The following is a 65348-nucleotide window of genomic DNA, read 5'->3' on the forward strand; positions in this document are numbered from 1 at the left end:
TAATCAAACCGCCGATAAAAATCTGTAGATATATATATATATATATATATATATATATATATATATATATATATATATATATATATATATATATATATATATATATATATATATATATATATACATACATACATACATACATACATACATACATACATACTTGATGCCGTCATTTCACCAATAAAATTTTAAGTTCACTAGGTGCAATTCAAGATTATTTCCTTTAAATCAACACTGCGCTATATATTATCAATATGTTAACTCAATTTCAGAATGACCAAAAATTTCAATGAAAAATGCTAAAATATTCAAGAACCAACAAAATAGATGCTCACTCCACTGTCAACAGAGCCCAACTGTTAAATAAATGTTAAAATGACGAATAATTTTAATATAAAAATTGCAAAAATATTAAAGAGCACAACTTTATTGGTATTTACCCCACTGGAAACGAATGTAAACATAGAACAGATTACTGAATTGGCAGACTAGCCCATCAGCTGATCAGCTGATGCTCACAACAAAATAATAATAATAATAATAATAATTAACGGTTTATTGAAAAAATTCTGCAGCCCGAAGACTGAAAATATACATTGGACATAAATGACTTATTACATACATTGGTGGTTTAACAAAAGCCTTCATTATAGAAAGGTAAAGGAACATACAGTGAACATACAGATTAATGTAGGTGTTGAACAGCAAACTCGTAGTGTAGTAACTCCCTCCCAGATGGTGTTAGGAGGAACTCACGTGGTGTAGTAGTTCCCTCAGATGGTGTTATGAGGGACCTGGCGTGGTGTAGTAATTCCCTCGCAGATGGGGTTATGAGGGGCCTCACGTGGTGTAGTAATTCCCTCACAGATGGTGTTATGAGGGACCTCACGTGGTGTAGTAATTACCTCACAGATGGTGTTATGAGGGACCTCACGTGGTGTAGTAACTCCCTCACAGATGGTGTTATGAGGGGCCTCACGTGGTGTAGTAACTCCCTCACAGATGGTGTTATGAGGGGCATCACGTGGTGTAGTAATTCCCTGACAGATGGTGTTATGAGGGGCCTGACGTGGTGTAGTAATTCCCTCACAGATGGTGTTATGAGGGACCTCACATGGTGGAGTAATTCCCTCACAGATGGTGTGATGAGGGACTTGACGTGGTGTAGTAATTCCCTCACATATGGTGTTATGAGGGACATGTGGTGTAGTAATTCCCTCACAGATGGTGTTATATGAGTGAGGTTTGGTCTTAGGCCTTCCTATCATAGACGGATTAACACATCGCTGGTTGTTGTTGGGTCTCACGGGCCGTTATCACTGGGTACCTGGGACCTCACTGTGTGAAGGTTAACTTGGGTACGACTGTTACTGTTGAGTTGTTCTCACTGACTTAAGCACTGTTCTCCACTGTTCACCTCTGTTTAACACTGGTTCCGTTCCTTTCCTAAATGAAATTGTAACTTCTGGCGAGAACTTGTTGATATTCCGGTGGGGAGGAGGGTTCAGGGGAGGGGGTTGGTATGGGCCAACTTAACAGTTGACCTGGCTGCTCCGAGAGGAGCGCCAGGTACGTCTTGACCCTTCGGTGGTGTTCTTAAGGATTTCGTTAATCAAATTTTTGTTCATTAACCGAATTGAAGATTCTTATGGAAGGTAATTCGTTAACCGAACCGTTCGTTAACCACAACAAATTTTAGTTCTAATTTAAGAATTTTAGTACAAAGATCAAAAATTTTTATCTCGTGCAAAATATATGATGTTTACATTCAAAATTTCCGCTGTCTTGCAAGGATTCTAGCAATACAAATTATATTCTCCTAACTTTATTCTGTGACATTATACAGTATAAGATAAAAACTTTAAGCCTAAAACACCAAACCCGGGCTGAGAAGATGGGGGGGAGGAAGGGAGGGGATTGAAGTGAAGTATTTTTTTGTTTATTTATGTCATTTAGCTTGAGTTTATGTTTTTTGCTTATACAGTGTCATAGAAGTGACCAGGAAGAATATAATTTACATTGCTGGAATTCTTATAAGATAAGAATTTGTTTGGGTGTTTTGTTTGGGTGAAACCAAACAAAACAGACAATAGAAACACATTAATTTCAATAAATAATCAAACTTGTATACTGTATATTCACTTATTTTGTAAACCATAAAAGACATTTTACAAATTTCCTTGCAAGGAGGTGGCACAACTCTTCCTAACAATCATGTTCCATCTTACAGACATATCACTGTAAAGGAAGATAAAATCAGTACAATGACATAATCAGTAGCAAATAAAAAAGAAATATACTCGTGGCTTTTCTTATGGGAATGTTTTCTAATTCAGTTCTACAATGAGGGGCATAGTGCTGTATTTGGCTATGACCTTTATCTCTAGTGACGTTAAGGAGGATTTGCCAACATAAATTGCTTGGTGTTTGAGAAAAAAAAAAGTTTATTTTTTATTTGTGGCATAGAAAGCCTAAGCATCTTATTATATTATCTTCTAGCTGCCTATATTAGCTGGTTTATTACAAATCATGGTTGACTTATCAAGGATCATATGGCCATAAATGAAGGATTTAATCCTGAGATCCCTTTTTGTGGCTGAAGGCTGAGGTGATTGACCCACATACCCTCTCACTTCTTATGGGTTAGAAGTGAGACCCATTAGAAGTATGAGTTACTCCACATATTTAGTTCTTGATGTGGGATCACACTGAGAGTGAAACTCTTAACTTAATTTACCCGTCACCCATTAGAGACAACCACTGTACTGTATAAAAGGATACCTTTTTTCGCCCAAGATGTAACTGGGTGGGTAGCTCGTTTTACAGCAGTTAAATTACTGTACTGTACAGTGGTCCCTCGGTTAACGAGCACAATCCGTTCCAGCAGGTTGCTCGTTAACCGAAAAACTCGTTAACTGAAACCATTGTTTCAATGGGTTTTTAGGTAATTGGTTCCAGCTCACCGAAAATTGCCTAAATTCAACAAGAAAGGTAGAAAAGTACACTTACTTTGAGGTGTGTATGTAGAAGGCTCCTGGATTATGATGGGAATTAGAATGGGGGTGGAGGAGAAGGGAGAAGAGAAGGCATTGGGGTGGAAGAGAAGTGACCCCATGGTGCTATTTCACCCATAAAATTTTAGTTCTCTTGGTGTAATTCAAGATTATTTTCTTTAAATCAACACTGCACTGCATTATATATTGTCAATATGTAAAATAAATTTCAAAATGACCAATAATTTGCTTGGAAACACATAAAAAAAGCATTTAGTTGAAGAGAGTCTCAAGCAATATGTTACCTCCACTGAAAAGAGAGAGAGAGACTAACGCCTGTTTGTGTGTTAACATGCTGGATGGCGTGCCAGAAACTAGTTTCTTTACCTGCAATTATGTTCAATAATTGTTAAAATCACTAAAAAATTTTAATATTAAACTTTTAAAATTATTGAATAGCATAAACTTTTTGATATTTACTAAAATAGTATGGAATTTAAGCCCTAAGACTGATTACTGTATTGGCGGACTAATACTACAGCTGGTGGACCGCCAAATGCAAGCGAAAACATGTTGAGGTCGGCTTGTAAAAAACTCGTTAATCGAGGGATTGCTCGTTAACCGAAGTTAAGAATCTTATAGAAGGTAAATCGTTAACCGAAATCTCGTTAACCGAGGGATCACTGTACTTAAAAGAATAATGGTTATGCCACTGAATAAGACACCAAGATGCTGTGAGTATTGCCAGGAGGGATTCATGGGTTGCTCAGCCTTAGCCATTTGCAATAAAGCAGGATTTGGGGATACAGTAATTGCAGTAATAATGCATCATGTTTGTAAATTAGTAAATATAAAAATCCTTTAATACTAGTTTATAATCCTATCCACTTATTATTTCAGGTATGAAAGTAAAGGAAAACAATGGGCAAAAAATAGACCAGACCACCCTGTAGGTCTTGCACCAACTGATGTGGCAGCTATGAAGGCACGCCAGCAGGCAGCTGATATGGGTATTCCAGGTTTGGCACCATCTGCCAAGCAAGGTGAGCAAGTGTTAAAAATATTTGTGATCTCTACAGTACAGGGAAATTAGAACGGAACTAGGGTTGCTTCCCCAAATCTATTCATCCATCATTATGTAAACTATAGAAGTGAATTAGATGCATTTAATTTTCATTAACTTTTAGCACATGTATCAAAAATTAATTAACACTGCTTCACCATCAGGTTTGGTTAAGAAGGCTTTTGGCTTAAATTTTCCCCAGGGTCCGATTAAGATTGTGGGGAACGTGAGACAAACATTTTGTTGGATGCTCTCTCTTGTCAAAGATTGAAAATAAATTTTACGAAAAGGGTGTGCATGTAAAAGCCGTTATCCATTTTTCAATCAGTATAGGTGTTGACCTTTATATGATGGGGTTAGGGTTATCGAAAAGCCTTTGTAAGATGATCGATCGTATGTCGATATTAATAACTTATGGGGAAAAATAGGTTCCGTTCTTGAGGTCCTAAAGAGGCAGAGTTAGCATTCAAGGTGGTTATTTTTGTTGTTGTTGCTATTTACTGTTACTGTTTATTATACAGTATATGCACACACAGTCTTTCATTCAGAATGCGCAAAAAAAATATATAAGGTCAAAAACATAAAGGGAATAAACATTTCTTATGTGTGCAGGAGTTAGCTGTGACCTATGTTATGGTTACAAAAACCCGCTTTTTCATCAAATAATTTCAGGTAGATACAGGTATCTAATTTTTCAATCGTTTACTTAGTGATATTTCATTTTAGTGATTTAAAATTTTTAACACACTTTGTTGTTTAACGATTTGCAATTTTCGGTGTAACGATCTTCAACTCACTGGGAAAAATTCGGAAGGGAATTCGGAAAAACTGGGGATTGTGTGCTCCAAGTGCACATCATCACAATATTGTATGTGGCTTAAAAATAAAGATAATATTGTACTATTGTGTACTGTATGCAGTACAGTACAGTACAGTACAGTGGTCCCTTGGCTAACGAACTCCTCGGTTAACGAAATTTCGGTTAACGAATTACCTTCCATAAGAATATTCAATTCGGTTAACGAAAAAAGTTCGATTGAAGAATTCCTTAAGAATTCCTCTCAACATGTTTTTGCTTGCTCACCAGCTGGAATATTAGTCCGCCAATACAGTAATTGGTTCTATGGCTTAAATTCGCTCCCATTTGAGTAAATATTAAGAATGTTTTACTATTTGATAATTTTCCAAGTTTTATATTAAAATTTTTAGTCATTTTAACAATTATTTAACATAATTGAAGTACAGGAAACTAGTTTTTAGTGCGCCAAACAGCCACACAACTCACCAAACAGGCGTCAGTTTCTATCTCTGGTCAGTAGAGGTAACATCTTGCTTGAGACTCTCTTAAACATAAACTATTTTTACATTTTTACAGTACAATTATTGGTCATTCTGAAATTTATTTTACATATTGACAATATATAGTGCAGTGTTGATTTAAAGAAAATAATCTTGAATTACACCTAGTGAACTTAAAATTTTATGGGTGAAATGACGGCATGAAGCATGGGGTGATTTCTCTCCTCCACCCCCACTTCTAATTCCCATCATCATCATCATCAACCAGGAGCCTTCTACATACACACCTCAAAGTAAGTGTACTTTACTGCATTTATTCTTACTTTGTAATTTTCGGTGAGCTGGAACCAATTACCCAAAATCCCATCTAAACAATGGTTTAGGTTAACGAAATTTTCGGTTAACGAACGACCTTCTGGAATGATTTGTGTTCGTTAACCGAGGGACCACTGTACAGTGGGGTATGCTATAACGAACGTAATTGGTTCCAGAACCGCGTTCGTTATAGCATTCGTTCATTATAGGATTAATCCGTTCCAGGCCCCCAAATACAACCACTTAACACTGAAAAAATTCTGTGGAAAATGTAAAAAATACGGTACTTTAGCTTACCTTAGTGTTATTCAGCATGCAGGTACCCCTAAACACTGGCACAGCACTATCACTTCCACTGGGAGTCTTGGCTTTAAGGTCCTCAAACAATTGTTTAGCCTTCTCACAAATTATAGCTTCACTAATGTTACCACCTGCCATTTCTTTCTCCTTTATCCACACTAAGAGTAAATTTTCCATCTCTTCAATCACATTACACCTTGCTTTGCTAAGTCTAAAGATTCCCTTAGCCACTTGCACTGTTTTTAACTCCCCTTTATTCTTCAAAATCGTACATATAGTCGATTTAGCCATCCCATATTCATCACTAAGTTTCGCAATGCTTCTTCCATTCTCACGTTTCTTTATAATTTCTTTCTTAGTTTCAAGGGTTATTAGCTTTCTCACTCGCTTTGGACGATTCATTGTTACAATTGTATACTTGTACAACAAAATAGTTATACAAATAACGCGAATTTCCACATTAAAAGACGAAATTTTAACAATAACACTGGTGCACTGGCTACACAATGAGACAAAGATGGCGCCTGACGCTCTTGTTGTGGGTCGCGGTACAACAATATTCATGCGCCAGGCGAAATAGTCCCGTATTCATCCGCGTTCGTTGTAGGAGTTGCGTTCGTTATAGCATTCTCAATTTTATAGGTAAAATCGTTCGTTATAGGAATATTCGTAGTAGGATCCGTTCGTTATAGCATACCCCACTGTACAGTGCAGTGCAGTGCAGTATAGTACAGTACAGTACAGTACAGTACAGTACAGTACAGTACAGTACAGTACTATAAAATTATGCTGAAAAATGTGAAGAGCATGGGTGTGTATGTGTGGAAAGTTAAGGTCTATATTGAGGCAGTGACTTTAGCCAGCTGCACACTCTTTCCCCTCTATTGATGTTACGGCATACAGGCTGCAACCACACATGTTTCATGAATCTTCTTGGTGACTGCCAGGATGAACTGTGTCGAGTGTATACTGTACCAGTATGTAAATGCGGAATAAATAAAAATAATAATACCGGTAATAAATAAAATAAGAAAAAAAATTCTACGTTGACTTTTGGCAGTCATTTCACGGAACACAAGACAGAGAACAATTGAAGAGATCCCCCATGCAGCTCCTCGCGCCCTTTCTGCTCTTTCGGTCACGTAAGAACTGTTTGGTCCTTTTATGTTTCTGACCATATGATACTTATTTTACTAATTTTGTTTGCACATTCTATATGAACAATTGTGATTGTTTGTTAACCCGTACGGCATCAGCTAAGATAATTAATATAATTATGTTCGGCTGGCGTCGGCAATTTTTTTACTTTGGATTTTGGCTGAAATGGACTTATACTATCATATAATGAAGGAAAAACATCATTTATCAACTCACCGGACCATGGAAGGTGTAGTTACGCCCATGGGTGAACGTTTCACGGCGTTGAAAGTTTACTCGTAGAACCTGTGCAGTTTTACGGGTGTTGACGTTTTTCATCGAATGAAAGTGGAATTATGCTAATTACCGTAAATTTTCACTGTCTATAGCTATTTTTTCTTTACTTATCGTCTATCTTGATCTCGGAACATAAATGTATTTATCCTTTTTCGTATTATTTACACTCATTTTCATAATTTTCACCAGTACGTATTTTTTTTGTATGATTTTATAATTATTTATTTTTTATTTGGTTTCACTTTTGCATTACAAGTATAGATTTACAGTACTTATTCAATTATCTCAAAAGTATATCGGCGTAACTGTTACGCCGTTGATGCTGTACGGGTTACAGAGTAAGAAAAAAAATAAGTATATCTACCTGAAATAAGGAGATGAACAATAACATAGTCACAACTTAGCCCCACCTGCTCTGAGTGCTACTGGGTGGCAAGTCGGCGACTCAGCTACACAATTATGTGCCATCTCCTCATTATACCTTGTTTAGGATATTACAGTCATGCGCCGGTTAATGTCCAACCGAACAACGTCCGATCGCATATACGTCCGTGCCCCCCTCCCCCCCCCAAAAAAACACAACACTTCCATGACGCCTGCTGGACCGCCACTCCACGACCCCCTGATGGAGACAAGATGATCCTCCCCATACTGATCAGATATTATGTGTTAAAGGAATATCCTTCCTTCCTTAGGCTTTAGTAAGCATTTGCCTCCAGGTGTAATGTTAACCTACATCTATTGAGGATAAAATCTTTCACCTACAAATTGACAATAACACATTTGCTGTAATCAGACATATCTAGTTGCCTCAACAATTGCAACCCCAGTTGCAATTGGGGTTGCAATTTCAAATTCTATGTCATTACTAAGGAATAACGAAGTCTCTGGTGCACTCTAAGATTGAGAGAAACGGAGGACTCAGGCGTCCTGAAGCGAGAGAAAATGGACTCCTATGATGGGGGACACAAGCCCTCACACATGCTACTCATACTGACAGACTTGACACTTACTTACTTGACAAGTTTTACCAACCATTAGTTGTGTACGTTATCTAGTGAATTAGTCAATATTGTACAGTACAGTACTCCCTCTTTATCGACGGGGGTTACGTTCTGTAGACGGCCGTCGATAAAGAAACCGTCGATACCGTGATGGTTACGTAATTTTTCTAACTATTATTAGCATATGTTGATTGTATGTAGAAGTCCGCGTGCTTTATTGGGCTAATGAAATATATATGGATCCTCGTGTTTCGAAGCCGGATTTGGTAAAACGTTACTCTGACCACCTAAGTGATACGGGTGGTCCCCATTAGAGGTTCACGGCGCCATAAGCTCGTTGAACAGGCTTTGTGTAAAATATAACAAAGTCTAGGACTGCTTTTAGTATCCTGGTGGTCCAGCGGTTAGCGTTCCCCGGTCACAGTCATAGGCTTGTGTGCCGTGGGTTCGTATATATATATATATATATATATATATATATATATATATATATATATATATATATATATATATATATATATATATATATATATATATATATATATATATATATATATATATATATATATATATATATATATATATATATATATATATATATATATATATATATATATATATATATATATATATATATATATATATATATATATATATATATATATATATCATGGGTCGACCTCTATACGGAGTAGTTTTCGTTAGGTTGAAAAATATTTACCAGTAACTACCAGTAAACAATGGAGGCTTGATGCTGCGCACCACCGGCACAGCGAGTGTCGGTACAGTTGCAGGGCAGATCTCTTGCGTCATCATGCTTAAGCCCAAAGTAATAAATGCATGGTATGGTATGCAGGAGTATGTAGAGCACATAAAGTATTCATTTTAAAAGTTTATTTATAGATACATAAATTTTGTTGTTAAATTTGAAACATCAATATATGATGTGAGTCCAGGTCATCTACACACAGTTGCCAGTTTCAAAATTTTCCTTTAAAATTTTAGATTTTGAGTATTTCTTTTCCCAAATCGTTTTACAATACTGTAGGTAAAACAGTATACTATTGTGCAAATTACAGAAAAAAATTAACAAATGGAACACCAAAATGTAAAAAAAAAATGCTGTCTGACTTGCAACACTGTTGGTAGGGTCAGGTGGTTCCTACTTGATTACCTGCCAAGACCGGTAATCAAATTTATAATATCTAACTCATAATTACTGTAGTTTATCTGATGTAGGCAATATAGTAAAAAATACCAGTTAAAATTGAAATGGAAGAAATAGCAGAAAGATGTTGGGCTATTTTTGACAGGAGAGTACCAGCTGTTTGGTCTTTTGGCGGGGAGAGTCGCAAATATCCGTACTAGTATTTGTTTAGTGTCTTCTGTATTTTAAAAATATGAATACTTGTAAATTAAAAAGTACCGTAACATTGTATTATATAAACTTGTCATATTTCTGGAAAATAAAGCAAAGAAAATAAGAATACACGGTAAACACAATTTCAACATTTTGCTAAAATTAAAAGCTGCTTAAGAGGGCGATGCAAACACAAAGCCTTAGCGACCAGGGCTCTGCCGTATCAGTTAGGCGGTCCTGTTTTCGAATGCGTTTTCAGTTAAAAAACTTTTACATCACAGAGTAATTTAGATATATTGCCAACATAACAGTTTTAACTGAAAACCATTGGCGTCGTCATCTTTTGAGCGAAAGCGAGTCATTGTTTTTGTCGATTTATCCCACTTTTACACTGAATCGTGCGTCAGCAAAATTACATTTCCATGTTATAAGAAATAAATAGTAGTTTTGCTGAAGCATTGATGTATTTCAGTAAATTAGGATAGACTACATGCAGAAAACAGACTTTACCTAACCTTCCGATGTTCAAGAGATGTTGCACAAATGATACAATAGTTTTCAGAAGGTTAAAATACTGTTATATTAGTGATATTCTATTCTGTGGTTGATATAATACTTCACCGGAAATGTAATATTTTTGCTGAAATGACATAAATATTCTGATTGGAAAGTGGGATAAAATTGTGAAAACAATGACTTTATTTTGTTCGTTAAAAAGATGTTACCGTAATCACTTTTCAGATAGTTTAGTTTAAAAACTGTTGTATTGTATTACAATAATATCCTAATTGACTTGAATAAATATTACTGATATATTTCTGAATATTTTCAATTCGTCACAAAATCATTTTTCTTTGTCGCCGTCTGCAGCACCAAGCAGCCAGTCTCTCGTGAATTGGGGCTAGAGGCGTGTTTCAGTCGTTTTCAGTTAAAAAAACTGTTGCACATCACACGTATATTTTACCTAAACTGCGCCTGAATAAATATATTCTCGAAATAAATAGTAGTTTTGCTGAAGCGTGATGTGTTTCAATGTAAATAGGATAATACATGTAGAAAACAATTTTACTAAACTTCCATTCTCGAGATGTTATTCGTTTTTAATAGTTTTCGGTTAAAATTCTGTTATATTACAATGATATTCTATTTATACTGTGCTTGATATAATACATTCACGGAAATGTAATATTTTGCTGAAATAGCGTGCATTATTACAGTGGAAAGTGGGATAAATCATTGATGAAAACAAAGACTTTGACTTTCTTTGGTTAAAGATGTGCAAGTAATCACTTTTCGAATGGTTTGGTAAAAACTGTTGTATTACAATAATATTCCCTCCTAGTGACGGAATAAATACTTGAATGGAAATATACAATATTTTTGTTGAAACTACCCGTTTCAGTGTAAAGTGTAAGTGATAATAAATGGTAAACAAGTTTATAGAATAGTGTTTCTCTGAAGGTTTGTTAATTCCTTTACCCTCAAAAACTTAAATTAACGATTCTTGGTCATAAAATCAGGAATTAGACAGCCTATATACGAGAAGGGGGTTATGAAGCCTTGAGTATATACGGTATATATATATATATATATATATATATATATATATATATATATATATATATATATATATATATATATATATATATATATATATATATATATATATATATATATTATATATATATATATATATATATATATATATATATATATATATATATATATATATATATATATATATATATATATATATATATATATATATATATATATATATATACATATATACAGTATTACCCCGCTTACGCTTTCATAGCTGGATTGCCTTGCCAAGCTGAACTTCACTAACGGGATTTTTCACAGCAACGGTGAGTGTCGGCTCGAGAGCTATTTTTAGATTGACCACCCACCCGCCACTCTGCCTGACTGCCTGTTTAGCTCATAAAATTCATACAAATTACCCAGCCAGAATATAGTTTACATTGCTGGAATTCTTAATTTGGTGATCATTTGAATATAAACAACTTGCATTAAACATACAATTTTTAGATAAAATGTTTAATCTGGGTAATATGATCTTTGTCCAAAATATATGACATTTATATTCAAAATATTCTCTGTCTTACAAGGAATCCAGCATGTAATTATATTATCCTAACTTTAGTTTGAGGTATTATTTATTAAAATTTAGTGGTTATCCCACACATTCCTGGGGCGGTTGGTGGGGGGTGGGGGGAGAGGACCAACCGACCCGACCATCTGTTACCCGGTGAAGAATTATTTTTTAACTGAAGATATTTGTTTTACTCATAAATTCATACAAATTATCCGGTCAGAATATAATTTTACATTGCTGGAATTTTATAATTTGGTGATCATTTTGAATATAAACAACATATTTTTTGCATTAAACATATTTTTAGATAAAATGTTTAATCTGAGTAAGTATGTTATCTTTTGTCCAAAATATATGACATTTATATTCAAATATTCCTGGTCTTACAAGGAATCCAGCAAATGTCAATTATTATCCTAACTTTAATCTGAGGTATTATTTATTACTAAATGTTAAAAACTCTTGAATGGAGGATTGGTGGGGGTGGGGGAGGTTGGGACTGACCTGGCGGTTGGAAAGAGGGGAGGCAAGGTGCGGTACTGATTGACAGATAGTGTTGAAGAATATATTTTTATTAACTGTAGATATTTGTTTTAGCTCATAAAATTCCATAAAATTATCCGGCCAGAATATAATTTACATTGCTGGATTCTTATAATTTGGTGATCATTTTGAACTATCATTAGACATACAATTTTAGATAAAATGTTTATTCTGAGTAAGTATATGTTATCTTTGTGAAAAATATATGACATTTATATTCAAAATATTCCTGGTCTTACATGGAATCCAGCAATGTCAATTATATTTTCCTAACTTTAGTTTGAGGTTATCCCATTATTCCTTGGACGGTTGGTGGGGGTGGGGGAGGAGGAGGACCGACCGACCATCTGTTAACTGGCTGTGCTGTAGTGGGAGAGGAGGGAGAGTCCATTATTTTGAATGGACATTAACTTGTGACTGTATTTCTCTTAAGTATTAATTGTGTTAATTACCATCATAAAATTAAGATGTTATTTTTACTACAACATAGTTATTTGTCGTCAAAAAAGGTGGAGTTGGGGGTTGGGCTGGGTTCTATTGGAATTAATCCCATATGTTTATTATTCACTTAACGCGGTTTTCACTTAACGTTGCCCTCTGTTTCAATTGACCGCGTTGGGGTACCACTGTATATATATATATATATATATATATATATATATATATATATATATATATATATATATATATATATATATATATATATATATATATATATATATATATATATATATATATATATATATATATATATATATATATATATATATTATTATATATATATATATATATATATATATATATATATATATACAGTATATATATATATATATATTTGACAGTTTCAGCCAAAGGTCTCTGTGTGTTTATTTAACAGTTCTACTAAGCTTCTCTCATTTTAAAATGCCAGTGATATGACCTAGGAGAATATAATTAACATTGCTGGGATTCTTGTAAGAATCTGATTTATTTGAATACCCTGTATAAACATGTTGTAATTCGCACTAGACATAACATTTTTAGTACCGTAATCAAATTAGTACATGTGCACTCCAGCTTTGCACTAAGGTCATTTATTTCTTTTACGTTTCTTTTAGTATGGTGTGTGCATGTAAACGGATGAAAATAAATAAAGAAATTTATGTAAATCTACCCAAATACTGTTGAAAATTTTTTATAAATGTACTACAGTATTGTACACTAATGATACTACTTTTTATATTTTGAGCAAATATATGGCTTATATTTAAATTAATCTCTGTCTTGGAAGGATTTCAGCAATGCAAATTATATTATCCTAACTTTACCAGTTTTATATAAAATAAACATAAAGAAATCACCAATCTTTTGTCTGGGAACACAAGGAGGAGGTAGCCAGCCGATCGTGGGAAGGGGGAGGAGAGGTGAAGAGTGTCCTTTTTATTTGAGAGAAGATTTGACAGTTGGCTGAAGGCCTGCATGTTTATTTATCATTACTTAAGAGTGACTAAGCTCTTCTCATAATTTACCACCCAAATGACCTGGGTGAATAACACATAGCTGGGATTCTTGTAAGATAGTAAGTTATTTGAATACCTGTATAAACAAGCTATACAGTGACCCCTCGTTTTAACGAGCATACTCGTTATAATTGGTTAACGAACTGCCTTCCATAAGGATCTTCAATTCGGTTATCTAACAAAAATTCGGTTATGAATTTCTTACGAACAGACCTCAACATGTTCGCTTGCACTGGCCGGGCAACCAGCTTTAGTATCAGTCCACCAATACATTAATCGGTTCTAGGGCTTAAATTCTTTAGTAAATATCAAAGTTTATACTATTCAATAATTTTAAAAGTTTAATATTAAATTTTTAGTCATTTTAACAATTATTGAACATAATTGAAGGTAAAGTGACTAGTTTAATCTGCAGCATCCAGCCTCTTAACACAGCAAACAGGCGTTAGTCTCTCTGTTTTCACTGGAGGTAATATCGCTGAGACTCTCTCTTCAACTAAACGCTTTTTTCTGTGTTTCCAAGCAAATTATTGGTCATTTTGAAATATATTTTACATATTGACAATATATAATGCAGTACAGTGTTGATTTAAAGAAAATAATCTTGAAATACACCAAGAGAACTAAAATTTTATGGGTGAAATGGTGCCGTAAATTCTTCTCTTCCACCCAATGCTCTCTTCTTCCTTCTCCTCCACCCCATTGTAATTCCCATCATCATCATCATCATCCAGGAGCCTTCTACATACACACCTCAAAAGTAAGTGAAATTTTCTACCATTTTGTTGAATTTAGGAAATTTTCGTTGAGCTGGAACATTTAAAAACCCATTGAAACAATGGTTTCGGTTAACGAACGTTTAGGTTAACGAATACACCTTCTGGAACGGATTGAGTTACTAACCGAGGGCCACTGTATTGCAATTCAATTTCAATTGTTTATTCTTGATAGAGGAAGCGGGGATCTAGTTGCGTCACTTGGTACCCTGTACCATAACACCAGAAGCAACGGCCAGTGTCAAAGTATATACAGTACTGTACAGTTATCCTTGGTTATCGCGCCTAATTGGGACCTGCATAACAGTGCAGAATGACTAGCTGTTTGTTTGTTTATTTGAGATAAGATTTGACAGTTGGTGCTGAAGGCCTGCGTGTTTATTTATCATTACTTAAGAGTATTTAAGCTCTTTAATTTTCCTTAAATGACCTGGGTGAATATAACTTATAATTGGAGGATTCTTGTAAGATAGTAATTTATTTGAATGTTTTTTGTTTTGTTTCAATTTAAATTTTAATTGTTTATTCCTTGATAGAGGAAGCGGGATCTAGTGCTGTCACTTGTTACCCCTGTACCATAACACCAAGCAACTGGCCAGTGTCACAAGTATATACCAGTACAGTACAGTCATCCCTTGGTTATCGCGCCTAATTGGGACCCTCCCGATAGCAGTACAGAACCTATGGGATTTATTCTAATTGGTTCTTTACCCAAGACAACCCAAGTTTCCCATTTTCGACCATTTAGACCTATTAAATATATATATAATGTTATGGTAAATATCATAAACACACACATAGTGCTGGTTTATTACAAAGTGATAAGTATTCTCTTATTACTGTAGTCCCCAAAACATGTAGCTATGCTTTTTTTGTTTGGTCCCCGTCATAAGTCCGTTTCTCACATCAGGATGCCTGAGTCCTCGCTTTCTCTCTTAATCTTAGAGTGCACCGAAACTTTACTATTTTTAGTAATGCCAAAGAATTTGAAATTACCTTCTAGGGGTTGCAGTTAAGCCACTAGATATGTCTGATTACAGCAAATGTGTTGTCAATTTGTGGGTGAAAGATTTTATCTCAATAGATGTAGGTTAACATTTCACCTGTGGCAAATGCTTAAAAAGCCTAAGTATGGAAGCATATTCCTTTGACACATAATATCTGACCAATGCAGGGAGGATCATCATCTGTCTCCGCTAGGGGGTCGTGGAGTGGTGGTCCAGCAGTATTTTTTTGGGGCGGACGCAGACGTATATGCGATCGGGCGTTGTTCGGTCGGACGTTCTTTAGCTCATGACTGTATATATATACAGTGAGCCCTCGTTTAACCAACACCTCGGTTAACGTAATTCGTTAACGAACTGCCTTCCATAAGGATCTTCAATTCGGTTAACGAAAAAATCGATTGAAAAAAAAATTCGATTAACGGTTCTTCTGAACCGACCTCAACATGTTTTCTTGCACTGACCGGACAACAGCTTTAGTATCAGTCGTACATTAATCGGTTCTAGTGCTTAAATTCCTTACTATTTTAGTAAATATCAAGAAGTTTATACTATTCAATAATTTTAAGTTTAATATTCAATTTTTAGTCATTTTATAATTATTGAACATAATTGAAATAGTGACTAGTTTAATGCGGCATCCAGCCTCTTAACACAGCAAACAGGAGTTAGTCTCGGCTCTGTTTCACTGGAGGTAACATCTTGCTTGGAACTCTTCAACTAAACGCTTTTTTTCTGTGTTTCCAAGCAAATTATGGTCATTTTGAAATATATTTTTATATTGACAATAAATAATGCAGTGCAGTGTTGATTTAAAGAAAATAATCTTGAATTACACCAAGAGAGCTAAAATTTTATGGGTGATGCCATGGGGTGACTTCTCTTCCACCCCAATGTCTTCTTCCTTTCTCCACTCAACCCCATTCTAAATCCCATCATCATCATCATCATCATCATCCAGGAGCCTTCTACATACACACCTCAAAGTGAAGTGAACTTTTCTACCATTTTGTTGAATTTAGGAAATTTCGTGAGCTGGAACCAATACCAAAACCCATTGAAACAATGGTTTCGTTAACTTAACTCAGTTAACTTAACGACCTTCTGGAACGTGATTGAGTTCGTTAACAGAGGTATATATATATATATATATATATATATATATATATATATATATATATATATATATATATATATATATATATATATATATATATATATATATATATATATATATATATATATATATATATATATATATATATATATATATATATATATATATATATATATATATATATATATATATATATATATATATATATATATATATATATATATATATATATATATATATATATATATATATATATATATATATATATATATATATATATATATATATATATATCATGTAAATCACAATGAAAACGTGGATAAGATAAATCTTGATAAATCACACGGAAAATGGAAACAACGGAGTACCTTAGCTTTCGCCTTTATTCAAGACATCTTCAGAGGCAACTGGATTATGGACAGAGAGGCTTAAATATACAGGGTGACCTAAAACATGAGGTCAGGTCATAATGATGACATCCACTAATCCCCACACCAACACACACACAGAGGAGCTTAAGAGAAGGTGGTGACGTGACTAGCTAGGTCGTAAGGAAAAAGGACCCACAAAAATAACTATCATACATCTAGATCAAAGGTTTTCAACATTTTAACCTTGGGCCACTGACAAATAAATTTATGTAACATATTATCAGTTTTGAACTGACCATCACTAAGGTTTATTGATCTTAATTCCTTAATCAAACTAGCTTCAACCAGAAGTCTTTCTGTGACACAAGATGATTTGAATGCTTCTAAGCTTTTTTCCCAAGCAATGGGGTGATTATTATTCCTAACACGCATTTTCTATAATTCGAAACGTTTCCAGTTAATGTAGTCTCCATGTATAATTAGAAAATTATGGGGACCCCATGTGCATTCAGCTGACTACATTAAAGGTAAGTGCTCAGTCACACTGTATCCATTCCTCATTATTTATTACTTTCACTGTACTGTATCCATTCCTCATTATTTATTACTTTTACTGTACTGTATTTCATTGTAGATTTTTTATTTAAAAAAAATTATCTTGTCGGATTTACTTAATTATCCGGACTTTCACTACTTCGATTTGGGACCCTAACCCCGTCGTAAGTCGGGGTCTAGCTGTATATATTACAATGGTTTTTTTTTTTCAGGTGGCATCTCCAAATCACAGAAAAGAAGCAGCAGCAAAAAAGAAGGCCACTGCAGTTGATTGTGAAATATCAAAAGATTTAGAAAACACACACATCTCAAAAACTGTTTCAGGTATTGTCAATTTAAATTTTATTTTACACTATTTCCCAATGTAATTGCCTTTGCACATCAAGGATTTGAGGAAGTATGTGTGGATATTTTAACTAATTTTATCTATCTGTTGCTTTCTATACCTACTTTTCACCACTCTCCCTCTTTCTTTTTAAGTCATACCCTGTTAACCTTTCCACACCAAAGTGGATGAGGACTCTTTAATTAGGAGCAAAGATGACACTGTAGATATATCTGTCATTTATTTTTCTCATAACAAGCCATGAAGGGTAACCAGACAGATGCTGACCCTCAGATTATTAGCATTCAGTAGCAGGAGGGTTAGGTACCATTCTTGTGGCAGTAGGGTGTGTCATACGGAGGCGAATTTTTTTTTTTTTTAGTTTGAAAAATCGGCCCATGGTATTAATGATGTAGTTCTATGTGCAGAATCATGTGATGATATCTTTCAGATTTGAAAAGCTATTTTTTGTAAGGTAATTTTAACTTGAAATCTTATGAAAATTCAGTATTCCAACTCCTTTTACCAACACCACTAAATAGTGGTCAAAGTAAATTAAAGCCTGTAATGAAGTTGTTCTGGTTAGATGAAATGGATCCGTGAATAGTGAAACGTAATGATCTTGACACATTTATTAAATTTAGTATTCCTTTAGAAAACAAAATCATCAAATACAAAAACCGGTTTACTTTACTACTTAATTCGGCATGTTGCACACCATAGAGAAGGCATGGCCTGCTTCTGTTTCTACTCATCACCCTCCCTGCTGACCACCGGAGCTCATAGCCTCCTCTCCCAGCTGTACATTTGCTGTTGGGCCACCATGTACACAACGCCTATACTCAAAAGGAAAATAAAGTGGTGGATGCATGGGATTGTCCAGGTGCCTTGACTTGAACATTGGTGAGGCTGTGGCAAGAGGGGTCAAATGCCAGCCTGATGTTATCCAGACTCATCAGATCAGTGAGGTCTTGGCACTAGATTGACTTGTGAGTCTTCCCCACCCTGAAGGAATCACCACCAAATTGACTTACATGCCCCAGATCCCTTCCTTATAAGTCTCTTATATCTAAGATCTTTTGACTGCCACTTTCTCTCTCCTCATCCTGCCGCAGAGCATTGCTCCAGAACTGCTCCGGATGCTATTACTGTATCTCCTCACAGTCTGCTCCACAACTAAACAAATCTTCCTTGGCTGATCAGGAGCTCAAGCTGGAAGAGAATATGCCCTGACCCTTCGAAAGAACGATGACTTGACCTTGGTGTTGAAACCAATTTGCAAGTAGCAGAGACACTCACGGCGAATTGGCAATAAGTCCTGTGGTTGTGGTTGGTTCTTTCAGGCTTATGATGAGCACCCAAATTCTGCAGGAACCTGAGAGCCGCTGTAGAGCCACCTCCAGAATGTGAGACTGACCCATTCTTGCAGGTAAGCAAGTCCATCAGGCATGACCCCAGTTTTGATGGCACTAAAATCATGTAACCATAGTACTTGGTCAGTACCAGGTCGCTACCTACAGTATGCAAGCTCACCCAGAGTGGAGGCCAACTGTGATTTTTTTCAAAGTCGGATGGCTTTCTAACTCCAGTGGTGAGTCCTGCATTCTGCTGTAAGAGGAATGGACTGTTGCTTCAGTGAGTCTGCCATCCAGCTCCTGATCAGGGGATGTCTCGAGGCAACCGGTGGAGGTCACAACAATCCAGCTTTCCTCCAATCTTCCTATTTATCCACATCATGACCCCTTGCCACCTTCTGTGTCTGTAGTTATGCTGTCCCCTCCAATGGCCAGTGGGTCTGGTCTATCGCTTCCTCTCTCTGAGCCAGTTCACAGCAAGTATCTGCCACTATTCCCATGTTGCTGGTTTCCCTGATGTCATCTTCTGAGTAGTCGCCACAAATACTTCTCCTGGTTCACTGCAGCAGGAGTAGTGTTCCTCCTGGCTCATCAGGAGTAGTGTTCCTCCTGGTTCACTGCAGCAGGAGAAGTTCCTCCTTCACCATGAAGTAGTGAAGCAACCGGTCAGAATCTCCAACTTATAAACACTTTGAGGTCATCCTCTCCCATCAAAGAACAAAACAATGACCTCATTTTCTATCCTCATCAAACTCCCTAGGTTACTGACAAGTTTCTCCGAGCTTCATTTTGTTATGATCTACCAGGTGAATATCATCAGGTGTTATCAAACCACCGTCAATCCAGGCAGCTGTTGCTATCTGCAGTTTCTCTGAGACCAGTGTGTGGTGTAGCATGCTGGCCAGAGCCATGCTCGGGATATCTTTTCTATTTCGAATCTTATGCCTGGAAGGTTTGGGATCGTATTTTCGGTTTAGGGACAAAGTCACCATTCTCCTGGTCAGCACTCGATCAGCCATGGGGAAGTCATTAAACTCTGAATCAGCTTGACTCCAATCATCGGCCTTTTTTACCTCACCCTGGGCCTTCTCAAGTCTCTTTTCCTCGGCAACTCTTCTCCTCTTCTGTCTCTCTGTGGCAGCCTCCTGTCTCTTGGACTCCGGAATATCTTGGCTAGAAATCATGAGAGCCCCTATACTGCCAGTCTTCTCTCTCTGTGCTTTGACAAATGCCAGTTCGATCACAGGAATCTTCAGTTCACGCTTGCAAATACAGGAGATGTGGGCCTCGGATTTACAGTCACGATCGCATCCAAACTCAGGACAGAGAACAATTGGGCACTTGCAAGTAATTATGTCAAATAACTGGTCCAGTTGCTTGGCAAAGCTGTCCTTAACTGCAAGTTTTCCTCTCCCAAGAGAGATATCTCTTGCCTTTTCCCAACTGGCTAGCAGTCTCTCACTAATCTTCTTCTGACTTGTTATGACTGGAGGCTTGAACTGAGCGTTAGCCAGAGTGTACTGTACCAAGACAGCTTTGGTCATATCACTGGCAATGTCTTTGTTTGTGTAAGTTCTTTGGTTCTTTTCACTGATTTGCCTGATTAAAACACTGTATCTCAAAGCATCTCTCAATGTAGGCAACTCCGACTTCAGGAGCTCTCTCCCAGACCCAAGATAGTGACTGAGATGGCTGGATTTTTGGTTCCTCGTCCTGACACAAGCAGCCATTGCAAATATTATCAACTTATAAATGCATCAGAATCTGAAACAGAAAAAAATATTGTTAGTTGGGTTGTTAAAGAATGAAGTCAGAAAGCAATGTTCACTATTTAATTGTAATGCACTAATGCAGCTGTACATTAGATTTTCGATAAATTTCACGCTAAAATTTACCTAGCAAAAGGTTGCAAAATATTGAAACTGAAATTATTTTCTGTTTATATACACTAAAATCTACCAAAAAAGTGATGGGCCATTAGTTTTAGCTGATCTTCCCTCCTATGACACACCCTATTAATGTGGCAGGATGCTTGGGTTGTTCCACCAGTGACGTGTGTATGTGGTTTTGTGCTCATATACTGACTTCTGTGTGTCCAAGAACCAGTGTATAAGGAGCTAATCCTCTCTCCATGTACTGTACAGTACATTAGGTATACTGTGGAGCAATGGCATGAACTTTTATTTTCACCAGTAGCTAAAGCACAGCCTTTTCATGGAGGACATTTATTTTATAATATAATGCACGTTGGTATATCTAAACCAATGCATTCTAGTTTGATCCAAGGAGGAGCACTTATAAAAGATAGCTTGGGTCTTTTCTCAAGATTTAACATCCTTCCACCCAGAAACCATAGTTGCCCTTGCCAGCTAGAGGCCTGATGAGTTATGACCTGTGCATCTATTGTACAAGCTCTTCTGGCTTGAATGCAAAGCTCATTTAGTGTCAACACCTTCATTTCAGTTGTGACCTCCATTGAGACAGCAGCTGCTCAGCTAGTTACTACTGTACAGTATAATTCTATTTTTAAGAAGCTGAGTGGAAAAGACAGTGTGGTTTTTGGTCTTGGGAGTTGCCCTTTATTTTAAAACACCCACTCACCATGCACTTACTGTGTCATACAGCCTATTTTATTGGGCTGAGGGGCCCACCATTTGCCTTAAGGAGCGTCTTATTCTTAGCTTGCATTGATGTCACAACTCCCATAATGCAACACGTCTATACCTACAAGATGGTGGACTGCACAAAGGATTATGGGAGTTGTGAAATCATTGCAAACTAAAAATTAGTGGATAGAAGACACACCCACTATGAAGTTGGGAAAAAATGAAACTAAAATAAAAATAAATTACAACCTCCATCATAGTAAAAGATTGTTTGAGCACAAGGCTAACCATGGAAATCACTTAGTCATGTAGTCCCCGACACGAGTGTAAACAGACCATACCAATGTGATTTGTATAATATTTTTACAATTGTATTTGTGGTATTAGACTCATATTTTTTGTTACTGCGATGCTGGTATTATTTGGAATCTAATTAGTAAAATGAATAGTGTGAGAGGTTTGAATAATAGACCAGGTTCTTTGCAGACTTTACTATACCAGCGTCAGATGGTGACTGGCAACTGGGCGCTGCCACATGGGAAAACATATCGTACGATGGTACTCCATTTCACAATCTCACATCTCCCCACCAAGTTAAAAGGAAATGACAATGCACATTTGAACTAACGAAAGGAAAACAATGCAGTCATAAAAAGCAATAATGCAAGAAAAACCAATCAAACAAAGAAACATACAGGAAAAAAACAAAAAACCAAAAAACTCTAAACCAGTGGCTCTCAACCTTTTTCACTCCATTCCTCCCTTGAGGAATTTTAAACATCCTCGTGGACTCCTTCATTTTTCTCCCAGAACAGACAAGCAAACAAGTGATAAAGACTAAAGAATGATAAACAAGGACAGATAAATAGGACAAGAGTTAGAATGGCAAACACACACACATTCACATACATAATATGCCCATGCACTCACACATAAAGCACACATACAGTCATACACAAATATGCACACAGGTAAACATTCACACTCAAGCTAGCAAGCTGAAGTGTACTTCCTGTAAGCAAGAACACGCCTCCTTTGACAAGCACTGCCCAACTTGGAAGAATGAGAAGAATAGTGAGTCATACCAATTTAGCACTAAAAATGGTAGGATTATATAAGTGAAGAATGAGTATGAACAACAATGGTACCAATAAATAAGGAAATAATTAATAAAGGAAGTGTACAAATATTTAACCCGCGTAAAGCAGCGACCACATGAATTATGAAACAAAATAAGTAACACCAATTACGGAGTACAGTCGGCCCTTAACATACGCGGGGGTTACGTAACAGAGATACCCGTGGATGTTAAAAATCCGCGTATTTTTGCTGCCCCTCCCCCAAAAAAAAACCCTCGCCCCCCCCATGTCTATATTTACCGTATATACCTGTGTGTAGTTCGAGTTTTTAAGACCAAATTATTTGGCAAAAAATTGGGGGTCGACCTCTGAACGGGTAATAGTTTCGTTAGGTTGAAAAATATTTACCAGCAACTACCAGTAAACAATGGAAACGATGCACCAACGCACCACCAGCTGTGAGTGTCGATACAGTTGCCAGGGCAGATCTCTTGCATCATCATAGCAAGCCCAAAGTAGCCAAATCCATGGTATGGCAGCACAGGATGATGTAAAACATAAAGTATTCATTTATTAAAGTTTATTTATAGATACTGTACATAAATTTTTTTTCATTACATTTGAAACATCAATCTTTGTTAATTAAATTTGAAACAAAAGAAAACTACGATACCATATTTAAATTAAAATATTACATCACAAGTATATTTTACCTTAACTGTGACTGAATGAATATACGTATTCTCAGAAATAAATATGGAAATATAATATTTTTGCTGGGATGACGTCCATATTACAGTGGAAAGTGGGATAAAATTGTGACGAAAACAATGACTTTCACTTTCTTTCGTTATTCAAAATATTTTACCTTAATCGCTTTTCGAATGGTTTTCAGTTAAAAAACTGTTGTACTCGTACTGTATTACAATAATATTCTATCCTATCATTAGCCTTATAATCCCACAACTGAAAACCACTCGAAAAGCGATTACGGTAACATCTTTTGAACGAAAGAAAGAGAAAGTCATTGCTTTCGTCACAATTTTATCCCACTTTCCACTGTAATACGTACATCATTTCAGCAAAAATATTACATTTCCATGTTCTCAGAAATAAATGATAGTTTTGTTGAAACGTAATGTACAGTATTTAATATTAAAATGGAAAAATAGCTATAAAAACAATTAATGCACCCGTAATGTACTAGCTGGAATCTCCACTCGTCCCTGCTCCCGCATCCAAGGTCACCACTCCTCCCAACTCGCTCCCTCCGCTCTCTCCTCTGCCTCCTCCACCTCCTCACCGTCACTACTGCCGACAACAAACACAAATGTTTTGTGAATAACTGCACCTCCACTTCCTATGTACAGTACTGAACTGTACTGTGCTGTGCATTTTTACAAACAATAAACATGGCAAGAAAAGCTATTAAAAATAAAGAAATAAAAATTTCACTTTACTGTACCGTACCTATCCTCGGCGACAGGACGGGGGTCATTGGGCTCATCATCACTCACTTCCATAACGGGTGGTGAAGTGGGGGCAACGGTGGATTCAGCTGCTTCCTCACTGCCGCCAGTGATTGATGGTGTTAAATCTCTCCTTCGGTGATCAAAGAACATGGTGATGGGGAGTTGTTGTCTCTTTCTTTTCATATCTTCCATGATGTTTTTGTATGGAGCAAAAACGTCATCCATCCCTCGCATGAATTTCAGGGCACGCACCATGGAGGGGTCCATACTATAGGCAGGTTTTTCAGTGCCTCAATATTCCTGGTCATCTCCCCCAACTTCTCCAACGTTATTTCTTGGTGCTCTTCCTCTTCCTCTTTCCCTTTCGCTTCCTCTTCCTTGCCTGAGTCTACTAACTCCTGTAGATCCTCCTCGGTCAGCTCAGTGTCGTGCTCTTCAATTAGCTCCCTAATCTCGTCCTCTGCCATGTCCTGGAAGCCTTCAGCAGCCACTTTCCTTGACAGTGCCAGGGTCTTTCTGAATATTTTCATTAAAATCCATCAAAATCATTTTCCTTGTCATCGTCTTAAGCACCAAACAGCTCCTCCCAGTCTTCTCCTTGAACAGGGCTAGAGGGTACGTGTTTTTCGAATCGTTTTCAATTAAAAAAATGTTACAGCACATGTATATTTTACCTAAACTGTGCCTGAATGAATATATTCTCAGAAATAAATAGTAGTTTTGCTGAAACGTGATGTATTTCAATGTAAAATAGGATAAAATACATGACGAAAACAAAAGACTTTACCTAACCTTCCAATGTTCAAGAGATGTTACTCGTTTTTTTAATAGTTTTCGGTTAAAATACTGTTATATTACAATGATATTCTATTCATACTGTGCTTGATATACTACATTCACGGAAATGTAATATTTTTGCTGAAATGACGTACGTATTACAGTGGAAAGTGGGATAAAATCGTGACGAAAACAATGACTTTCGCTTTCTTTCGTTCAAAAGATGTTACCGTAATCGCTTTTCGAATGGTTTTCAGTTAAAAAAACTGTTGCATCACAAGTGAATTAGGATAGAATATTATTGTAATACAACAGTTTTTTAACTGAAAACCATTCGAAAAGCGATTACGGTAACATCTTTTGAACGAAAGAAAGCGAGTCATTGTTTTCGTCACTTTCCACTGTAATACGTACGTCATTTCAGCAAAATATTACATTTCCATATTCTCAGAAATAAATAGTAGTTTTGCTGAAACGTAATGCATTTCAATGTAAATTAGGATAAACTACATGAAAACAAAAGACTTTACCTAACCTTCCGATGTTCAAGATATGTTACTCGTTTTTTTAGTAGTTTTCGGTTAAAATACTCTTATATTAGTGATATTCTATTCATACTGTGCTTGATATAATACATTCACGGAAATGTAATATTTTTGCAACTACAATGCTGATGTCAACACAAGCGTGGTTACAGCGAGACTGACTGAGTGAGGGAGAGCTATGCGTGTGTGTGTGTGTGAGGTTGCAGGAGCGGGCGGTGTCCCGTGTTCGGGGCCGCGTGCGAGTTGAATGGCGCGCGATTTGAATGTACTTCAATTACTTCAATGTACAGAATATTCCTCCGGCGGGGCAATCCGCGTATTTGCAAATCCGTGTATGCTAAACCAGCGTATGTTAAGGGCCAACTGTGTGTATATATATATATATATATATATATATATATATATATATATATATATATATATATATATATATATATATATATATATATATATATATATATATATATATATATATATATATATACCGTGCGTTTACGTTTCTTACTCTTCAGTACAGAGCCGTAGCTTTAGCAGCGTCATGCCATTGTCCTACATTGATATTATCCTTTCATATATTATAAAGACGTGAAATCGTAGAAGAAGAACTCGTCTTATTACGCCTCAGGTAGGTAGGTAGTAAGCAGCTATCAAACAGGGAGGTACTGTAGTGGATACCCTCCCCTACAACTGCCGACTGATCATCTGCCGTTCGCTTACCAGCCAATCAGCTTAGAGCTTTTTCCACGTTTAGAAGTTTAGAAGCTCCAAAAGTTGTTGGTAGCCTAGCGGGCTTACAGCCAGCGACGTCGACAAACTAAGGCGCAGGTACGGACGGAGGAGTACTATCGCCGACTGAGTCTTGAGCTTCCACGTCTCAGCCAGGATCAGTGCTCCCGTCCTCTCTCGCGTACTGATCCCGAGCAGCCGTAAAAATGCGTAGGCGTACGCTCTCCTACCCGCGACCCCCGCCTGAACCGCCAAAAGACATTATTTTCCACGACAGGCTATTCACAGAGAACTGTAATACGTACGTAATTTCAGCAAAAATATTACATTTCCGTGAATGTACAGTACATGGAAAAAACACTTTTATTTGAGTTGCAGGCTGCACTTTTCAGGCATCGTTTGTATGGCTGTAACAAACACCTGTGCAAAATTTCATGCCATTTCATGCATACTTACCCTGCCGCATCGCGAACGACTTTTTGTCAACTTTTAGTGTATACCAAAAATTAGGTGTCATTTAATGTTTTCCAGGATAATGATAAATTTTACATGGGTGACATCGATTTAATTCACATGTTATTTTACAGGTACACCGTATAGAAAATCATTACAAGTTCATATTGAAATTCTTTTTTGTGCGGAACCTTGGCATCATTTTCCTAGACAATAATCTTTGCCTAATATATCCATCTCTCGATTCGTATCCCGTCACTTCAGTGCAAGCTTCAGTCATCACTTTTATGCCTCTCTCGACCGCCTGAGTGCTGTTTGGCCACTTGGGCACCACTAATGGTGTCTCAAGAATGTCATTAACCTGTAGATTTGACAGAGAAGCAATGTAAGGAGGCTCAGTCTTGAGTTCATTCCTCCAGTTAATCATGGAATGATAGTTTTTTGCTTGCCACTTTAGTTTCGGAGTCACCACCTTTCTCATGTTGACTACAGGAGGCACATCCTCATTCCCATCTCCATCTTTACCCTCCTCATCAGTATAGTTTAACAAATTCTCGTCAACAGCAGCATCAGAATCTTCCTCCTCCTCTTCAGATCTGCCAGTGCATTCTTCCTTTTGCTGATTCTCCTCTCTAATTTTTCTTATCATTGAGACAGCTTTTTCTCTAACAGTCATGTCCTCATCTGCACACATACCAAGAAGAAGTTGATCTGTGTGGGCGAAGTATGCATTTCTCTGGACAGCCTTCTTCACTATCGTCTCCTCCTCACTATTCAGGTGTTTCATATATAGCAGGGACTGGAATACGTTCCTTGAGCCGTGTGTTACGTAAGGGTGTATCTTGATGTAAAACCACATTGGAGCACTGAACTTTATTATTGTAATGACAATTCTTTTCAACTCATGGCTGGGTCTTGATGTTGCTACATACAGCCTGAGGATTCTACTCCATAAGGTGTTCCACCTTGACACACAGGGAGGACCTGGCTCAATAGCAGCCAAGTCATCTTCAACAACACCTGTGATAACTCCTTTACAAATCCTATACAGGTATTTCTGATCCCAGGACAGATCTTTCTCCACTTCATCATTAAACACAGGGAAACTGACTGGCTGGAAGGCGACAACTGGAAGCTCAGACAAAGACTCCTTGATCTGCTTTCCAATGGGACCACGCCAATGCTCAGGACCACTTGGTTTACCATCATAGTGATAAAAAACTGCGCGGAAAGGCAGCTCATTTCCGTGAAGCTGACATATGAAATAATGGAGCGGGTGACCAAGTAACATTTCAAGATGATGAATGACTCCATTTTCTGATCCTACATTTACATTGGTTCCATCACAACCAACACACACAATGGGCTGCTGGGTTAGATTTTTCTCCACCAGAAACTCGTGAATAGTTTTGGCAATCTGCTTTCCGTGTCCAGTCTTGGGAGTCACATGTGTGAGATATTCATTGCCAGGCTCAACCATGATGACATAATGATCTTTCACCATCATCCATTTCTCGGTCTTCTCATTCTTTATCATCACACGAGTGGCGGTCTTCTTACCATCAAAATAGAGTGACGTCAAATTATCTAAACTAGCCATCTCAATTTCTTGCCTCGTAAATCGGTATTTTTGTCTCGCATCCCGCAGCTTATGTGGTCCAATAACCTGACTCTTGTCATCCTTTGTGATAATGCCATAGTCAGTTAAGGTGGCAGTAGCAATGGCAGCTCCAGCATAATCACTAATCAAGTATCGGTCACAAGCGGCAGCCAGTGTAGGGAGTCTTGTCCGGTTCTGTGAACTGGTGTCTGTCAGAGCCCTTGGATCAGGGACAAAATCAGCATCAGTATTGACGAGAGGAATATCTCTTGAATCATCTGAATTATCCTCAACATAAGGAATATCTCCAGCTACCAGATATCTATGTTTTTGCTCAAGCTGTCTCCTAACTCTGTCCGCATCATGCTTCTCTCTTGCCGTCACTCTGTCCCACATCTTCGTCACTTTCATGTCAACCCCTGCAATCTTCATCTTCCTATCACCTCGCTGGTCAAGGAGAAACTGCACCTCACGTTTGGGAACTTTTATAACACAATTACATGCCAGGTGATATCCATCACACTCCTTAACTATGCACCTCACATCCTGACAGGAGGCAAGGGGACAATAACAGCTACAGATATCAAACAACTCTTTCATTTCTACCTGAAATCCAGCTTTTTTGCCTACATTCTTGTTCTTATTTAGTTCAATTCCTCTACTGTACAATTTTCTCAACCTTTCCTCAATAGTTTTTTGGCTAAGAAGAGGAACATTCTGCCTATCTCCAATTGCTTTTTCCCATATTTCTGAACAGTCCTGGGCGGCCATCTTTATAATCATTGAGACATCTGCAAACTTTCCGTCATCACATTTATATCGCCAGCAGTTTTTTAACATCTCGCCTTTTGAGGGAAGTTTGTCCACTGGAAGAACACTTGCAGAGCCAAACAATGCATGATCTGTGGCTGCCCTCGTTAATACAGTAGCCATCTTGATAGCAAATTGATCAGATCACCTGAAAAGAAAAAGAAAAAGTTAGTTATTAGAGCAATTTCTGAAAACACATCATCAAAAGGCTTCTTGTGCATTAGTAAATAACGCCAAAATTAGTTAATCAGAAATATAATGTAGCCTAATTCAAATAAATGAAAATGGAAAGTATGTAACTAGTACTGTGCCGCCAACTTGCCCCATTTTTGTTGAGCCAACTTGTCCCAGCCGTACCAGTGATCATAAATAAATTATTTTGGTATATATCAAGAAGCCTAACATGAACTGTTTCATGGATAAACAATCCTTAAGCGCTAAGTTGAATTATGGCTAAATTGGATACTACAGTACTTGTCTATAACCTCACACATGTTACAGCAAACCTTATAAGAGAATAAAATTTACTTTCCAGCATCAAAATCAATTTTCCCCCACTCTAATCAAGACGTGCAGCGTCTCAGAATGACTGCTTATGGGTGACTGAGGAAGCACGTGGTGATCCTGCGGTGTGAACTGCTTAACGGTAACTATTTGAATAATTTCAAGTGCGCCAACTTACCCAGGTCTCCCCTACATTACAGTGCAGTAACACAACATTGAGAAATGAAATGAGAAAAGGCTGATAATCAATATAGACATAGCACCATACTCATCTGCAACAAGACAACTTAAATGAAATAAGAGATATGAAAAAAAAGTTGATAAACACTGAACAGAACATTGCACCGCCACAGCGGCTGTTTGGCTAGTACTGTAGGTGAATTTAAAAATTTCAGTAGAAAATGCGGCAGACTAAACCTCGACATATCAGCTTCAAATTTGGCATGGAGTCTTAGATATGTATCAGGAACAATGCCTGAAGAGTGCAGCTTTGAGCAAAATTTCACTGCCCCCTAATGTACAGTATTATATCAAGCACAGTATGAATAGAATATCATTGTAATATAAAAGTATTTTAACTGAAAACTATTAAAAAAACGAGTAACATCTCAAAAACATCGGAAGCTTAGGTGAAGTCTTTTGTCTTCGTCATGTATTTTATCCTATTTTACATTGAAATACATCACGTTTCAGCAAAACTACTATTTATTTCCGAGAATATATTCATTCAGGCGCAGTTTAGGTAAAATATACTTGTCATGTAACAGTTTTTTAACTGAAAACGATTAAAAAAACATGTACCGGTTGTACCCTCTAGCCCTGTTCAAGGAGTGGACTGGGAGAAGCTGTTTGGTGCTGCAGACGATGACAAGGAAAATGATTTTGATGGATTTTAATGAATATATTCAGAAATATGGTTTCATAGTATTTATTCAAGTCAATTAGGATAGAATATTATTGTAATACAACAGTTTTTAACTGAAAACCATTCAAAAAGCGATTACGGTAACATCTTTTGAACGAAAGAAAGCGAAAGTCATTGTTTTCGTCACGATTTTATCCCACTTTCCACTGTAATACGAACGTCATTTCAGCAAAAATATTACATTTCTGTGAATGCATTATATCAAGCACAGTATGACTAGAATACCATTGTAATATAACAGTATTTTAACCAAAAACTATTAAAAAAACGAGTAACTTCTCTTGAACATCGGAAGGTTAGGTAAAATCTTTTGTTTTCGTCATGTATTTTATCCTATTTTACATTAAAATACATCACGTTTCAGCAAAACTACTATTTATTTCCGAGAATATATTCATTCAGGCACAGTTAAGGTAAAATATACATGTGATGTAACAGTTTTTTAACTGAAAATGATTAAAAAATACGTGTACCATCTAGCTGATTGATACTCAACAGCTGGTGGTGCGTCATGCGTCCTTTTAAACAATAGGAGATTGAAGTAGATTACCGGGTATTATATTAAGTGTGAAATATCGAAAAGGTTTTTATTACCGGTATTTCTTGTAGATCAATAAGAACTGTGATACCGTATATGATATGATAAGTTAGCCTGTGCTCATAACTTCAACATAGACTACCGAAAACACGTTGTAAGGTAATTTAGCCTATTGTAAGTTGGTGAGCTTCATTTGCTGCACAACTTTTCATTACTAATTGGTACATATTTTACGTTTCCATTGTTTACTGGCAGTAAATGGTAAATATTTTTCATGTGTGAAACTAAAAGTTGCATCCCCCCCCCCACACTAGTGGTGGAGATGTTACATTTAACCAAAAAGATGCTGGTGTTTTATCCCAGCATTGGGTGGACCAGCATTTTAGCCTAAGGTCCGCGTAGGTAATATTCCTACAAATCTAAAAAAAAAAAAAAAAAGGTTCGTTCAGATTTTGTCCGAATTATCCAAAATCAGGATTAAAGGGGTCCGAATTAACGAGGGTCGACTGTATGCTGCTATTCTTTAAACAACTGTCATTGACGATACAATAATGCTTATTTGTTATTTAATATCACAGCATCACACCCAGACACCCTAACACCACCCACACCCCTATATTGTATGACATTACTTTATGCGTGGTTAACTGCGCGGTGGTGAATTAAAAGATTAGCTTTTGAGAAGCCTAGTGCTGGGGAACACTGGTGCATGTTACCACTCCCTTCCACTCCATCTCTCTAAACACCCATACCTTTCTTCTTTCTCACGTTTTGTCATGTAATGTTGAAGGGACATAATGGGATAAGTGTATCTATAAAAAAAAAAGTTTTTTTTTTCTAAAAAAAAACGGTTTTTATGATAAAGTCCAGAATGCGACATCTAGCTTTATACCTAGGTATGTAAATGCCTAGCATTAACTCACCAGGCCAACATACAAGCAATTAAAACATCTAATAATTGCTTAAATACATAATATTAGGAGGACACATTACTACCTGGCATTTAATTGCAATTCTCAAAACCTCCTCCCGCACCTTTATCACACGTGTTGCTACCGTTATCTTTTTGCCTGGCGAATCAGCTGTAAACGCTCACAAGGAAAGCTCCGCTAATTTGTGTCGTAATAGCTGAAATATTAAGTGCCTCGAGGATTTTACTTTGGGTACAGGTTGTACCTCTCTAGTCCGGCAACCTCGGGACCCGACCTGTGCCGGACCATGGAAATTCACCCTTTTCCTGGATAGATAGTGACTTGTGCTTATGCTTGGAAGCACTAGCACCACTTTCTCTGCTTCATGGTCTCTTTGAAGACATATTGAAGGGTTAAATGTCATTCAGTAGCTTCTCAAATTTCGCGAGTTTTTAATTCGACGTTTTTTATTTGAACACAATTAAAAATTTTGACGGCGGAAACTCGAATTTCGACGGGTTTGAACGGCCCTCCAACGTTCAGACGACGTGCACAATCGTGCAAACAGCGTCATTTCTCTTATGTACAAAGGATTCATTGTTTTTTATTACTGAAAGTCTTTTTGATTGAATTAATGTTTATGTGTGCAAAATGAGCAATACAATTCATTTATAATACGTAGAATATTAAAACACGAGGAAATGAGACAGCATTGTTTTCGTTGATTAAAAACCAGTGACTGACTGGTTCTACATATAAAACTAAAGAAAATAAGACCCTGTTTGTAGCTGTAGTAAAATTAATATGGTTGTTTTAAGTACAGTATTACCCCGCTTTACGCGGTTTCACTTTCCGCGATTTCTCATTTACGTGGTACCTCGCCAGAACCGGACTTTCACTTTCCGCGGTGCATCTACTCATATACGCGGGTGAAGTATAATTTTTTATTTAGCTCATAAAATTCATGCAAATTACCCGGCCAGAATATAATTTACATTGCTGGAATTCTTACAATATGATGATCATTTTGAATATAAACATCATGGATTTTGCATTAGACATACAAATTTTAGATCTAATGTAATAATTTGGTTAACACAAAGCAAATATTTTATCGTTTGTGCAAAATATATGAAGTTTACATTCAAAATATTCCCTGACCTGCAAGGAATCCAGAAATGTCAATTATATTATCCTAACTTTAGTTTGAGTTATTATTTATTACTAAAAATGTAAAGATACTGTTTTCTCCCAAACATTTCTCTGGTAGGGAGGGAAGGTGGGGGGTGGGGGGGAAGGTTGGGACCGACCGACCCAGCTGGAGTGAGTGTGAGGAGGAGGGGGAGGCAAGGTGGGGTACTTTGATTGACAGATAGTGTCGTGAAGAATATTTTATTTTTTATTAACTGAAGATATTTGTTTTAGCTCATAAAATTCATACAAATTACTCGGCCAGAATATAATTTACATTGCTGGAATTCTTACAATATGATGATCATTTTGAATATGAGCATCATGGATTTTGCATTAGACATACAAATTTTAGATCTAATGTAATAATTTGGTTTACACAAAGCAAATATTTTATCTTTTGTGCAAAATATATGAAGTTTACATTCAAAATATTCCCTGACCTGCAAGGAATCCAGAAATGTCAATTATGTTATCCTAACTTTAGTCTGAGGTATTATTTATTACTAAACATTAAAATCTAGTGTTTTCACCCAAACATTTCTCAAAGAGGTAGGAGCCAGTGAGCTGGGAAGAGGGGGGGTGGGGAGGGAGTTGAGTCCATTATTTGAATGGACATTAACCTGGCGACTGTATTTCTCTTAAATATTAATTGTGTGTGCATACCATCATAAAATTAAGATGTTATTTTTACTTCAACATAGGTATTGTGTCGGAAAAAGTGGAGTTTGGGGGTCGGGCCAGTCTCTATTGGAATTAATCCCATATGTTCTGTCGTTCACTTTACGCGGTTTTCACTTTCCGCGGGTACCCAGTGGGTTCAATTGACCGCGTAAATCGGGGTACTACTGTCATGTTAATAAATGGAACAAAAGAAGTATCTAACGATAGTGGTAAAAAAAAAAGAGAGATCGCGTATGTAAGTGCGCACACGTGAAAATATATCGTCATTACTTTACATAAGAATATGAAAGCAACACTTATTTAATGTTCATATATATTTTAATTAATGTTTCTGAATTGGTTTTTATTGAATTAATGTTTGTGTGTGCAAAATGAACAATACAGTGGGGTATGCTATAACGAATCTAATTGGTTCTAGAACCTTGTTCGTTATAGGATTAATCCGTTCCAGGCCCCCAAATACAACCACTTAACACTGAAAAATACAGTCAACCCTCACTTTGCGCGGTTAATGTAACCCGCAGGGTCCCGCGGAAAGTGAGGAACGCGTAAAGTGAATAACATAGCATATGGGATTAATTGAAATAGAGTCCGGGCCGACCCCCAAACTCCACTTTTTGATGACATACAACTTTGTTGTAGTAAAAATTTTATCTTAACTTTATAATGGTATGAAAAAACAAGTAATATAGAAGAGGTTAGGTTAGGAAAAATAAAGGTTAACATAGGAAAAATAAAGGTTAGGTTAGGAAAACTAAAAGTTATGTGGAACACTTACGTTAGTAGAAGAGATGGGTCGGCATACGGGGATGGAGGCTGGTTCCGAGGCAGAGGGCAGATTACTGGCCCTCAGGTGAATCACCATTACTAGGTGAATCACCATCACTGTCACTTACAGTTGTCAGGGCTTCCCTGACAAATCCCTCAAAGTCATCTTCACTGTCACTATCACTGGCTTGGGCTGGCTGTGGTGGGTTGCGGGCGAAGAAATCTGTTATGCTTTGCTGACGGCTGGTGTTGATGTTGTCGTGATACACCTTGATGTAGGGCTGTATAGTCTGCAACAGCTGGGTAGTGAAGATTTCATACCTGTTTGCGTCAGGGTCGTCGGAAAGGAGGAGTTTGGCTCTCTCGATACACTCGATGGCACCCCTAACATTACTATGGGATAAGTGTTGTTCTTCTTGGGATGACGCACCACCTGCCTCTTCACTGACGTCGTCATCATCATCATCTACCATCTCGTCGGTAGTCATATCAGGATCCCTTATCACCTCCAGGATGTCGTCATTGGTGGTCTCGGAGAAGCCTGGAATTGTAACAGTCTGCGCAGCTTCTCTGGCAAGGTCCACTGCTACTGCAACAGTCTGAACCTCACCAGTCACAGATTGACTCCTCCTCTCACCTGGTATTCCATGCAACACATGTCTCCATGCGTGACGAATTGTAGCAATAGACAGCTGATCCCATGACTCCACCAAGAAGTCCACAGCTTTCTTGATGTTAAATACTCTCCAGAATTGTTTGAACAGTATTTTTTGCTGTGCCAACTGTTGATCCTCATCTTCTTCGCTCTTGCTATCGGTGGTGGTGTCACTCAGGTTGTGCAACTCTTCCCTGGTGTTGGTGTAGTCGTTCAGGAGTTTGAATTTTTTCGTAGAGAATGCAGCTTTTACATTACAGATTAACTCTTGGTCCATGGGTTGTAATATAGACGTAGTGTTGGGAGGAAGGAAGACCACTTTTACGTTGGGGTGACGATCTAACAGTAGGGTCGAGTGTCCTGGTGCGTTGTCCAGCAGCAACAAAATCTTGAATGGCACATTCTGTCGCTCACAGAATTTCTTTACATCGGGAACAAAACAGTCATCAAACCAGGAGAGGGACAGTGTAGAGAACATCCACGCCTTACGTGCGGTCAGCCAGTGGACATTTAGCTTGGTCATGCCCATGGTTTTGTAGGCGTGCGGCTTGCGTGCTGTGTGGATCACCGATAACTTGAGCTTACTGGTACCGGAGGCATTGGTGGTAAACAGGACGGTGATGCGTTCCTTCTGCATCTTCCGGCCCCGAATCTTGCTGGCATTCTTTACAACAAAGGACTTGGAAGGTAGCTTTTTCCAGAAAAGACCAGATTCGTCCATGTTAAACACCTGACGCACCAAGTACCTCACAATTAATTTTTCTGTCTTGAGAAGCACCTGGTTGTGAAAATACTTGATCATAGAAGCACCTGTAGACTTTGTGATCTTCATGTGCTCCTTTATCTTGGCTGCATCCTTCTTTATTGTTCGAATCGTAGATTCATTCACACCATGCTGGCGCGCCAAATCAACCTGCCTTGTTCCTTTCTCCAACTCTTGGATGATGGTATACTTCACCTCGTAGCTTAAGGAATGTCGTGTCTTCTTTGGCTTAGTGCCGCTGGGTCCAGGTAAGGAAAGGTTTCTCTCTGGGGGTGGTGGTCCGGCGGAAGCCATTTTAGAGAACAATGGATGCACGTTTACACGGTCTGGCGTGGAGGGATGAAACTGGCGCGGCAAGGTCAAGGATCATCTTTCCTCCCTCCCTCCCCCCCCCGGGTGGACACGTCATAATACTTTAAGCCAATTACAGCTAGCAGCAGAGGGGGGTAGGGATGCATGGCCAATCACAGTCCGATACGTCATATGACGTCAGTGATAACGCAACAAAGACACACACTTGCCAACCTTACCGCGCGGCTTGCCCAAGCGGAGGGAGGAGGAAGGAGAAGCGAGGAGCACAGGCAGGCAGGCGGGTGGGGCGAATCTAAAAATAGCGTTGCGCCAGACACTGTCCGCGTAATGGGGTTCACGCACCGCGTAATGTGAGCACGTTAGGTTCTGGCAAGGCACCGAGTTAATGTGGAAACGCGGAATGTGGGACCGCGTAAGGTGAGGGTTGACTGTATAATATAAAATTGTAAAAATTGTAAAAAAGTGCATAAATATGCATAAATATGCATCTAAACCCCTGAAATAAAGAATATCATTAATACTTGTAATAAAAAAACAATAAATTAGTAAAAAAAAAAAAAAAAAATTTTTTTTTTTTTTAAATAATGTTCGTTGTAGGAGTTTCGTTCGTTATAGCATTCTCAATTTTATAGGTAAAACCGTTCGTTATAGGAATATTCGTACTAGGATCCGTTCGTTATAGCATACCCCACTGTACAATCTATTAATAATACGTGGAATATTAAAACACACGAGGAGACGAAACGGCTGCCAGCATTGTTTTTGTTAAAGCTTACAAAACCAGTGACTGATTGGTTCTACATATAAAACTGAAGAAAATAAGACCCTCATTGTAGCTGTAGTAAAATTAATGTAAAAAAAATTAATATGGTTGTTTGAAGTAATGTTATTTAATGTTAATAAATGGAACAATATAAGTAGCTAACCATTAATGGTAAAAAAAAAAGTGAGACTGCGCGTATGTAAGTGCGCACATGTGAAAACATATCGTCATTACTCCACATAAGAATATGAAAGCAACACTTATGTACTGCTCATATATATTGAATGGTTAAATATTGTACTCTGTATAGACAAGCAGAGAGAGAGCAGCCGAACTGCCGGATGTAAACAAACCTTAATTTCCCGTGGCATTGTTGTTGTTTTTTTTTACAGGGATTAGCCCACCCGGGCATAGGTCACTGACCCACATTGGGGCCTGAGGGGCAAAAACTTATACTCCTGTAATAATAATAATAATAATTCAGATAAGTTAAAAAAAATAAAAATAAATAAGCTGCCTATCTACCTATTGGGCAAACTAAAATCGTTCTGGACCACGGGAGTTTCTGGACCACAGAATCCCGGACTAGAGAGGTACAACCTGTATTTATACATCTTATCATGGTGAGGAAATCGAGTATTTTAGCTTTCATGTTTATTCAAGACATCTTCAGGTCCTGATACAATGTCAGGTCACCCAGCAATGGGTTACCTGATATTGTCTCAGAAGGTCAATAATATGAGACCACTAATCCCCCACCCTACCTCCACCTGACATTGTGTCAGGTCAGGTCAGTTACATGAGACCCACTAATCCCCCACAGCTCTATGGGAGTGGAAAACATCAGTCTTTGCTGTAACACACAGCTTCATTCACAACCATATCATATAGATTTTTAGGTTTTAAATATATTTACTTAACCAAACTTTAACCCCTAAGCCCCGGGTTAGAATGCTGGTGGCAGTACCCCCCTGAGTGGGGGTAAATCGAGAAAAATCAACTTTTCCGAAAATAGCTTTTAACCTTTTAAAATTATAAACAATAATTTTTTTTTAAGAAAAACTATATATTGACCCTCTAGAAACTTCCCTGGCCGTGCGGAGGGAGGGAAGAGGGAGCGGGGGGTGGAGATAAGGAGACTGTTGGTTTGACAGCTGATCCTCGTGGTCCTTACGCACTTAGCAGCTATTTTTAGCTCGCCTTTGTGTCCGAGATGGCCAATGATGCATATATTTACTGATCTTAATACAGTACTTATTTGCTATAAATAACTTATTTAGAATATTTTATTTGCATAATTTTTCATAAAAAAAGTGCTTAGCAACACTCACCAGTCAGTCACCAGTCTGCCTGGCTGACTTTGGTTTGGTAGGGCAAGTAATGCATAAAATAATAATAATTCCACAAATAAATACATTTATTACTAACTTACAATACAATTACACTACTTTTAGCAACATTACTTTGATACTACATGATAAAATACCTGTAAACATACAATGAAAATGAAACAAACAAAAGTAAGTAATTATGTTCAGGAAGCTTCCCTGTGGCTGAGTGTGTGGTGTGAGAGGCAAATAGTCACACTGGAACCTGATAACCTGCACTGGGTATTTAAAGAGTGGAGGGAATAAGCGCGCGTTCTGGAACGTCACCTGGGGCACATTGGTCAGACGTTCTGGAACGTCACCAGGGGCCTAAGGGTTAAGATACCGACAGTATTCTGGATTATTTTAGTTAACAAATGGAGTTTCTAACTTAATTAGAGCTGCTTTTACAGACTTTGGTAGTTTAGACTCTTGGAAAACTCCCCAGCACATAGAAACATTCTGAGGATGAGGGCTAGTGTTTGTCTGTGCAAGATGCATAGTTTAGACACTCGGAAAGTATTTCCAGTAACTGGAAATATTTTTGGAGATGGGGGATTTTTCCAGGTTTGAAAAGTCTCCTGGTTAGCCGAAAATCTCTCATCCCCAGAAGTGCTCTGCACCAATTGTTCCGGCTAACGGGGATGTCACTGTATACTCGTACTGTAGTTATATTGAATTCCATTAAATTAAGAGTATACTGTATATGTACAGTATACAGCTTTTAATTTGTTTGCAATATTGAATTAATAGTGAAACATTCATTGTCATATCATCATACATTTTCTTAAGTGCATGTAATCTCTTTTCTTTTCTTAAGAAAAGTTCACTGACATAGTCCCACACTTTAAGAACACAGTACGTTTAATATGTCTATATCATCTCAATATAGTGTTATAACATTGTCCAACAATTTTTTTTATTCTTTACATCTCAGGAGGGATGCAGCCAGTTGCTTCTGATCCGACAAAACGGTTACGAAACCTCAAGAAAAAGTTACGTGATATTGAGAAGCTCGAGAAGCAAATCGCAAGTGGTGACCTCAAGAATCCAGAACCTGAGCAACTAGAAAAGGTGAAAAAGAAAGAGGAGGTAATACAGCAAATTGAAAACTTAGAAGATGAAATTGTCGACTCCCAGTAGTGAACTTAAGTTTTAGAAATGGGATAAGATTAGAATTAAACTAAAAAGAAATACTGTTTCACAGAAGTTAGTGCAACTCTGCTAATGTGACTTGCAGGAAGTTTTCACTGATATGAAAATTTTAATAGAAATTGGAAAAGTACCTAATGTTAATAAAAAAATAAAGATATTTGTAAATCTCTAGCCCTTTAGCAATACACTTTTTGTCCCTAGACATCATTTTCTGGATCTTACCATTAAGATATGCATCTCTTGTCTTATAGGGAACTTCTGAGGGAGTTCTTGTGTTCCTAGACAGGGCCTTTCCTCTGCCAGCATGGGTTGTATTTATTAATCTGGTTGGATATCAATTGTCCCTTGCATCACCAACCTGAAATAAATGAAAATAGCACATTGCCCCTTCCCTCAGGAGGGCAATTCAACCACCACTCACTACACCAAAATGGCTTCTCTGTCATGTTAGTGAGTTAAAATCCAACCGAAGTTTTTTACCTTAATTCCTGGCTAACGTTGACAACAATTGGTTATAACTGCAAGGATTAAGGATCATCCCCATTTTTTTAAAACAGGCTTTTTATTGCAGAGTTTGGTAAATATTTGTCTTACATTTTGTATATTGTTCAGTACTCCAGGTCCATTTTTTTTTTTTTTTTTTTTTTTTTTATATAATAGAGTTGGGCCTTGTCCTAGGCAATATATTTTGAATCCTTTTGCCAATGGTCATAAACTTTAGTGATTGTTTTAGAATGAGCCACACAGGGATATGAAATTCACTATTACATTCACTATTTCCTCCCACAGAAAATTTGATGTACTGTACTTATGTTTGGTTTTCATGTTTTATCATCTATCATCTGGCACAGACAGGTTTGTTGTGGCATAATGAGTGAATTTTTAACAAGGGTGACATTCAAAATTCCCCGAATAAAACAATAAGTTAGTTCCAGGAGCCAGATTCACTAACGACTTATGGTCATTTTCTGCCTATAACTGAACTTAATGTACACTCACAACAAAAAGTATCGGTGCATACTGTAGTGTGAACAATTTGAAACCAGTGACAATAGGTATTGGGAAAGGCGAGTTGTTCCAGCTGTATGTTGGCAGCCCTGGTCAAGTGAAACAAACCGTTATAAATAAGGTTTGGAAGTGATAAATAGACAGTATGAAATATGAGGAGCTCCTTGTGAATATTGCCACATTAATTTATGCTACCAAATAAACCACTCAACCTGATCATCCTGAGGGGTGGTGCAGCGTGGACGGCCACTCCGAGACCTGTCGTCTGTAGCACCAGTTTCGAGGTATCGCCGAATCCATCGTGCAGCTGTGTTCCTGTAGACACCAACCCGCCGGTTAATATCTGTGACGTTGAACCCTTCATTATGAAGGGCAATAATAGCTCTTCGTGTTTCCTCTGAGGTTTCCATGTTGTCTGGCATGTGTAGATCTCTACTCCTTCATATTGCCTCTGATTTATACCCATGTTCACAGAGACCGAACCCTCGCTCATCATTCAGTCGACACAAAGCAACAATCCGAAAAGAGGAAACAAACACCCTGATTGTCAGCCATATGGCAACACCTAGTGGAGGGGTTATGAGGATACACTTACCAACCTTCCCAACATATCACAGTGTATACGTATCGTTTCGGAAGTTGTCGATCTCACCCTGCACCGATACTTTTTGGTGTGAGTGTACATCAAACGCTATGGTGGCCTCTGAGCACCCATAAGCCTCTGTTTTCTTTACTATACAACCCATAACAAAACACAGAGCTGCCAGACATACTTCAAGAGTCACTAGTGAAGAAAGAACTACAGGAAGTTCCCATTGAACGTTAATCCTTTAAACGATTCCACACTATAATGAAAGCAAGTTTTTACTACCCATTTGCCGATTAACGAAAGAATATTCTACTATTATGGAAGGTAAGTCACCTCCACCTTTCTGCTTTCTCACCACCAGCTCCATGATCACCACCATTACCTCCATTATCACCACCTAAATCATAATTTCACCTTCCTCCCTTCCTCCAACCCACTGCATCTCACCGACACTGTCTCTCTTACTCATTCTGTGACTCATTTAAGATAGTACAATATTGTACAATACTGTACAGTAATACCTCGGTTTATGCGGTTCTCGTTTACCAGTTTCCACATTTACGCGGTACCCCGCCAGAACCGGAATGCCCAATTTACGGGATGCATCTACTCATATAAGCAGGAAGCGGCGCGAGCAGGGTGCGCACAAGGTCGCCCAGTCATCAAAACATTACCGAGTTCTTCACCCGCCACCCACCACAGCTGGCCCAAGTCAGTGATAGTGAGGATATGGACTTATATGGACTTTGAGGGGTTTGACAAAGAGGCCCTGCAAGCCTCTGTGGTGGATAGTGACACAGTTGATACAAGTGATACAGGTGAGGGCCAATAATCTGCCCTCTGCCTCGGAACCAATCCCCCATCCCTGTGTGCCCAGCCATCTTTTCTACTAATGTAAGTGTTAAAAAACCTAATATTATTGATATTTCTCTTAATTATTAATTGTGTGTGCATACCATCATAAAATTAAGATGTTATTTTTACTACAACGTAGGTATTGTGTCTGAAAAAGTGAAGTTTGGGAGTCGGTCCACTCTCTATTTCAATTAATCCCATATGTTCTGTTATAACATTTATGCGTTTCTCGTTTTACGTGCTGCTCCGCGGGTTCAATTGACCGCGTAAATCGGGGTATTACTGTACATTGTTTATTTGTTTTTGTTTAATCCAGAATGCGATGCCTAGCTTATACCTAGGTATGTTAATGCCTAGCAATAACTCGCCAGGCCAACATACAGGTAATTAAGACATCAAATAATTACTTAATAAGTAATATTAGGAGGACACGTCGCTACCTGGCATTTAATTGCAATTCTCAAAACCCCCTCCTTCACCTCCCATCATACGTACTGCCACCGTCATTTTCTTGCCTGGCGAATCAGCTGTAAATACACACAAAGAAGGCTCCGCGAATTTGTGTTGTAATAGCTGAAATACTAAGTGCCACGAGGATTTTACATACAGTATTTATACATCTTAGCACAGTGAGGAAATAGTGACTTTTATTTTGTTTATGTCTCTCAATTATTGTGTTTGGGACAATTTCTTATACGATCTCTGGTCAGCATCATGGCGACCACAGTGCGTCTTTTATTATGAAGTCGCTAGATCTTTACTGACTAATATCCTCTGCTTTCAAGTCACTCAGTGAATGACGTTGCGGCATCCCGGGCTCGTCTTCACTGAAAGAAAATATATATATATATATATATATATATATATATATATATATATATATATATATATATATATATATATATATATATATATATATATATATATATATATATATATATATATATATATATATGTATATATATGTATATATATGTATATGTATATGTATATGTATATGTATATATATATGTATATACATATACATATACATTCTGCAGATATTAAATGCATAATAAGACGAACTAAGTTCATAAAATAAGATCATATGTCGGGCTCCTGATGATGATGATGATGATGGGATTTAGAAGTGGGGGGTGGAGGAGAAGGAAGAAGAGAAGGTATTGGGTGGAAGAGAAGTCACCCCATGGTGCCATTTCACCTATAAAATTAGCCTCTGGTTTAATTCAAGATTATTTTCTTTTAAATCAACGCTGCACTGCATATATATTGTCAATATATAAAATATATTTCAAAATGACCAATAATTTGCTTGGAAACACAGAAAAAGCGTTTAGTTGAAGAGAGTCTCTCAAGCAAGAAGTTACCTCCAGTGAAAAAAAACAGAGAGAGACTGACGCCTGTTTGCTGTGTAAAGAGGCTGATGCCGCCAGACAAATTAGTCACTTTACCTTTCAATTTTGTTCAACAATTGTTAAATGACTAAAAATTGAATATTAAACTTTTTAAAATTATTGAATAGTATAAACTTTGATATTTACAAAATAGTAATTCTAAGCCCTAGAACCGATTAATGTATTATGACTGATACTAAAGCTGGTTGCCTGTCAGTGCAAGTTTTAAACATGTTGAGGTCGGTTCGTAAGAAGTTCGTTGTTTAATTTTTTTCGTTAACCGACCTGAAGATCCTTATGGAAGGCAGTTCGTTAATCTAAAATTTACAACCAGTGTTCGCTAAACCTAGGTCACTGTATATATATATATATATATATATACATATATATATATATATATATGTATATGTATATGTATATGTATATGTATATGTATATGTATATGTATATATATATATATATATATATATATATATATATATATATATATATATATATATATATATATATACATATACATATATATACATATATATATACATATATATATACATATACATATACATATATATACATTCTGCACGTGAATATTAAATCGCATTAGGCCAAATCTAACTAAGTTCTATGTTACATCATATGTCGTGAAGGCTGTCCTGGGATGCGAGATGTCAAAACCCTTGGTTTGTTGGCAAGGGTGACATTTGGCAACTGGAGCACACATCACGGTTTGTAGTCAGTGCGCCTTCTGCAACTGTGAGGGGAAGACGACAGTAGGTTCCCCGCCTATGGCCGTGTTTTGTCTAGTTCAAGGTGCATTAATTCCGACATAGTGGCCATCAGAGATGTCCAGAGGGTTGGTCATAAGAGACTTATATTTCAGCAGTGATTGCATTGTACAAAGCGTAACCATGTACTGAGAGAAATATCGGCTCAGACTGTGTGGCATTACGAGTTGTTCAAAATCTTGTCAAACGTTTCCGTGGACCCTGGAGAGAGAGTTACCAGCTCCATTACCTAAGTCTGGTAGGCCTAAATTATTGTTTCCACGACACTTAAAGTTATTTCTATTAAGTTCGGGTCTGCGAACCTCATCACAGCACGTGAAGTGAAAGAGAGAAACCCCTCGGTTTTCTGAGAGTCACGCCTCAAGCATGCTAGGCTCAACAAGCCCCGAACGATGACCTGGGATTTAAGAGCCTTCAGGTTCATTAAACTGTTGACGGCGGACAGAAGGAAAATAGGAGTGACATTTGCAAGAAATATGAAGTGTGGGATTAGAGATGAGAAGTATATTATGGTCGGTTGAGGCTACATTGCACTATAGTAATGGAGGGAGTGGTGTAACCCCGCCCACTCACAGATCGCAGTACCTCCCACAGTACACTGTAAAGGCTATTCAGCACCCTGCCTCCTTATGGTTTAACATTTCCCTTTATGTATTATGGTGTTATAATTGCAACCTCCTAAGAACTAGATGATGAATCAGTACAACCATTTTGAACTGCTCAGTGATTTCAATTCAATCATTTGATAAAAAAGCTAAGGCAAAGCCTTTTCATGCAGGATCTAAATTCATGCCACACTGCTAAAAGTGTCATACAGTGGCTCAAAGACTGTGAGGTACCTTCCACGACTGTACCTGGTAGCAGCTCCAGATCTTAACCCAATAGAAAATTTGTGGTCCATTGTTAAGTGTGTCAGTTCAGTGACGCTGACACATCATCATTCCTAGCTAGAGGCAGCCATCATGATACCTCTTGGGCCAACTTGTCACCACACCCTGGCAAAACCTGCCACAGTGCCCTACACAAAAGACTGTCTAAGCGCAGAGGAAACACTACAAAGTATTAATTGAAGTGGTAAGTGTTACTTGACTTTATTTCTATAACATAATCGTAAATATGCATATTTTTTCAGCACACGATCTGCCAATCCGTGCAGAATATATATATATATATATATATATATATATATATATATATATATATATATATATATATATATATATATATATATATATATATATATATATATATATATATATATATATATATATATATATATATATATATATATATATATATATATATATATATATATATATATATATATATATATATATATACTGATAACCACAAGGAAAGAAGAAAACACGTAGTTCCTAAGCGCTATGTAATTCTACATCTTCAGGGGGTGGAGTACAGACTAGAGAGAGAAATAAAAATCAAGTGTATATATGAGAGGAGGGTGAGCAGACCAGGCTCACAATGGTCAGGTATTAGGTAACACCCTACTAATCTTAAACAGAACACAAATTGCTTGGTAGGTCAGGTCAGATGGTCAGGTGACCCGGCCTCACCTGTCACAAATCTTCTTAATATAAAATTGTCCAGCTTGTACATGCTGCTACTCAAATTCATAAAGAATGCTTCGTATGTTTAATAAGACTAGATTCTATGATGTTCCTACTATCAATTGAATTACATGGTAATATTGAGAGGCATTATCTCAGTTACCCAATGCTTTGTTATCCTCAAAATGAATAAACAGAGTATTGATTCTCGCCTGTCCCAACACTGTATTTGTGTTGTTTAATTTTAGTTGCAAGATCTCACCTGTCTGGCCTAAGTAAACATATTACATTCTTGCAAGGAACTTATAAATGCGTAATCAATTGTGTTGTTGGGGAGTTTCTGACAATATTTGTTTAACAGCAAAAGGAGCTTTTAAAACGCCGTTAATGATCGCTCCAGGTTTTAGTTGTGAAGGAACAAAGAGAAATTTTTGGTGGAATGGCAATTATTAAGATATCTTGTATCGCGGTGGGCTAGACTGTCTTGCAAAAGTTTTAGTAATGTTTAGGCATTTGTCTATGAAAGATAACATATTTACCAGAGTAAAACATTATATCTAAAATTTTATGTTTAATGCAAAAATATATGATGTTTATATTCAAAATGATCATCAAATTGTAAGAATTCCAGCAATGTAAATTATATTCTGGCTGGGTAATTTGTATGAATTTATGAGCTAAAATAAAAATCTTTCAGTTAATAAAAAAATATCTGGCTGCATGCCAGGTACGGTCGTCGGTCCTCTCTCCCCCACCCCCCACCAACCGTCCCTTACTAGATAAATGTGGGAATAAATAGACTACCTTTTGTAATAAATAATGAATCAGACTAAAGTAGATAATATAATTGACATTGCTGGATTCCTTTGTAAGATCAGGAATATTTTGACTATAAATGTCATATAATTTTGGTAATAAAAGATAATATATTTACTCAGAGTAAACATTATATCTAAAATTTGTATGTCTAATGCAAAATCTATGATGTTTATATTCAAAATGATCATCAAATTTGTAAGAATTCCAGCAATGTAAATTATATTTCGCCGATAATTCTAGGCGAATTTTATGAGCTAATAAAAAAATTATACTTCACCACGTGCAAGGTACACCCACCATGAATGTGAGCATCCTGGGTTCTGGCAGGCACATGATAACGTAGAAAGCAGAAATTGGGACAAGTGAGGTTACTATATATATATATATATATATATATATATATATATATATACTGACACCACATAGAGAACACGGGCAATTTCCCATTGAGGTTCACGGCCATCAACTCGTTGAACAGGCTTTGTGTGAAATATAACAGAGTCTAAAACTGCATTTAGTGTCCTTGTAGCACAACATAGCGTTCCCTAGTCACAAACCCTGGAGTCGAGGTCGATTCCTTGCTGGTAAGTCGTGATTATATGTTCAAAATCGCGTGTTATATGGACTAAAATGAAATATATATATGTACCTGCGTTTTCATACAGTTAAATTAGGTAAATGCTACTGACACCACATAAGAACGCGAGGCAGTTTCCCCATTGAGGTTCACGGGCGCCATCAGCTCGTTGAACAGGCTTTGTGTGAAATATAACAGAGTCGAAGCTTTTTAGTGTCCTTGTGGCCTAACCCGATAGCGTTCCTAATCACACCAGTAAAATTAGGGGTTAAGTTCCTTGCTGGTGAGGTCGTTGATTATATGTTCAAAGTCGCGTGTATATGGACTAAAAATGAAGTATATATATGTACCTGCGCTTCATACCAGTTGGATTCGGTAAATGCTACTGACACACATAAGAGCCACGGGCAGCTTCCCATTGAGTTCAGGCGCCATCAGCTCGTTGAACGGGCTTTGTGTGAAATATAACAGAGTCTAGAACTGCTTTTAGTGTCGTGGCCTAGCCAATGGCGATTCCCTAGTCACACCCAGTAGATTAGGGGTTCGATTCCTTGCTGGTGAGGTAGATTGATTATATGTTCAAAATCGCGTGTTATATGGACTAAAATGAACTATATATATGTACCGCGCTTCATCCAACTGATTCATAAAATGCTACTGACACCACATAAGAAACACAGGCAGTTTCAATGAGGTTCACAGCGCCATCAGCTTGATGAACAGGCTTTGTGTGAAATATAACCAAGTCTAGAACCTTTTAGTGTCCTTGTCCTAACCGGTAAGCTTCCTAGTCACACCCAGTAGGTGGGGTTCGATTCCTTGCTGAGGTAGATTGATTATATGTTCAAAATCATGTTATATGGACTAAATATATATATATATATATATATATATATATATATATATATATATATATATATATATATATATATATATATATATATATACAGTGACCCCTCGTTTAACGAACACCTCGGTTAACGTAATTTCGATTAACGAACTGCCTTCCATAAGGATCTTCAATTCCGTTAACGAAAAAAATTCGATTAACGAAGTTCTTACGTAACCGACCTCAACATGTTTTCGCTTGCACTGACCAGGCAACCAGCTTTAGTATCAGTCCGCCAATACATTAATCGGTTCTAGGGCTTAAATTCCTTACTATTTTATTAAATATCAAGAAGTTTATACTATTCAATACCTTAAAGTTTAATATTAAATTTTTTAGTTATTTTAACAATTATTGAACATAATTGAAGGTAAGGTCACTAGTTTGTGGCACGCCATCCAGCCTGCCAACACAGCATACAGGCGTCAGTCTTTGTGTCTTTTCAGTGGAGGTAATATCTTGCTTGAGACTCTCTTCAACTAAACACTTTTTTTTTGTGTTTCCAAGCAAATTATTGGTCATTTTGAAATTTATTTTACATATTGACAATATATAATGCAGTGCAGTGTTGATTTAAAGAAAATAATCTTGAGTTACACCAAGAGAGCTAAAATTTTATGGGTGAAATGGCGCCATGGGGTGACTTCTTCCACCCCAATGCCTTCTCTTCTTCCTTCTCCTCCACCCCCATTCTAAATCCCATCATCATCATCATCATCATCATCATCATCATCATCCAGGAGCCTTCTACATCCACACCTCAAAGTAAGTGAACTTTTCTACCATTTTTGTTGAATTTAGGAAATTTTCGGTGAGCTGGAACCAATTACCCAAAAACCCATTGAAACAATGGTTTCGGTTAACGAACTTTTCGGTTAACGAACGACCTTCTGGAACGGATTGAGTTCGTTAACGGAGGGTCACTGTTTATATATATATACACACACATACAGTCTACGCGGAATGTTAGTTCGTGTGCTGAAAAAATATTGATATTTACGATTATGTTATATAAATAAAGTCAAGTAAAACTTACCACTTCAATTAATACTTTGTAGTGTTTCCTCTCCGCTTCAGACAGTCTTTTAGCCTTCGAGGAACACTGTCAGCAAGGTTTTGCTAGAGGTCAGGCGGCAAGTTAGCCCAGGTATCCTTGATGGCTGCCTCTAGCTTTGGGTTTGATGATGTGTCAGCGTCACGCAGACGACGCTTAACAATGGACCACAAATTTTCTGTTGGGTTAAGATCTGGGCTACTGCCAGGCCAGTCATTAAGGAAAGGTACCTCACAGTCTTTGAGCCACTGTATGACACTTTTAGCTGTGTGGCATGGGGCACCGTCCTGCATGAAAAGGCTTGCCTTAGCTTTATCAAATGATTCAGGTAAGAAATCACTGAGCAGTTCAAGATAGTTGTACTGATTCATCATCTGGTTCTTAGGGAGGATTACTAGTTCACCAACACCATAATACGTAAAGGAAGCCCAAATCATAAGCGAGGCAGGGTGCTTAACAGTGTACTGTGGGAGGTGCGCGTCTGAGTGGGGGGGGCGGTACACCCTCCTTCCATTACTCCCAGTCACAGAAAACGTAGCCTCATCCGACCATAATACACTCCTCCATGTCTCTAAATCCCACACTTCATATTTCTTGCAAAATTTCACTCTATTTTCCTTCTGTCTCTTTGTCAACAGAGGTTTACGGCGGGCACGAAAGCTCTTAAATCCCAGGTCATCGTGCAGGGCTTGTTGAACACAACGTAACGAGACGTGACTCAAAAGACGGGTGTTTCTCTCTTTCACTTCACGTGCTGTGAGTGAGGGATTGGACCGAACTTGTCGAGAAATAACCTTAAGTGTCCGTGGAGACAATAATTTAGGCCTACCAGACTTAGGTAATGGAGCTGGTAACTCTCCTCTCCAAGGTCACGGAAACGTTTGACAAGATTTTGAACAGCTCGTAATGCCACACCAGTCTGAGCCGATATTTCTCTCAGTACATGGTTCACTTTGTACAATGCAATCACTGCTGCAATATCGACTCTTGTAGTAACCCTCCTGGACATCTCTGATGGCCACTATGTCGGGTTAATGCACCTTAAACTAGACAAAACATGGCCACATGGCGCGGGAACCCGCACAAAATATCTTCCCCTCACAGCTGCCATTGGCACACTGACTACAAGCCGTGACGTGTTCTCAGTTGGCAAATGTCAGCACTTGCCAACAAACCAAGCGTTTTGACATCTCGCATCCCAGGACAGGCTTCACAACATATGATCTTATTTTTGCGTGAACTTAGTTCTTCGGCTCTATCGCGATTAACATTCCGCGCAGACTGTATATATAAACAGTCGGCCCTTAACATACGCGGGGGTTAGGTAACAGATACCCGTGAATATTAAAAATCCGCGTACTATTGCCTTTAAAAACATTTATGTCTTATTTGCAATTATACCTGTGTGTAGTTCGAGTTTTTAAGACCAAATTATTTGGCAAAAAAGTGGGGGTCGACCTCTAAACGGGTTATAGTTTCGTTAGGTTGAAAAATATTTACCAGTAACTTCCAGTAAACAATGGAAACGATGCACCAACGCACCACCAGCTGTGAGTGTCGGTACGGTTGCCAGGCAGATCTCTTGCTTCATCATAGGAAGCCCAAAGTAGCCAAATGCATGGTATGGTATGCACAGGACGATGTAAAACAAAGTACTGTATTCATTTTTTACAGTTTATTTATAGATAATGTACATAAATTTTTGTTCATTATATTTGAAACATCAATCTTTGTTAATTAAATTCGAAACAAAAGAAAACTACGATACCGTATTTTCATTAAAATATTACATCACAAGTATATTTTACCTGAACTGTGACTGAATGAATATGTTCTCAGAAATGAATATGGAAATGCAATATTTTGGCTGAAATGACGTACATATTACAGTGGAAAGTGGGATAAAATCATGACGAAACAATGACTTTCGCTTTCTTTTGTTGTTCAAAAGATTTTACCGTAATCGCTTTTCGAATGGCTTTCAGTTAAAAAACTGTTGTACTGCACGGGTATTACAATAACATTCCATTCTATCATTAGCCTCATAATCCCACAACTGAAAACCATTCGAAAAGCGATTACGGTAACATCTTTTGAACGAAAGAAAGCGAAAGTCATTGCTTTCGTCACAATTTTATCCCACTTTCCACTGTAATACGTACATCATTTCAGCAAAAATATTACATTTCCATATTCTCAGAAATAAATAGTAGTTTTGTTGAAACGTGATGTACAGTATTTAATATTAAAATGCAAAAAGAGCTATAAAAACAATTAGTACTGTCCACCCGTAATGTACTGGCTGGCATCTCCACTCGTCCCTGCTCCCGCCAGTCACCACTCCTCCCTGCTCTATCCGTCCGCCTCCTCCACATCGTCACTACTGTTGTATTACAGTAATATTCTATCCTAATTCACTTGAATAAATACAGTACTCGTATATATTTCAAATTGACTGCATTAAATCCCATCAATCATTTCCTTGTCATAAGTCTTCCCGGCAAACAACTCCTCCAGTCTTCTCCAGCCCGAACAGTGCGGGGAGTGCGATGTTTTAATGCGTTTTCAATTAAATATAACATCATGTATATTTTACTAAACTCGCCTGAATAGACTATATTCTCTCAAAAATAAATAGTAGTTTTACTTTTAGAGCACTGATGTATTTCAATGTAAACAAGGGATAAAATACATGGCGAAAAACAAAAAGACTTTACTAACCTTCCGATGTTCAAGAGATGTTACTCGTTTTTTTAATAGTTTTCGGTTAAAATACTGTTATATTACAATGATATTCTATTCATACTGTGCTTGATATACTACATTCACGGAAATGTAATACTTCTGCTGAAATGACGTACATATTACAGTGGAAAGTGGGATAAAATCGCGACGAAAACAATGACTCGCTTTCTTTCGTTCAAAAGATGTTACAGTAAGCGCTTTTTGAATGGTTTTCAGTTAAAGAACTGTTGCATCACAAGTGAATTAGGATAGAATATTATTGTAATACAACAGTTTTTTAACTAAAAACCATTCGAAAAGCGATTACGGTAACATCTTTTGAACGAAAGAAAGCGAAAGTCATTGTTTTCGTCACTTTCCACTGTAATAAGTACGTCATTTCAGCAAAAATATTACATTTCCATATTCTCAGAAATAAATAGTAGTTTTGCTGAAACGTAATGTATTTCAATGTAAATTAGGATAAAATACATGACGAAAACAAGAGACTTTACCTAACCTTCCAATGTTCAAGAGATGTTACTCGTTTTTTTAGTAGTTTTTGGTTAAAATACTGTTATATTAGTGATATTCTATTCATACTGTGCTTGACATAATACATTCACGGAAATGTAATATTTTTGCAACTACAATGCTGATGTCAACACATGCGTAGTTACAGCGAGACTGACTGAGTGAGGGTGATGACGCGCTATGTGTGTGTGTGTGAGGTAGCGGGAGCGGGTGGTGTGCAGTGTTTGGTGCCTCACCCAATTTGAATGGCGGGCGATTTGAATGTACTTCAATGTATAGAATATTCCTCCGGCGGGGCAATCCGTGTATTTGCGAATCCGTGAATGCTAAACCCGCGTATGTGAAGTGCCGACTGTGTGTGTGTGTATATATATATATATATATACAGTGGCCTCGGTTACGAACTCAATCCGTTCAGAAGGTCGTTAAGTTAACTAAGCGATTAGATTAACGAAACCATTGTTTCAATGGGTTTTTGGGTACTGGTTCAGCTCCGAAATTTCTAACTTCAACAAAATAATCAACAAAAATGGCGGAAAAAATTCTACTTTCTTACTTTGAGGTGTATGTAGAAGGCTCCTGGATGATGGGTGATGATGCATTTGGAAGTGGGAGGTGCAGGAGGAGAAGGAGAAGAGAAGGAAGTGGAGGTGGAGGAGAAGGATTTTCAAGCCAAGGTGAGTCACCTTCCAAGAAAATGTCAGGAACCTCCTGACTGACAGATTCTCCACCATGAACATCCTCTGGGCGGGAAGGCTGAGGGCTAGCATCTTGTTCCTCTGCCTTTTACTGAAGAAAGTGCCTTCACCAGGTCTGTGGGGCATCTGTCCCTCCTCACCATTAACTTATGTTTAAAGAAGGAGACCAGTCGAGTCCTCAACAACATGACACAAAGAAGTTCAGTTTTTCCACTTGGGTGCTTTGAAGCCAGTTCCCTGAACTTCTCCCAGGTAAATCACATCTTTCTGAACTGTTTAGCTGACATATGGTCATCACTTTCACCCTCTCCTCACCACTGTCAGCCTCCCTCACCAGAATATCTCATCCAGTTCCTTCAAGTCATTAGGAGTAAGTTCCTCCTCATGAGACATCACAAGCTTCCCCTTCCACATCCTTCCTTCCCTCCACTTCAAGACCCAATGACTGGACCAATGGACACAATCTCCTGGTCCAACTCTGTGTCATCCCTCAAATCCCCAAAATCATGGACTACTGATGGCCACAGTGCTTCCACGCATGAAGAATTGAGGGTTCTATTGAGACTTCTCATGATGACACAATCAATTTTACAGCCTCCAGGACCATCGAATTGTGCCCTTCCAGAACTGTTTCAGTGTTAGTTCAGGATCAATGGAAGGCCTGATGACACCTCCCAACATTTTCTTCATGTACAACTTCTTGAAGTTGCTGATCACATTCTGGTCCATTGGCTGTATGAGTGATGTAGTGTTTGGAGGCAAAACAACACTTTCACAAAGTCAAATTTATACTCCAAATTTCTGCGTTGGGGTCAGGGTCATGACCAGGAGCATTATCCATGAGGAGAAGAGAGAGCCTTTAGCGAAGTTTATTATGGTTAGGTAGCTCTTGACAGAGGGCAAACACATCAATAGCCCATTCATTAAAGAACTGTCTTGTCACCCATGCCTTACGGTTGGATCAATAAACTCCAAGCATTGTTTCTACTAATTTCTGTTGCTTGAACACCCTGGGGTTTTCAGAGGGTAGACAAGCATAGGCTTCTAGTCGGAAATCCCTGAAGCATTGGCACCAAGCAATAGAGTGAGACGGTTCTTTCTGGCGGGTTTATGCCCAGGTAAAGAGGCTTCATCCTTGGTGATGAATGTTCTTTTAAGTATCTTTTTTTTCCAAGAATGTTCCAGTTTCGTCAACATTGAACACTTGCTGGAAGATAATTTTCTTCTTCCATCAGTTTTTTAAATTAATTAAAAACTTTGCTGCCCCCTTCTTTATCAGCACTAGCAGCTTCACTCCATGCCTAACAACACTTAAAATGTCACTTCTTTTCTTAAATTTTTTCGAACCAGCCTCATAGTCTTAAATCTTTCAAATTCTTGGTTCCTGAAGAATCAGTTGGATCTGTCTTTAAATGTTCATAATCCCTGGCTCTTTCACAAATGAAATCACCAGAAACTGAATACTTTTCATCTGTTTTTCCTTAATCCAGATGATAAGTAACCTCTCAGTTTCTAATGAATAGGATCTACTTTTAAACACTCTTGTAGATTTGTCTCTCACGCTTCACTTCCTTAAATTTGTCTTTTGTGCAAGAATTGTCGCATATTGTGTTGATGCTTCTATATGCCATATTCTTTTATAGCGACGGATTTAATACCTTGTTCGTGTTTTTTTATTATTTCCTGCTTCATTTGGATTGAAATCACTTTTGATTCTTAGGCCTCATGCTGATCTAAACACGGCAACACGATTTTTCAAAGTTAACTAGCTGTAAATAAAGAATATTTTCTTTAAAAATAACACTGCACTGCACTATATATTGTCAATATGTAAAATAATTTTCAAATGACCAATAATTTGCTTGGAAACACAGAAAAAAAGCGTTTAGTTGAAGAGAGTCTCAAGCGATGTTACCCAGTGAAAACAGAGAGGAGACTGACGCTTCGTTTGCTGTGTTAAGAGGCTGGATGTCATGATTAAACTAGTCACTTTACTCAATTTTGTTCAATAATTGTTAAATGACTAAAAATTGAATATTAAACTTTTAAAATAATTGAATAGTATAAACTTCTTGGATATTTACAAAAATAGTAAGGAATTTAAGCCCTAGAACCGATTAATGCATTGGCGACTGATACTTTCGTGTTGGTTGCCCGGGTCAGTGCAAGCGTAAAAACATGTTGAGGTCGTTCGTAGAAGAAGTTCGTTTAAATTTTTTTTCGTTAAACGAATTCGAAGATCCTTATGGAAGGTGTTGCTAATCGAAATTACGTTAACCGAGGTACCAAGAACGAGGGGTCAATGTGTATATATATATATATATATATATATATATATATATATATATATATATATATATATATATATATATATATATATATATATATATATATATATATATATATATATATATATATATATATATATATATATATATATATATATATATATATATATATATATATATATATATATATATATATATATATATATATATATATATATATATATATATATATATATATATATATATATATATATATATATATATATATATATATATATATATATATATATATATATATATATATATATATATATATATATATATATATATATATATATATATACTGTATACACAAGGATAACCACAAGCACATCCATATACGCCTCTTATCCATCTACTCCGCCTGCCTGCCTGCCTGCCTGCCTGCCTGCCTGCCTGCCTGCCTGCCTGCCTGCCTGCCTGCCTGCCTGCCTGCCTGCCTGCCTGCCTGCCTGCCTGCCTGCCTGCCTGCCTGCCTGCCTGCCTTACCTCACCCAGCCATCAAGGATAACAGCTTTCAGCACCTCGACACAGCGATGGTATCACCCACCGACTCACACTCACGCCCATAAAGACCTGTTGTCCTCCTGCCCCACACACCGTCCCCAGGGTACCTGTCACGGGGTGTGTGTGTGTGTGTGTGTGTGTGTGTGTGTGTGAAGAAGCTAGAGAGAGAGAGAGAGAGAGAGACCATATCCGTACCTACGATCCATTATTGCCTAAGCGTATTTACTTTCACGTGAGTGTGGGATGATACCTCTACCAGTGTACCAATCAGGAGAGCCGCCGTAAACCTATTAAGGATCACTCTTCTATTTTTCTGATCTCGTACCGGTTGTCCTTACAACACGTGGTTGGGCATTCATTGATAACTGGCAACGATTCTATGGCAACGACTACCTCTACTGTCGCGACGGAGTACACTTGTCTCGTGAGGGGGTAAAGACGTTGTCTGCATCCCTGGAGCGTGAAATTGTCACTCCGAAGGGGGGTTTCGCCAGTAGAGAGGGGTCGGGGAAAGTGGGAGTAAAAAAACAAGCAGGTCCTGGGAAGTAAAATTAGATGCTCAGGACAAGGGGTAAAACAGGACCAGGGAAGGGTAGGTTTAAATGTATACTATACAAACAGTAGGAGCGTTAGAAATAAAATAGACTTGCTGAGAGCGGTTGTATGTACCGAGAATGTAGACGTCATAGCAATCACCGAAACTTGGATGAATCTGGCGAGCAAATATTTTTTATCAGAGTACCACATACAAGGGTACAACCTTTTTCACAAGGACAGGGAAGGTAGGAAGGGGGGAGGGGTCGCACTCTTCGTCAAGGATACATTAAAATGTTGTATTAATAATTCAATAAAGGGTGAAATAGGAACCGAGTCTGTATGGGTAGAAATTGTGGAAGGAAGAGAAAAACTAATTATGGGAGTGATTTACAGGCCTCCAAGTCTTGGGAAAGAAGCAGCTCAGCCCATATGGCAGGAAATGAGTAGGGCAGCAAAATACAACAACCTGTGAATTATGGGGGATTTCAACTTCAGAAATAATGACTGGGACATTATAGGTGACTATGAATCTGAAGACTTCCTAGATGCAGTACAGGAATTTTTTTTAAAACAACTAATTACAAAACCTACTTGAGATGACAATATATTAGACCTAGTACAGGTTGTACCTCTCTAGTCCGGCATTCTGTGGTCCGGAACGATTTTAGTTTGTCCAATAGGTAGTTAGGCAGCTCTTTTTTTTTTTTTTTAATTATCTGAATTATAATTAGAGGAGTATTAAATTTTTGCCCCTCAGGCCCCAATGTGGGTCAGTGACCTATGTCCGTTTGGGCTAATCCCCGTAAAAAAACAACAACAACAAAGCCGCGGGAAATTAAGGTTTGTTTACATCCGGCAGTTCGGCTGCTCTCTCTCTCTCTCTCTCTCTCTCTCTCTCTGCTTGTCTATACAGAGTACAACATTTAACCCTTCAATATATATGAGCAATAAATAAGTGTTGCTTTCATATTCTTATGTAGAGTAATGACGATATGTTTTCACATGTGCGCACTTACATACGAGCAGTCTCACTTTTTTTTTTACCATTAATGGTTAGCTACTTATATTGTTCTATTTATTAACATTAAATAACATTACAGGTACTTCAAGCAACCATATTCATTTTTTACATTAATTTTACTACAGCTAAACTCAGGGTCTTATTTTCTTCAGTTTTAAATGTAGAACCAATCAGTCACTGGTTTCATAAGCTTTAACATAAACAATGCCGGCAGCCGTCTCGTCTCCTCTAATATTCCACGTATTATTAATAAATTGTATTGTTAATTTTGCACACACGTACATTAATTCAATAAAACAAATTCAGAAACATTAATTAAAATATATATGAACAGTAAATAAGTGTTGCTTTCATATTCTTATGTAAAGTAATGACGATATGTTTTCATGTGTGCGCATGCGCACTTACATACGCGATCTCTCTTTTTTCTTTACCATTATCGTTAGCTACTTCTATTGTTCCATTTATTAACATTAAATAACATTACTTAAAACAACCATATTAATTTTACTACAGCTACAACCAAGGTCTTATTTTCTTCAGTTTTATATGTAGAACCAGTCAGTCACTGGTTTTGTAATCAAGGAAAACAATGCTGTGTCATTTCCTCATGTGTTTTAATTTTCTACGTATTATTAATGAATTGTATTGCTCATTTTGCACATATAAACATTAATTCAATAAAAAAGACATTCAGTAATAAACAATAATGAATCTTTTGTACATAAGAGAAATGACGCTGTTTACACGATTATGCACGTCGTCTGCACGTTGGCGGGCCGTTCAAACCCGTCGAAATTCAAGTTTCCGCCGTCAAAATTTTTATTTATTTATTTTTTTGTGTTCCAATAAAATACGTTAAGAATTAAAAACTCGCGAAATTTGAGAAGCTACTATACGACATTTAACCCTTCAATATGTCTTCAAAGAGACCATGATGCAGAGAAAGTGGTGCTAGTGCTTCCAGGCTTAAGCACAAGTCACTATCTATCCGGGAAAAGGGTGAATTTCCATGGTCGGCAATTTCCATGGTCGGCACGGTCAGGTCCCAAGGTTGCGGACTAGAGAGGTACAACCTGCATGCCTGGACCCAAGAGTCCCAAACTTTCGGTTGGCGGATTATCAGTGCTTAAGAAGGTACCTAGGCGAGGTCACCTGGGAACAGTCACGTCAGTTCGCAGTAGGAAGGGGTGAGGTCATAGATGACACAACAATTGATCATGACTATAATATATTCACTAGTTTACTACATAAAGCACAAGAACAAAATATACCATACAGAAAAATTAGGTCAAATAAGAATGAGCCAAGGTGGATGACCAGAAAACTTAAACATGACATAGAAATAAAGAAAGGAATATATAAGAAATTAAAGGGAGGGGAGAAGCAGCTCAGAAACAGGTATAATGAACTATCTAGGAATGTTAAGAAAAATGTAAGGAAAGCAAAGAGAGACTATGAAATCAAAATAGCAAGAGAATCCAAGACGAATCCCAAGGGATTTTTCCAGGTATATAGGACAAAGGTCAAGGACAAAGTTGGGCCTTTAAAGTCAGGGAGGGGAGAATTGATAAATGGCAGTGAAGAAATAAGCAAAGCATTGAACAGCTACTTCTTATCAGTTTTCACAGAAGAAATTTGCGATGAAATTCCAGAGGTGGAACTGATATTTAAGGGAAAGGAAGAAGAGAAATTAAAGAATATCACTATCAGAAAAGAGGATGTTCTTAAGAAGATAAATAAACTAAAGAAAACAAAATCCCCAGGGGCGGATGAAATTTTCCCTCGAGTCTTGAAAGAGTGTAGGGAACAGATTAGCGGACCCCTCGTAAACTTATTTACAAAATCATTAGACACTGGAGTTGTGCCAGACTTGTGGAAACAGGCAAATGTAGTTCCCATATTCAAAAAGGGAGACAGAGCATCAGCGTCAAATTACCGGCCGATCAGTTTGACGTCAGTAGTGGGGAAATTTCTTGAATCAATTATAGCAGATAGCATCCGATCGCATCTAGAGAAAAGCAAATTAATCTACGACTCTCAACATGGGTTTACGGGAAAATCTTGTCTAACAAATCTGCTAAAGTTTTTTGGGAAAGTTTCGAGGTAGTAGATAATGACGAAAATTACGATGTTATTTACTTAGACTTTAGCAAAGCATTTGACAGAGTACCGCATCAGAGGCTTCTGAGAAAAATTTCATGGTATCGAAAAGTTTTAAATTGGATAAAATCATGGCTCACCGATAGAACGCAGAGGTTCAGCGTAGATGGTGTTAAATCTGAGTGGGGCCGTGTAACCAGTGGGGTTCCCCAGGGGTCAGTACTAGGCCCACTCTTGTTCATAATCTACATAAACGATTTAGATACTGGGATCAGCAGTGACATAAGCAAGTTTGCGGATGACACCAAAATAGGGCGGCAAATTAATTCAGGCCAGGATGCAAATGCATTACAGGAGGATCTAAATAAACTGCAGGGGTGGTCTGAAAAATGGCAAATGAAAGTCAACACCAGCAAGTGCAGCGTTCTTAATATTGGAAGAACAAATACTTATAATGTATACAGCCTTAACAACATCAACCTAGAGAAGTCGACTTGTGAAAGAGATCTAGGGGTACTTGTAAGCCCGGACCTACGGCCTAGAAAACAGTGCGTTAATTTTCGAAATAAGGCAAACAGAGTATTGGGTTTTATATCTAGAAGTGTAAGTAACAAGAGTGCAGAGGTCTTATTGCAACTATATCTTGCGCTAGTCAGGCCGCACCTCGATTATGCGGTCCAGTTCTGGTGCCCCTATTATAGAATGGATATAAATTCACTAGAGTCGGTGCAGCAAAGAATGACAAAAATGATTCCGGGACTTGGAAACCTTCCATCTCAGGATAGGTTAAAGAAACTTAACTTGCATTCCCTAGAAAGACGAAGAGTGAGGGGAGATATGATAGAAGTATTTAAGTGGGTGAAAGGAATCAATAAAGGGGATATAGATAAAGTTCTTATAATATCCGAGCAGGATAGGACTCGGAGCAACGGATTCAAGTTGGATAAGTTTAGGTTTAGGAGGGAGATAGGAAGAAACTGGTTCACAAATAGGGTGGTGGACGAGTGGAACAAGCTTAGCAACTTTGTAGTAAGTGCGGGAACTCTGGAAAGTTTCAAAAGGAGGCTAGATAGATTCATGGATAATAGAGAGTGGTAGTAACTCTCGACAGGAGCTGCCATGCACAGGCCAACCGGCCTATTGCAGACTCCTTATTTTCTTATGTTCTTATGTTCTTATCACCACCACCGAACAACTCTAAAGGCTTCTCTGGACAACACAGTCTCCTTGTTGATCTAAGGCTATCTTCCTCTGACTGCAATTAGTGATGTTTCTCTCTCTACATCAATCGCTAAGCTCTTCAGACACGTTCTACAGGCTATCTATCAGTCTGTCTGTCTGTCTGTCTTATCTCCGTATTAGTCTGACTGTCCTGTAGTGACACGAGTGAGGGGAGCGGAGGGCCGGTAATACTAGGCCTATTGTGTGGTCACTGACACAGACGGACACAGTACAGTATTCAATCAATTATTTCTCCCGCACCACCTTTCGAGAGAGAGAGAGAGAGAGAGAGAGAGAGAGAGAGAGCAACTGGCAGGTCATGATGGTGTGGGTGAAGGAGGGAGGGAGGGGGGAGGGCGAGGAGGTTGGACGCCTCGGACCACACAGGTTGACACCACTCCCGTGAGACCATCCTCCTCTTCCGCCACCACCACCACCACTACCACCGCCTGCAGGAGCTGTTAGGACAACAGTAAAACCAACACACACAACAGTAGAACAACAAAAACAGTAATTTTAATAGTACCAGTAGTAATTGTTTCGGTATAAGTAACAGTAGCACTAGTTTCAACGGTAGAAGCAGTAGGAGCAACAGTAGCAATTGTTTCGGTAAAAGTAACAGTAGCACTAGTTTCAACGGTAGAAGCACTAGGAGCAACGGCAATAGTATAAATAATAGTACTAGCAGCAACACCAAAACTAGGGATAACGGTAATAGCAACAGTAGCGCTAGTAATGAACAAAAGTTACGTAAGATGAAAAAGCAGCAATAATAACAACAACTAGAATAATAATAACAACAGCAACAACAATAATAACAACAATAATAACAATAATAACAAGAACTAGAATAATAATAACAACAGCAACAACAATAATAACAACAATAATAACAATAATAACAACAAATAGAATAATAATAACATCATCATCATCAACAACAACAACAACATAATAACAATAACAACACACAATGCCATAACAAGTACGTCAGTTCACTTCAATACATTACTCTGCTGTGTATTAATAACAAGCTTGATCTCCCTTATATCAACCTTGCAACTCACCCTTTTCAATAGTCGTCCCTTTTAAAGCAAAACTGCAATCACCCCCCATCAAGCTTCCTTATAATAAACACCTAGGTTATATCTAGCAATGTTTATAACCCTAAAATCAACATTGCAATCACCTCCATCCAGGGCCGGTGCAAGATGATTTGGCGCCCTAGGCAAGCCTTGATGTGCGCCCCCTTGAAAGTTTTGATAAGCTAATGTAGGTACAGTAACCCATTACTACATTGTTTTCATCTTGTGGCTTTATTACTTCACCCATGCAAATAACCAATTATTGTTATTACATTAAGTCAATAAATTCTTGACGTAAACTTCAGAGGTCAGGTAACCTTGCCTCATCCCGACAAAGACAGGGAAGGGGCGGCTCAGCCGCCCTGGCAGTAAGGGAGGGGAGGGGATGGTGGGGTTGGGAGAAGGGTTCCTCAGATGTCAGCCTTCAGGTCACTGCTCGACAGTTCTCCAGGCCGCCAAAGATAAGGACCCGGGTTAGTCCCTCCGGGGGGTTAACGAATAATATTAAAAAAGAAAACACAGTCGGCTACCGTCTACCTACTCTCGCCTCCCTCCGACCCCCCACCCTTCTAACATCCTGCTCCGACCCTCCACGGCTCCACCACAGTGTCCATCACAGTTTTCCCTTAATTTTTAATTTTATCCAAGTTTGCCCTGAATTTGTGGCGCCCCCAGATGTTGGCGCCCTAGGCGATCGCCTAGTTCGCCTAGTGGGTAGCGCCGGCCCTGCCTGCCTCCATCAATGTTAATTTGTATTGATATTTACAATTAATTTCCCTCAGCGTTTATTTCCCTTGATACAGATTGCCCACGAGGGGCTAGTTTATTGGGCACCCCTTACATCCTGTGCAAGGTGAAGAGCAGAAGTTTTCAGTGCCTTGAGTCAGCAGGTCACGGTAGGTGGGGTCAAAGGCCATTCTTAAACCAGAGGATCAAGGCAATTTACGGTCATGGCTGCATCTTTGTTTTGGTTGGTAGTGTGTGTGTGTGTGTGTGTGTGTGTCATCACGTGGTAGATAGTGGGTGAAGGTTGGTGGTGGTGGTGGTGGTGGTGGGGGGTGGGGGTGGTGGGGGGGTGGTGGTGGTGGTGGTGGTGGGTGGGGGGTGGTGGGGGTGGGGTGGGGTGGGGGTGTGGGCTGGGGGTGGTGTGGGGTGGGGGTGGGGGTCCCCAGGCCCCGATGTGGGTCAGTGACCTGTGTCCGGGTGGGCTAATCCCGGAAAAAAAGTACCGTGCAGGTGTAGTTAGTAATAACCAAACCTAACCTAACCTAACCTCACTTAATCTAATCTATCAAAATTAAACATTTAACTTAACCTAATATAATCTAAACTAACTTATCCTCACTCTATTATTATTATTATTATTATTATTATTATTATTATTATTATTATTATTATTATTATTATTTTTGTTGTTATTATTGTTGATTTTGTTGTTGTTACAGTTGCTATTATTATTATTGTTGTTGTTGCTTTTGTTATTGTAGTTGTTGCTATTAATATTATTGTTATTGGTGTTGTTTTTATTGATGGTGTTATTATCGTGTTTTCTCTCGTCTATCACCCCCCCTATATCTATGACCACAACACAACACAACACTAGAAGCAGCATCAGCAGGAGGTTGAAATGCGTTGTCAGGTTGTTCACTAATAGTCTAATTGTGACTTATCAGACCAATCACCACCACCTTACACACAACACGAACAATACACGTTCTCAGCCAGATCCTTTTCCACCCTCTACGTCTCCTACACGTCGAGTAAGAGTTTGTTATTGTCTCCTATGCGTAAACAACTTCTTTTTTTTTGGCACTGATGAAAAATATCCTGGAAAACATGACACAGCACTAAAACAGTTCCATGATATGTATGTACAGTAATGTATGTATGTATGTATGTATGTATGTATGTATGTATGTATGTATGTGTGTCAAAATCGTTCAATAGTGTTCCGTAAGATATCGTTCCCACAAGACAAACCACCCAATACCATACAAATTGGAACTAAAAGAAAATTGAACTAAAAAAGATAAAATAAAAATTAATAAATCGAAATCTTTTAGTAGGAAAACGGACATACTGAAGTAAGATAAATACACATCACAGGACAAGATGTTTACGAGGCGAAGGAACGGTGTGTGAGAGTAAATATTGGAAGGAAAGAAAGGAGGAAAAGAATCATCAACACTAATTCGAGGCATTAAACAGACTACTGACTACTGAGAGAGAGAGAGAGAGAGTCACAGGCAGTTATTCCAATACGTGACGGGATCCAAATAAACTTGACTACACCCACCACCACACCTACTACACCCACTACTACACCCACCACACCTACTACTCCCACTACACCCACTACTACACCCACCACACCCACTACCTTTAACAAACATACAGATCTCTAACGTGTACCATATGACACCCCTCCTTAACACTGCTCAATAAGTCGCTGGGATGACCCACCATCTGTTGCTGACCATCCTCTCTAGCACAGACGCCACGCAAGATATTACAGGCGTCTGCTGACTAGAGATGTCTGCTGTCAGGAGAGGGGGGGAGAGAAAACTTGCTGACGGGCCAGAATGATGCTGACGCCCTAGGAAGTAGAGGTGATGGGTAAAATGTTGAGGCAAGGTGGTGGTGGTGGTGTGTCAGCTGCCTCAGACCAGATGGTAAACATGGGGGATGTGATGGTCACTGTGTGCGAGGTAAATAGTGTTGATCATTGGCTGTGTGGGTGGGTGGGTGGGTGGGTGAGTGGGTGGGGGAGGTTGTGAGTGGGTGGGGTGGGTGGGGGTATGTGAGATGGTTAGTGTAGGAGGTTGGGTGTGGGTGTATGTGAGTGTGGGTGGCTTTGGGTGGGTGGGAGATTTTTTTTTTGTAGAGAAATGAGGGTGAAGGAAGATTAGAGGTGGGGGAAAGAAGTTATAGTTCGGAAATTGAAGAAATTTAGGAGGAGGTAAGAGAGGGCGGGCTGACCGCCTAGCTAAGCTAATAGTGTGTTAGGGTTGTATCAT

At 37.9% G+C, this 65348-nt stretch overlaps 1 protein-coding gene across 1 annotated transcript; it reads left to right on the forward strand.

The window, feature by feature from the left end:
* Nucleotides 1–3893: 3893 nt before the first annotated feature.
* LOC121861878 (partner of Y14 and mago-like) lies at nt 3894–40201 on the forward strand (the record flags this gene model as incomplete). Its single annotated transcript, XM_042359780.1, is given in 3 exon segments — nt 3894–4036; nt 17965–18018; nt 39819–40201. Coding segments are annotated over 3 exon segments (403 nt in total), but the record flags the coding sequence as incomplete, so codon positions are not given.
* Between the last annotated feature and the right edge of the window lie 25147 nt (nt 40202–65348).

The sequence above is a fragment of the Homarus americanus genome, unplaced genomic scaffold (genome assembly GCF_018991925.1).
Source record: "Homarus americanus isolate GMGI-L3 unplaced genomic scaffold, GMGI_Hamer_2.0 scaffold48365, whole genome shotgun sequence".
Taxonomy (NCBI): Eukaryota; Metazoa; Arthropoda; class Malacostraca; order Decapoda; family Nephropidae; genus Homarus; species Homarus americanus.